The sequence below is a fragment of the Thalassophryne amazonica genome, chromosome 7, assembly GCF_902500255.1.
Source record: "Thalassophryne amazonica chromosome 7, fThaAma1.1, whole genome shotgun sequence".
Classification (NCBI taxonomy): Eukaryota; Metazoa; Chordata; class Actinopteri; order Batrachoidiformes; family Batrachoididae; genus Thalassophryne; species Thalassophryne amazonica.
This window is the reverse complement of record NC_047109.1, coordinates 73,274,823-73,335,770: the sequence shown is the minus strand read 5'-3', so window position 1 is coordinate 73,335,770 and position 60,948 is coordinate 73,274,823. Positions and strand designations below refer to the sequence as shown.

The 60,948-nt window shown below is 42.1% G+C and overlaps 1 protein-coding gene across 1 annotated transcript; it reads left to right on the top strand.

The window, feature by feature from the left end:
- The first annotated feature begins 1,054 nt into the window (after positions 1-1,054).
- si:dkeyp-77h1.4 lies at positions 1,055-41,683 on the top strand. The gene is made up of 10 exons (XM_034174446.1): positions 1,055-1,195; positions 12,822-12,842; positions 12,963-13,238; positions 29,386-29,506; positions 29,626-29,801; positions 30,098-30,240; positions 38,467-38,614; positions 39,781-39,962; positions 40,045-40,137; positions 40,229-41,683. The coding sequence occupies exons 1-10, from the start codon at positions 1,096-1,098 to the stop codon at positions 40,901-40,903; spliced, it is 1,935 nt and encodes a 644-aa protein (XP_034030337.1). The 5' UTR covers positions 1,055-1,095; the 3' UTR covers positions 40,904-41,683.
- Positions 41,684-60,948: the final 19,265 nt, after the last annotated feature.

Below are 60,948 nucleotides of genomic sequence, written 5' to 3'. Positions count from 1 at the left end.
GTTACAAATATACTAGAAACAATACTGGAATTTATCGGTTATTGGTTATCTGTAACTTCCGATACATTTTTGGGTGGTTTATCGGTTTATCTTTATCAAAGATAACTTTTCAGTTATCTGATTATCTGTTATCGAAGTTAATTTTTGGTTATCTGTGCCCACCACTGAGTATATGTGATTGTTTTGCATGAACAAAAAATGGCAAACATGCAGTAAAGTCTAGTTTAAAGTATACGTATGTGATTGTTTTGCATGAACAATAAATGACAAACACGCAGTACAGTCTCGTTTAAAGTGCACACATTTGCCTTTTGAATGATGCTTTGGGCCATGTTGATAATGTCAGCTGTATATTCTTGAGGTCTTGCAGTGACTGTGAGCACTGCAGGTGTCTGCTCTTCATCCCTTGTGTGCTGTTTAAAATGAAACCGCAGGAACACTTCCTTTGCTCAAACCCCTTGATGTGTTGCCTCTGATGTCTCTACACAGAAAGAAACAGTTCAGCTCATCAATATCCCCTCAGTACTGCAATTAATCAGGATTCTACATCGTGCTACATCCACAAGAAGCTGATCAATTAAAGAAAAATTCAACATGAAAACTAAATGCATCCTGTTTGTATTTTGCAGTAGTTTTTTTAGAGATCATCTCACCAAAAGACAAAATATGATTTTCTTTTAATCCCCATCTGTCAGTCAGTGAACTACAGATATGTAGAGCATCGTGTGTGAGGAGCAGTGCCATCACAGACCAGCTGAAGCTCAGTCAATCCTGCTCTTAGTTCCCATTTGTGTTTCGGTAGAACCCACCGAGATGAAAGGAAAATCCATTGAAGCTGACTCATGTGGTCACACTCACACAGAAACACTTCATCTGATTGCACAGCACTCAAATAAGCAAGACGGATGTTGTAGCAAACAAATCTCCAATCAGGACCATAAGTATCTGGACAATGCCACCCCTTTTTTGGGTAATTTTGCCTCTGTACACCAGCATAACAAATTTGTAATTAAACGATGAAGATGTTCTTGTAGTGTAGCTATTTAGATCTATCTATCTGTGTGTCTGAGAGAGAGAGAGAAAGACAGACAGATTATGGAAATGAAACCAAACTTTCTTCTCTGTCCAGAAACAGAAGAAATAGCCAAGATGGTGACCATCACTGTGATCGTGTTCAGCTTTATACTCACTAAAGGTATGTCATTTTTTTCAATTATAAAGAATTCTAATCTCACTCTTTTTCACAGTATTTTATTAAAATACTGTTTTAAACATTTAGATTTTTTGTGTTTCTTATTGTACTGATGTTGAAAAGTATTTTGGCGAAATTGTTTGGAAAGTGTTGTACAGAGACTGTTGTTATTTTTCTTATTGTTGTTGTTGAAGAATGTCAGTGATTGTGCAATAATCATTTTTTAATTATTGGGGTTTTTTTGGTGGCCAACTAAAGTAGTACAGTGGCATGAAGACATTTGGACAATCTCGGGTATTTACACACAAGTTTTTTTTTTTATTATTTCATCAAGTTTTAAAAACCAATTCAGCCTTCCTTTTATTAAAAAAAAACATTTTAAGTTTGACCTTTAAACTCACAATAAAAACAAATCTCTACAACATTATATGCATTAAATAAAAATGACAGTCAAAGTAATGTATTATATACATAAGTATGGACACCCTTTAGTATACGACACCTACATTATCAATTTTACAGCCCGTTTTCTTTTGATAAGTCAGGGTATGGCTCCATGAACATTTTTAAGTTACTGAATATTTCTTGGAGTTAATTTTCCCAGGATTTGGAGAAGCCTAGGAATGCATTATGGAAAATTCAGGTAGTGAATTGATGCAGTTGTGGACATGTTTAGATGCAACTTGGCTCAAAAGATTCAAGCTCAAACTTTCCCCAACTGTACATTTCAAATTTTATCAAACAATATGTGTGTTAATTAGAATCTAAATTTATTTCCATGTAAAGTTATTTAAAAACAATAGTTACTTAATAGATTTTTGTCCGTTTTTATTCACAAACAGCAGGGCTACTTGATGAAGATCCAATGCCAGTATTGATCACGATGGTAATAAAAATGTCATTAGCAAAGTCATGAGATGGACCCTGTCTCAGCTAATGTAAAAAGGAATCATTCAGCAGACAACCTAGGATAACCTTTGACCATAAAAGTGGATCAGGAGGTCACCATAGTTCACTGCTTGTCCAGTGGTTAAAGGTTCCTGGAGATAATTCAGTACTTTATTGTAAATTTACAAAATTATGGCCATTAAACTCACAGGGAAAACAAATTATTACAACATGACATAAACATTGAAAAGCATCAGAGGACTGCTGCATACCCTGCACACAGAGATATATTATGAATTATGAATATTTACTGTCAGCAGTACATGGAGTGAGCTTCGAGGGACCACACATACAGTTGTGGTAAGTTTACATACACTCATCATGGCTTTTAATGATGTCTTTATATATACAGTGAGGAAAATAAGTATTTGAACACCCTGCGGTTTTGCAAGTTCTCCCACTTAGAAATCATGGAGGGGTCTGAAATTTTCATGTTAGGTGCACGTCCACTGTGAGAGACATAATCTAAAAAAAAAAAATCCGGAAATCACAATGTATGATTTTTTAATAATTTATTTGTATGTTACTGCTGCAAATAAGTATTGAACACCTGCCAATCAGCAAGAATTCTGGCTCACACAGACCTGTTAATTTCTCTTTAAGAAGCCCTCTTATTCTGCACTCTTTACCTGTATTAATTGCACCTGTTTGAACTTGTTACCTGTATAAGACACCTGTTCACACAATCAATCAATCAATCACACTCCAACCTGTCCACCATAGCCAAGACCAAACAGCTGCCTAAGGACACCAGGGACAAAAGTGTAGACCTGCACAAGGCTGGGATGGACTACAGGACAACAGGCAAGCAGCTTGGTAGAAGACAACAACTGATTATTTATTAGAAAGTGGAAGAAACACAAGATGACTGTCAATCTCCCTCGGTCTGGGATTCCATGCAAGATCTCACTTTTCTGAGAAAGCTCAGAACTACACAGGAGGACCTGGTCAATGACCTGAAGAGAGCTGGGACCACAGTCACAAAGATTACATTAGTAACACATGATGCTGTCATGGTTTTAAATCCTGCAGGGCAGCAAGGATCCCCCTGCTCAAGCCAGCACATGTCCAGGCCCATTTGAAGTTGAACAGTGATCATCTGGATGATCCAGAGGAGGCATGGGAGAAGGTCATGTGGTCAGATGAGACCAGAATAGAGCTTTTTGGAATCAACTCCACTTACTCTGTTTAGAGGATGAGAACAACCCCAAGAAAAGCATCCCAACCGTGAAGCATGGAGTGGAAACATCATACTCTGGGGGTACTCTTCTGCAAAGGGGACAGGACGACTGCATCGTATTGAAGGGAGGATGGATGGGGTCATGTATTGTGAGATTTTGGCAAACACCTTCCTTCCCTCAGTAAGAGCATTGAAGATGGGTCATGGCTGAGTCTTCAACATGACAATGACCCCAAACACACAGCCAGGGCAACTAAGGAGGGGCTCCGTAAGAAGTATTTCAAGGTCCTGGAGTGGCCTGGCCAGGGTCCAGACCTGAACTCAATAGAAAATCTTTGGAGGGAGCTGAAACTCCAAACCTGAACGATTTGGAGAAGATCTGTATGGAGGAGTGGACCAAAATCCCTGCTGCAGTGTGTTCAAACCTGGTGAAAAACTACAGGAAACGTTTGACCTCTGTAATTGCAAACAAAGGCTACTGTACCAAATATTAACATTGATTTTCACAGGTGTTGAAATACTTATTTACAGCAGTAACATACAAATAAATTATTTAAAAAAAATCATGCATTGTGATTTCTGGATTTTTTTTTTTTTTTTTTTTTAGATTATGTCTCTCACAGTGGACGTGCACCTAAGATAAAAATTTCAGACCCCTCCATGATTTCTAAGTGGGAGAACTTGCAAAATCGCAGCGTGTTCAAAGCCAACCACCTCCTGTTCCGGAGCACAGCGGTGTTTTGCTGTATCTGTTAGCTGTTTAATCTGCGCAGTTAGATTGATCTAGTTATCTAGAAAACGATTTGTTTCCCCAGTGTAATCTTAACGTGCCTTAACTAAAGCACTCCCTCTGCTGAATCACCTCTAAATTATTTACACATTATTCACTTTGCGTGTTTTTAGGAATCCGCTAGCTTAGCGCAGCTACTAGCTCTCAGCCGATTTAGCATGGCGGCTTCTCCTGTCTCTCCCGCACTTTTCTGCTCTGGGTGTGAAATGTTTAGTTATTCCTCGGCCTCCTTTAGCAGTAATGGTACTTGTAATAAGTGTAGCTTATTCGTAGCTTTGGAGGCCAGGCTGGGCGAATTGGAGACTCGGCTCCGCACCGTGGAAAATTCTACAGCTAGCCAGGCCCCTGTAGTCGGTGCGGACCAAGGTAGCTTAGCCGCCGTTAGTTCCCCTCTGGCAGATCCCGAGCAGCCGGGAAAGCAGGCCGACTGGGTGACTGTGAGGAGGAAGCGTAGTTCTAAACAGAAGCCCCGTGTACACCGCCAACCCGTTCACATTTCTAACCGTTTTCCCCCACTCGGCGACACACCCGCCGAGGATCAAACTCTGGTTATTGGCGACTCTGTTTTGAGAAATGTGAAGTTAGCGACACCAGCAACCATAGTCAATTGTCTTCAGGGGGCCAGAGCAGGCGACATTGAAGGAAATTTGAAACTGCTGGCTAAGGCTAAGCGTAAATTTGGTAAGATTGTAATTCACGTCGGCAGTAATGACACCCGGTTACGCCAATCGGAGGTCACTAAAATTAACATTGAATCGGTGTGTAACTTTGCAAAAACAATGTCGGACTGTAGTTTTCTCTGGGCCCCTCCCCAATCGGACCGGGAGTGACATGTTAGCCGCATGTTCTCCTTGAATTGCTGGCTGTCTGAGTGGTGTCCAAAAAATGAGGTGGGCTTCATAGATAATTGGCAAAGCTTCTGGGGAAAACCTGGTCTTGTTAGGAGAGACGGCATCCATCCCACTTTGGATGGAGCAGCTCTCATTTCTAGTAATCTGGCCAATTTTCTTAAATCCTCCAAACCGTGACTATCCAGGGTTGGGACCAGGAAGCAGAGTTGTAGTCTTACACACCTCTCTGCAGCTTCTCTCCCCCTGCCATCCCCTCATTACCCCATCCCCGTAGAGTCTGTGCCTGCTCCCAGACCACCAATAACCAGTAAAAATCTATTTAAGCATAAAAATTCAAAAAGAAAAAATAATATAGCACCTTCAACTGCACCACAGACTAAAACAGTTAAATGTGGTCTATTAAACATTAGGTCTCTCTCTTCTAAGTCCCTGTTGGTAAATGATATAATAATTGATCAACATATTGATTTATTCTGCCTTACAGAAACCTGGTTACAGCAGGATGAATATGTTAGTTTAAATGAGTCAACACCCCCGAGTCACACTAACTGTCAGAATGCTCGTAGCACGGGCCGAGGCGGAGGATTAGCAGCAATCTTCCATTCCAGCTTATTAATTAATCAAAAACCTGAAAACTCCCTTCTGTCTGATCATTTCTTAATAACATTTACATTTACTCTGATGGACTACCCAGCAGTGGGGAATAAGTTTCATTACACTAGAAGTCTTTCAGAAAGCGCTGTAACTAGGTTTAAGAATATGATTCCTTCTTTATGTTCTCTAATGCCATATACCAACACAGTGCAGAGTAGCTACCTAAACTCCGTAAGTGAGATAGAGTATCTCGTCAATAGTTTTACATCCTCATTGAAGACAACTTTGGATGCTGTAGCTCCTCTGAAAAAGAGAGCTTTAAATCAGAAGTGCCTGACTCCGTGGTATAACTCACAAACTCGCAGCTTAAAGCAGATAACCCATAAGTTGGAGAGGAAATGGCGTCTCACTAATTTAGAAGATCTTCATTTAGCCTGGAAAAAGAGTCTGTTGCTCTATAAGAAAGCCCTCCGTAAAGCTAGGACATCTTTCTACTCATCACTAATTGAAGAAAATAAGAACAACCCCAGGTTTCTTTTCAGCACTGTAGCCAGGCTGACAAAGAGTCAGAGCTCTATTGAGCTGAGTATTCCATTAACTTTAACTAGTAATGACTTCATGAAGTTCTTTGCTAACAAAAATTTAACTATTAGAGAAAAAATTACTCATAACCATCCCAAAGACGTATCGTTATCTTTGGCTGCTTTCAGTGATGCCGGTATTTGGTTAGACTCTTTCTCTTAGATTGTTCTGTCTGAGTTATTTTCATTAGTTACTTCATCCAAACCATCAACATGTCTATTAGACCCCATTCCTACCAGGCTGCTCAAGGAAGCCCTACCATTATTTAATGCTTCGATCTTAAATATGATCAATCTATCTTTATTAGTTGGCTATGTACCACAGGCTTTTAAGGTGGCAGTAATTAAACCATTACGTAAAAAGCCATCACTTGACCCAGCTATCTTAGCTAATTATAGGCCAATCTCCAACCTTCCTTTTCTCTCAAAAATTCTTGAAAGGGTAGTTGTAAAACAGCTAACTGATCATCTGCAGAGGAATGGTCTATTTGAAGAGTTTCAGTCAGGTTTTAGAATTCATCAGTACAGAAACAGCATTAGTGAAGGTTACAAATGATCTTCTTATGGCCTCAGACAGTGGACTCATCTCTGTGCTTGTTCTGTTAGACCTCAGTGCTGCTTTCATACTGTTGACCATAAAATTTTATTACAGAGATTAGAGCATGCCATAGGTATTAAAGGCACTGTGCTGCGGTGGTTTGAATCATATTTGTCTAATAGATTACAATTTGTTCATGTAAATGGGGAATCTTCTTCACAGACTAAGGTTAATTATGGAGTTCCACAAGGTTCTGTGCTAGGACCAATTTTATTCACTTTATACATGCTTCCCTTAGGCAGTATTATTAGACGGTATTGCTTAAATTTTCATTGTTACACAGATGATACCCAGCTTTATCTATCCATGAAGCCAGAGGACACACACCAATTAGCTAAACTGCAGGATTGTCTTACAGACATAAAGACATGGATGACCTCTAATTTCCTGCTTTTAAACTCAGATAAAACTGAAGTTATTGTACTTGGCCCCACAAATCTTAGAAACATGGTGTCTAACCAGATCCTTACTCTGGATGGCATTACCCTGACCTCTAGTAATACTGTGAGAAATCTTGGAGTCATTTTTGATCAGGATATGTCATTCAAAGCGCATATTAAACAAATATGTAGGACTGCTTTTTTGCATTTACGCAATATCTCTAAAATTAGAAAGGTCTTGTCTCAGAGTGATGCTGAAAAACTAATTCATGCATTTATTTCCTCTAGGCTGGACTATTGTAATTCATTATTATCAGGTTGTCCTAAATGTTCCCTGAAAAGCCTTCAGTTAATTCAAAATGCTGCAGCTAGAGTACTAACGGGGACTAGAAGGAGAGAGCATATCTCATCCATATTTACCTCTCTTCATTGGCTTCCTGTTAATTCTTTAATAGAATTTAAAATTCTTCTTCTTACTTATAAGGTTTTGAATAATCAGGTCCCATCTTATCTTAGGGACCTCGTAGTACCATATCACCCCAATAGAGCGCTTCGCTCTCAGACTGCAGGCTTACTTGTAGTTCCTAGGGTTTGTAAGAGTAGAATGGGAGGCAGAGCCTTCAGCTTTCAGGCTCCTCTCCTGTGGAACCAGCTCCCAATTCAGATCAGGGAGACAGACACCCTCTCTACTTTTAAGATTAGGCTTAAAACTTTCCTTTTTGCTAAAGCTTATAGTTAGGGCTGGATCAGATGACCCTGAACCATCCCTTAGTTATGCTGCTATAGACTTAGACTGCTGGGGGGTTCCCATGATGCACTGTTTCTTTCTCTTTTTGCTCTGTATGCACCACTCTGCATTTAATCATTAGTGATCGATCTCTGCTCCCCTCCACAGCATGTCTTTTTCCTGGTTCTCTCCCTCAGCCCCAACCAGTCCCAGCAGAAGACTGCCCCTCCCTGAGCCTGGTTCTGCTGGAGGTTTCTTCCTCTTAAAAGGGAGTTTTTCCTTCCCACTGTAGCCAAGTGCTTGCTCACAGGGGGTCGTTTTGACCGTTGTGGTTTTACATAATTATTGTATGGCCTTGCCTTACAATATAAAGCGCCTTGGGGCAACTGTTTGTTGTGATTTGGCGCTATATAAAAAAAAATTGATTGATTGATTGATATATATATACACACACATGGTCTGTTAGAAAAGTATCCGACCTTATTATTTTTTTAAAAAACCTTATGGATTTGAATCACGTGTGCATGCATGAGTTTTTTCATGCCTGTCGGTTGCGTCATTCGCCTGTGAGCAGGCTTTGAGTGAGGTGTGGTCCACCCCTCACGTCTATTTTTTATTGCGAATAAATGTCTGAACGATTTGGAGCTTTGCTGCATCAATTTTTTTCCAGAAACTGTGAGAGACCTCCAGGTGGACACCGTTTGGAAAATTAATATGGCTTTCAGGGACGATTTTATGGGGATTAAACAGATTATCAATCAATCAATCAATTATCAAGCTGCTCTACCGCTTCTCTTTCCATGACAAAAACTCCTGTAACAGTGAAATGTGCTGTTCATTTTTAAACTGGATGCTGTCTTGATCCGGTATGTCCTCTGACTAGCACAGGAATTGTGAAAAGACGTGGACATCAGCACTTTTTCCGGCACATTAAGACAGAGGTGCAGAGGAGTTCCGCGCGTCGCGGTGCAGCCGCTCGGCGCAAAGCAACGCCGTGATGAAGCCTCACGGGACATGTTCTGGCATGTCCAGCTCATGCACAATCACAATCGGATATTCACACGACTGGGAAGCAACCGGAATCTGTCTGAAATCCACCTGAAAGCTGTCTTGAGAGACCAACACCGAGGTGGTTTTGTCCCGCGTAATGAAGGGAGCCGTGGCGCGTCCCTCCGCTTTTCTTTCCATGAAAAAAACTCCTGTAACGGTGGAATGTGCCGGAAAAAGTGCTGATGTCCACATCTACTGCCTTTTTGTGAAAGTCAGACGAGGTCCCGGATCAACAAAGCTTTCACGTTGGAAATGATCTGGTTGTTCCAGCGGGGTGTCAGCCTGTCGATGGAGGCTGGGAGCGCGCCGTGCTCTCAGCAGTTGTGGGCCGTCCTTAAAGCGGCAGTAACACCCTGTAATCTGTTTAATCCCCATAAAATCGTCCCTGAAAGCCATATTAATTTTTCGAACAGTGTCCACCTGGAGGTCTCTCACAGTTTCTGGAAAAGAATTGATGCAGCAAAGTTCCAAATTGTTCAGACATTTATTCACAATAAAAAATAGACGAGAGGGGTGGACCACACCTCACTCAAAGCCTGCTCACAGGCGAATGACGCAACCGACAGGCATGAAAAAAATCACGCATGCGCACAAGGGTTCAAGCTAGTCTGACGCAATCACATGTGATTCAAATCCATATGTTTTTTTTTAGAAAATAATAAGGTCGGATACTTTTCTAACAGACCTCGTATATATATGCGAGCATGTTGAGAAGATGGAGGGAATAGTTTGAGGAGCTGATGAATGAAGAAAATGAGACAGAGAAAAGGCTGGATAATGTGGCGAGAGTAAATAAGGAAGTGCAAGAGATTAGTAAGGATGAAGTAAGGGTAGCTATGAAGAGGTTGAAGAGTGGAAAGGCAGTTGGTCCAGGTGACATTCCAGTGGAGGCATGGAAATATCTAGGAGGGATGGCAGTGGAGTTTCTAACCAGATTGTGTAATAACATCTTGGAAAGTGAGAGAATGCCTGAGGAGTGGAGATGAAGTGTGCTTGTTCCTATTTTTAAGAACAAGGGTGATGTGCAGAGCTGGAGTAACTACAGAGACATTAAGCTGGTCAGCCACAGCATGAAGTTATGGGAAAGAGTAATTGAAGCTAAGCTTAGAAAACAGGTGAAGATCTGTGAGCAGCAATATGGTTTCATGCTGAGAAAGAGCACCACAGATGCAATGTTTGCTCTGAGAGTACTGATGGAAAAGTATAGAGAAGGCCAGAAGGAGTTACACTGTGCATTTGTGGACTTAGAGAAAGCTTATGATAGGGTGCCAAGAGAAGAGTTGTGGTATTGTATGAAGAAGTCTGTAGTGGCAGAGAAGTATGTGAGGGGAGTGCAGGACATATACAGGGACAGTGTGACATTGGTGAGATGCACAGTCGGTATGACAGATTCATTCAAGGTGGAGGTGCACTCTAAAAAGGAACTGCTGTCTCAATGAGAAAAATTGATGTAACAATTTGCATAGCTTTTTAAATGTTATTTCAACTTAGTTCTTTCAACTTTCAACTGGTATAATGCCACAAGACTTCTCTAGTTCAGTTGAAATAACTTTAGTTAAGTTCAAATAACTTTAAAAAAAAATCTATGCAAATTATTGCATCACTTTTTCTCGCTGAGACAGTGGCTCATTTTTTTGAATGTGGGATTACACCCAGGATCAGCTGAGTCCTTTCCTGTTTGCAATGGTGATAGACAGATTGACCTATGAGCTCAGACAGGAGTCTCCATGGACTATGATGTTTGCAGAGGACATTGTAATCTGTAGTGAAAGTAGAGAGCAGGTTGAGTCTAGCCTGAAGATGTGGAGATACACTCAGGAGAGCAGGGGAATGAACGTCAGTAGGAGCAAGGCAGAGTACGTGTGTGAATGAGTGGGAGCCCAGTGGAATAGTGTGGTTACAAGGAGTACAATAGAAGTGGTGAAAGTAGATGAGTTTAAATGCTTGGGGTCAGCTGTCCAAATTAATGGAGAGTGTGGTAGACACGTGAAGAAGAGAGTGCAGACAGGGTGGAGAAGGGTGGCAAGAGTGATTTGTGACCGAAGAATATCTGCAAGAGTGAAGGGAAAGTTTACAAGACAGCAGTGAGACCAGCTGTTGTACGGCTTAGAGACGGTGGCACTAACAAAAAGACAGGAGGCAGAGCTGGAGGTGGCAGAGCTGAAGATGTTGAGATTCTCTTTGAGAGTGACGAGGATGGGCAGGATTAGGAATGAACATATCAGAGGGATTGCTCAAGTGGGACAGTATGGAGAAAAAGTCAGAGAGATGAGACTGCAATGGTTTGGACATGTGCAGAGGAGGGACCAAGGGTATATAGGGAGAAAGATGCTGAGGATGGAGCCACCAGGCAGGAGGAGAAGAGGGAGACCACATACGAAGCTTATGGATGCGCTGAGGGAGGACATGCAGGCGGTTGGTGTGACAGAGGAAGATACAGAGGACAGGGTGAGGGTGAAGAAGTATGATGTTCAAGGGCATCATTAAAACACCAAAATTAGCAGGACATTCATGCCCATAATGAGTGCATGTAAACATCTATCCACAACTGTAGTTGAGTAAGATGTTTTTTATTATGTGCAGTATGACTTTGTATTATGACTTCTTTGTACCTTCATCATGAAGCCAAATACCATTTAGTCACAAATATTTTACTAGTTAATATGAGTTTTTGATCAAATCTGTAAGTGTATCAGTAGAGGAGATGTTATGGTAAGTTGTTTTGCTATATTTTACTTGACCATGTCAATGACCTTTGTCCAATCAGTTCCAACAGTTAATCATCTGGAGACACTAACCCAAGAAGCAAGTATGTATCCACATCACTTTTACAGCGTTTTTTTTGTTTTGTTTTTTTTTTGTTTTTTTTTAGACAAGTCAGGGGATGAATATGTAAACATTTTCAAATCAATGAATATGTCTTGGACTTCATTTATATCAGTCAGGAAATGCAGTGTGGTACTGTATGGTAAACCTGGAGGAGGCAGTTCTCTAAAATTGGCGTGACTATGCAAGAAAGAAATTAGTGAGAGAAACTAGTGAGGTAATTTCAAACTAATGCGGTTGTCTAAATATGAGGTGTAGTCAAGCACAAAGCTGGCACGTTCCTACCTTCCATCAAAAGAAAGTGCACTTCAAACTACCTAAATTCTAGCTCTGCGAGTTTGTGGTATTTTAAGAGTGCAGTATTCAGATGCACTTAACCTCAGCGGGTTCACCAAACTGGCTGTAACAGTGATTATTTAGTTGTACTAAAGGGTGCCCATACTTTTGCATTCCATTGTATTGGCTTCATTTTTACTTCATTTATAACATGTATTAAACATTTACTTTCACTGTGAAACTATGACATTTTAATATAGATAAGGCTGAATTATTTACTTAAATTTGATGCCATAACAAAATTTAAATGTGTAAAAGCACAATTTTTATGCCACTCATTTATGAGCAAGTTCAGGCAGACAACTCGAGCTGCTTTGTAACATGTGCACTGACATGCCACTCCACATAATTACCACATACATCCTACTAAAACATGCACTCTATATATAATCCAATAAACACTCCCTCCAAATTGGGTTGTCTATTTAAGAAACCAATTTCCCAGCTCCCCCCTCTGCCTATCATACGCTGCCACTGCTGCATCCGTATTTTGCTGCTACTATGCCTTGCCTCCACCCCGGTATCCACCTGTGGGTTCTGATTGGGAGAAATGTGTATATCTAATCTTTAGTCACAAACAAGCGTCTACAGGGAATAATGACGTCCGAGTCTAGATGTCAAACTCAAATTATGTTCTGCTGCTCCATTGAATGTCCATTAATGTGACTGGTATGAAATGTTGTAGTATTTAAATATTACTAGTATCAGTTATAATTTGTATTATATATATATATATATATATATATATATATTTGTGTGTTTTCACAGCTTTTTCTGCCCATGTGAAAGGTAAGCTTTAATGTACCTGATCACTGTGTGTAATTATGAGCTTATAATGCATTAATGGTAAACTATGAAAGTTCTTTACACATTTTTGTCAGTGCCTCTTTTTTTCTTCTTTTTTTTCAGCCAATACAGAATTAGTCACCTTGTTCTATGGAGAGGATTTCCACATTTTGTTGCCTTCCAATGAGACGGAGGTCACCTTTCGGAATCGCTCTTCTCCACGATCTGGAGACGTGGCCCTGATGCGGCGGGGCGTATCAGTCAGCAGCATGGTGAAACACAACAAGCTTCTTCGCCACCTGATTGTGGACGCCGTGGACGAGGGAGACGAGGGCGTGTATACGGTTAAGAATCCGGACAAGCCAGATGACATCAGACGCATAATACTTGTAGTACGAGGTACCAGATAATGCACGTGTGTAATACATTATGATTGATAATGTAGCACATCATGATAATGCAAGGCCTTGGATTCTTTGCGGGTCCCGCATCCGTACCCCCGGAGGCAGTGAGCGAAGGGAGAGCCCGTGCATTGTGTTCTGCGTGTGTCTGTTTCTAATCTTCTCCACCAGAATAAAAAAGAGAGTGTTTACACAGGAGAGAAAAGTGAGAAAATGTTAATGCCTGTTTGAGAAAAGTGTATAAAGTGTGTAGTGAGGGGTTTTACACGAAGCAGGATTTGCATAAACGCCAGACTAAATCAAGCACCGGTGGAAGACGTGCGTCGCTGTTTAGATGGGGATATTCCAAATGATACCAGTGACCATGTATACAGGAGTAACTCTGTCTGCTTAAGCATGTAAACGGATTATTCCTAATGATTCAGAAACCGGAATATTGACCTTAACCCGAATATTAACGTCATGTAAACATAGTCATTGTCTGTCTTCAAAACAGAAATTTTGATATGTCACAAAATATTTTTCAAATTTAGATTTTCGTTCACCCAAATTTAGTAACAGAAACAAAGTAGTAGTAAACATACTACCCGATTGTGGCTGATAAACTGTTAATTTTCCTTTTAAGGAAAGACTGCAGGTCTGCCTTGGTGGTTGCCAGTCTGAACCATATACGTATACAGTCCGTGGTCTGAACCCAAAGCAGTATCATGAACTCGCAACACTAACACATGCTTCCACACCTGACCTGTTGATCCCTCTGGGACATGGCAGGAGATCAACTGCAGTAGATGATCTGTTGACTAAGTAGAGAAAAGTGGCTTGTGTTACCATGTATCTGGGAGGATCCTTTTAAGTCCAACAGAGGAAGTCTAAGGGCCCTATCTTGACAATCTGTGGCATACAATGAAAGATGCATAGAGTGAATAGAAAAGGTAGCTTGTCCATCTTCACATTCCCGACTCACTAACTGTAGTCTACTGCACTGGGACTCTGCTCTTCACCTCTTGATTGTCTTTTGAGCCACTGGTTGTTGTGATCACTGGCCTCTGTATGTATAGAGTTGCTTGGCTGCAACATTTCTGTGTCTGCATGTTTGACAGTTTTACGTATGGCCAAAGCAGGTGGTCACCTCACTGAGTTCTGGTCTGCTTGAAGTTTTTCCTTAAATAAAAAAAAAAAGAAAAAAAAATGCTTGAGGGATTTTTCCTTACTGTTGTTGCCAGTGTGTTTGCTTAGGGCAGAGGTCTCAGACTGATTCCAGAAAGGGCCAAAAGGGTGCAGGTTCTCTTTGCAACCACCCACTCCACCAGGTGATTTTACTGATGAACTGATTCCATTGGCTCAAAGTAAAACCACTACTGCATCAGGTGGAAACTACAAATGCCTTGTGCTGTGTGCTGCTTTGTGCCAGGCGGAAGATTAGGTGCTGATTCTGGAGGCTGATGCTCCATCAAACCTGACAGTTAATGATGAGTTCCATTTAGCTGACCTTTACGGTTAGCCATCTGCACAGATAAGGAGCTGGCCACAGCCAATATGGAGACCTGCGTTCAAATCCTCCTCATGCTACCCGTCTGTGTCTTTGGACAAGACACTTCATCTGCATTTTCTCAGTCCACCCAGCTGTAAATGGGTAGTGGCCTCAGCTGGGGAAGTAACCTGCGTCACACTGGTTTTCCATCCAGGGAAAGTTGTAGAATCTCACCCACTTCATTAGGGAGGGGTGTTATTTAAAAAATTTTGAAAATCTATAAATGTTTTCATGGAATATGGAAATATACACAGAATAAACCATAGCAGGATAAATTTTGGGTCATTTGGTTCCAAAAACCCATATGGACGAAGCCAGTGAAGATATAAGGTTCAAAAATCGCCAAAAATATGGACAAAAATGTCATATCTTGAGAACTGCTGCACCTAGAGACTTCAAATTTGGCTCCAATTGTTGCTTGACCCCAAGTTTATATTCAACTTCTATGGTAACAATAAGTCTATCTGGTGTTTCGAAGAGTAATTGACAAAAAAACTAATTTCAGTACATATGTTACGATCAATTGTAACAAACAAAATCTATGTAGTTTTTTATTTCAGGAACATCAGTTGAGTATAATCATCACATGTAAAGAATGACATGGCCACAATGAACTAATTATAAGCAACAGAGTGGTTTTCTACGTCAACAGCACATATACGACACACGCGTTACTTGAAATTTTCAAACGCTCCGTCCATATGGGTTTTTGGAACCAAATGACCCAAAATTTATACTGTTATGGTTTATTCCATATGTATTTCCATATTCCATGCAAAAAATTTATAGATTACAAACATTTTTGAAATAACACCCCTCCCTAACTTCATGCCACAGAATTCAGAAATAAGCACGGGCCCGACGGACCTCGTGTTCTGTAGGACTTACACACCCACACAGTGGAGAGGTTTGTAGCTTGTCTGGAGGCAGCGATGTTGCAGGCATCCTCTCCTGTGAGGATCTGTCAGTTTATCTGTTTGAATCACATTGACGCCAGTAATTCACAGTTACTCATCCTGTTTGTCCTTTGATCGTAACAGACTGTATTCTGGTTGGTCTGAGTGCAGTGAGCATTGATGTACAGACACGCTCAAAGATTAACGCACACTCAGGGAGTAATAGCTCCGCATGAAGGTGACTGCAGCATATGTGGAAGATGTGCCATATGGAGCCAGTAACATCTTGTAAAGTGATGAGTGAGTGTGTGTGTGTGTGTGTGTGTGTGTGTGTGTGTGTGTGTGTGTGTGTGTGTGTGTGTGTGTGTGTGTGTGTGAGCATACAGAAGCTACCAGCCAGTAATTATGCAGTCCTTTAAGCACCACTGTGTTGTGCTCTGATTCCCTCCCTACTGTTTTCCTGTCTTCATCCTGTCTCTGATGTCGGCCCCTTATTTCACTTTGCATCCCTGCGCTCTTGTTTTAGCGTGATATTTCTGGATCACTGCTCCTTTTATTCTGTGAAATCTGTTCCCTTATTGCCACATCTGCTGAGGCATTTCATCGTCCTCACTCTCATCCCTTTGACTCTCTGTCCTTTCACTTGGTAAAAAAATAAATATAAATTTCAGTACACTGTCATATTTTTAATGAAAAAAAGTGGCAGCTGCATTTTCAAAATAATTCTGTAAAAATACAGGAGAAATATTTAAGTACTTTTCCAAAACTTTCTTGCTTCTGTCCCTCTCTGTGTCTCATGCACTCTGTGTGAGGCGCACACAGAGTGAAATTGAAGCAATTGCATTACTCCATCCAGACAGTTTAGAATAATACAGCTGTGTCCAAAATAATAGTGGTGTGTTTCAAAAAGTGAATAAAGCTCAGAATCCTTATACCTTTTATTTCTATAAATGTAAATGCATTGGGAACACTGCACATTCTACTCCAAATCAACACATGAAGAAAAAAAAAATATCAAATTTGTTATTACTTTAAAGAAAGTGAAGAAGAGAGATATTAGGCTGTTCAATATTTACTGTATAAACTGATAAATGCTTGAAGATTTAGCTTTTTTGTGAATCACTGAACTAATATTTAGTTGTACGTATAACCACTGTTTCTGAGAACTGCTTCACATCTGTGTTGCATGGAGTCATCCAACTTGTGGTACCTGTGAACAGGTATTCCAACCCAGGACAATTGGACTACATTCCACAATTCCTCTGCATTTCTTGGTTTTGCCTCAGAAACAGCATTTTTGATGTCACCACGTTTTCTACTGGATTAAGGTCCCAGGATTGGGCTGGCCACTCCATAATATTAATCTTATTGGTCTGGAACCAAGATGCTGCTCACTTGCTGGTGAATTTGGGGTCGTTGTCTTGTTGAAACACCCATTTCAAGGGCATTTTCATCTTGGCATGAGGCAACATGACCTCTTCAAGTATTCTGATGTATTCAAACTGATCCACGATCACTGGTATGCGATAAATAGGCCCAACACCATAGTATGAGAAACATCTCCATATCATGATGTGCGCTCCACCATGTTTATTGTCTTCACAGTGTACTGTGGCTGGAGTTCAGTTTCTTGCGGGTCGACTGATTCTGTCTGCAGCCCCTAGACCCAAAACGAACATTCTTGATTTCATCACACGAAATACTGGTCAATTTCTCTTTAGGCCAGTTAATGTGTTGTTTGGCAAATTGTAACCTCTTCAGCATCTGTTTTTTCAACAATGGGACATTGTCAGGGCTTCTTGCCCATAGTTTGGCTTCACATAGGCATCTTCCAATTGTTGCAGTACTCGCAGGTAACTTCAGATCTTCTTTGATCACCCTGGAGCTGTTCAATGGCTGTCTTTGGTATTCTGGCTATTTTTCAATCCATGTTAATGGCAGTTTTCCATTTTCTTGGGCATCTTTTTGGTTTTGGTTGCCATTTTCCTATTTGCAATCATTTTAGCTGAGCAGTCTATCATTTTCTACACTTCTTTATGTTTCGCCCTCTCCATTCAATTTTTTAATCAGAGTACGCTGTTCTTCTGAACAATATCTGGAATTACACATTTTTTAAAATTCTTTATTCTGTTTTTTAGACAACAGAGAATATTTACATTGTTTTTTAGATAGAAATTTGTTCAGTTTCCTCTGAAGTCCTCAATTTTAAACAGTAAACATAAAAATACAAACAAGGGAGAGATAATGATTGTAAAACAATAACAAAAAAGTGCCTACCGGCCTTCAAAGAAGCAAATAAAGAAATAACTTGAATTAAAAAACACTAGGACAAGATGGCATCATGTGGTTCTTGGATTGTCACCTCCATAAAGTCTGCACGTAGAGGTTTAACATATTTAACCCACCTCCTCCAATGTTCAATAAAAGCATCCTTCTGTAAACGTAAACAAAAAGTCATCCTTTCCATAACAAAGATCATTCACAATATTAATCCACTCTTGTATTGTGGGGGTTTGGGAAGGAGCCACTTTCTAGTGAGAGCTTTTTTACAGGCTGAGATCAGTATGCCGAACATATATTTATCACTTCTTGACTGAATAACAATACCCACAAATAGTGAAGTAAAATGTAGAGGCAAATCAATGTTCAGGATGTTTTTTTAGTGTTTTATGGCTCTCCATCCAAAATGGTTTTATTACTGGGCACTCCCAGAAAATATCAATCAATCAATCAATCAATTTTTTTTTATATAGCGCCAAATCACAACAAACAGTTGCCCCAAGGCGCTCCATATTGCAAGGCAAGGCCATACAATAATTATGTAAAACCCCAACGGTCAAAACGACCCCCTGTGAGCAAGCACTTGGCTACAGTGGGAAGGAAAAACTCCCTTTTAACAGGAAGAAACCTCCAGCAGAACCAGGCTCAGGGAGGGGCAGTCTTCTGCTGGGACTGGTTGGGGCTGAGGGAGAGAACCAGGAAAAAGACATGCTGTGGAGGGGAGCAGAGATCGATCACTAATGATTAAATGCAGAGTGGTGCATACAGAGCAAAAAGAAAAAGAAACAGTGCATCATGGGAACCCCCCAGCAGTCTACGTCTATAGCAGCATAACTAAGGGATGGTTCAGGGTCACCTGATCCAGCCCTAACTATAAGCTTTAGCAAAAAGGAAAGTTTTAAGCCTAATCTTAAAAGTAGAGAGGGTGTCTGTCTCCCTGATCTGAATTGGGAATATGCCAGTGGTCTGCCTCCTGACACCCACACTGTCTCCAACATTCACTATCCCCTCATGCAGTGTGATTTCTGCCTAGGTGAGATAAAAAAAAAAAAAAGAACACTACACTTCCAACCAAATTCCCTCCACAATTGGGAGTTTGTACATCTCCATACAAAATTCCACATACCTGACCAGTCCTCATTTGATATTGAGAGATTTCCCTCTTTCTCCCATTTCCCTTTAATGTACTCTGTTGTATGTTGTTTCTTAGTCATAAGACCTTTATAGATTTTGGAAATAACTCCCGTGTTTAAAGCATTCTGATAAGCATCTGTAAATAATCTCAGTATTGGATCCTCTAGATTTGTATTGTTTCTTATATTACGATCAAAATAGTTACAAATCTGAACATGTCTATAAAAATCACTTTTCTCAAGACCATATTTTCTTTTCAAATATTCAAAGTCTTTAAATTGGCCTTTTTCTGTTAAGGAGAAGAAGGTTGTTATTCCTTTTGTATTCCATGATTTGAATCTATGATCCATTTTGTTAGGTTTAAAACCAGGTTCAAAGGCACGCCATTGAATTATTTGTATTTTATCATCCAGTTTATATTTGTCTGTTATTGTCTTCCAGATTTTAAATTGAGCTTCTATTAAAGGATTTTTCACAGTATCTAGAAGTCCTCCAACATTCTTTTGAGCTATCAGTTCATGTACTGGGAGTTTTTTCATATGGGAGAGTTCAATATCTTTCCACCTAGTTTTATATGATGGGGTACAAATATTTGTCAAAGGTTTAATCTGGGTTGCATAGAAATAGTTTTTGAAATGTGGAAGGGCCATCCCACCTTCTTCCTTTTGGAGTTGTAAGGTTTGACATTTGACCCTAGGCTTTTTCCCCTGCCAGATAAATCGAGAGATTATTTTAATTTAAATCAGAGAATAGTTTCTGGGGGTTTCTTTTGGAAGGGCCTGAAATAAAAAGAGAAATTGAGGCAATTCTATGACTGAGACCGAGAGAAGAAATAGAGTTCCATCTAGTGATATCTTCTTTAGAGAAGAAATAGAGAAGAAGAAATAGAGTTCCTTAGAAATAGAGTTCTTTAGAGAAGAAATAGAGAAGAAGAAATAGAGTTCCTTAGAAATAGAGTTCTTTAGAGAAGAAATAGAGTTCCATCTAGTGATATCTTCTTTAATTTTTGTCATGAGGGGAGAGTAATTTAAAGCAAAGAGTGTCAATTGTATTTGATAACTTTATTCCCAAGTATTTCAATGAATTCTGGTCCCATTTGAAGGAGAATTTCTCTTGTATCTGAATTGGAGGTGAGTAATTGAAAGACATGATTTGCGTTTTCTGTATATTTAATTTGTATCCTGCTTATCTACTAAATGTCTGTAAAAGGGTCATTAATTCAATAAGTGAGCAAGAAGGCTGGGTTAAATAGACCAAAACATCATCAGCATATAGTGCCACCTTGTGGACTTCTTTATTTATACAAATTCCCTGGATGTTTTCTGTCTGTTTTATTTGTTGTGCAAGAGGTTCTATGTAAAGGGCGAAGAGCAGCGGCGACAAATCAATCAATCAATCAATTTTTTTTATATACCGCCAAATCACAACAAACAGTTGCCCCAAGGCGCTTTATATTGTAAGGCAAGGCCATACAATAATTATGTAAAACCCCAACGGTCAAAACGACCCCCTGTGAGCAAGCACTTGGCTACAGTGGGAAGGAAAAACTCCCTTTTAACAGGAAGAAACCTCCAGCAGAACCAGGCTCAGGGAGGGGCAGTCTTCTGCTGGGACTGGTTGGGGCTGAGGGAGAGAACCAGGAAAAAGACATGCTGTGGAGGGGAGCAGAGATCGATCACTAATGATTAAATGCAGAGTGGTGCATACAGAGCAAAAAGAGAAAGAAACAGTGCATCATGGGAACCCCCCAGCAGTCTACGTCTATAGCAGCATAACTAAGGGATGGTTCAGGGTCACCTGATCCAGCCCTAACTATAAGCTTTAGCAAAAAGGAAAGTTTTAAGCCTAATCTTAAAAGTAGAGAGGGTGTCTGTCTCCCTGATCTGAATTGGGAGCTGGTTCCACAGGAGAGGAGCCTGAAAGCTGAAGGCTCTGCCTCCCATTCTACTCTTACAAACCCTAGGAACTACAAGTAAGCCTGCAGTCTGAGAGCGAAGCGCTCTATTGGGGTGATATGGTACTACGAGGTCCCTAAGATAAGATGGGACCTGATTATTCAAAACCTTATAAGTAAGAAGAAGAATTTTAAATTCTATTCTAGAATTAACAGGAAGCCAATGAAGAGAGGCCAATATGGGTGAGACAAAGGGCACCCTTGTCGCATTCCGCGCTCTAAACTTATAGGATCCGTGAGATAGCCATTTATTGTAATATGGGCTGAGGGTTTACTGTAAATTGTATTCATTATTTTAACAAATTTTTCATGCATGCCAAATCTTTTTAATACATTACATAGGAAAGGCCAGCTCACTGAGTCAAAAGCTTTCTCTGCATCTAGGCTGATGAATAAAGATTTGATATTATTCTGCTGGCTATGATTTATTATGTGAAGAGACCGTCTAATGTTGTCATGACTTTGTCTTTTTGAGATAAATCCTGTCTGGTCATTATGTATGAGCTCAGGGAAATATTTTCTAATATTTTGGCAATTATAGCTGCAAAAATTTTGTAATCAGTATTTAACACTGAAATTGGCCGATATGATCCACAATCCAAGATATCTTTTCCTTCTTTGGGTATAATCAATATCACTGCTTCATTCCAAGATGGAGGCATCACACCTTCCAAAGTTGTATTACAGGCTTTGAGTAAGCTTGGCATTAATTCCTGGCAAAAGGCTTTATACCATTCTGAAGGAAAACCATCTGGTCCGGGGGATTTGTTTGCTTTAAGCTTGGAGATAGCGTTATTTAATTCTAAAACAGTCACTGGACCAGTAAATAGTTTATTTTGTTTTTCTGTCATTACTAGCAAGTTCAGAGTACTTAAAAACCGGGCTATTTGTTGCTTATCTTCTAGCAGGGGTTGTGTGTATAAAAGTTTATAAAACCTTTTAAATGTCTGTTGTACTTCCTGTTGCTTATATAGTGTAATTTTAGAAACTGGATCTGTTATCTTGTATATGGTATTATCAGCTTGTTGTTTTTGTAGCCTTCTTGCCAAAAGTTTCAATGATTTTGAGCTTGACTCATAGTATTTCTGCTTTGTGAATACCACCTTTTTTTCCAATTTCCTTTGAGTACAGTATATTTATCTCATTCCTGATTTTCTTTATCTTTGTGATCAAGTCTGTTTTTTGCTCCTTTTTATGTTTTGTCTCCAAGTCTTTTAATTGCTTATTAAGATCTATGAGTCGTTTCTTTTTCTTTTCATAAGAACAAAATGCTATAATTTTCCCCCTGATAACTGCTTTTAATGTATCCCATACTAAAGCTGAGTTAACCTCCCCATTATCATTTACGTCTAGAAACATTTCCATTTCTTTTTTCATTTGAGTTTTAAACTGTAGATTATTTCTATTGCTTGTATTAAATCTCCACAATGTTCTTTCTGGATTATCACCAATATGTACAGTACAGGAGAGAGGAGCATGATCAGACAGATCAATGTGTCCTATATCACAGCTGTGCATTCGTTCTCTCTCTCTTAAAAACAAAGAAATAATCAATTCTTGAATAAGTATCATGGGGGAATGCATGAATAAAATGTATAGTCCCGGCCTGATGGGTTAAAGTCTCTCCAGAGGTCTAAAATATCAAGCTCACATATAAGAGCATTCATTTTTTTATGCAAATGTGTTGCAGTTGAAGTTTTTGATGAGTCCAATTTTGGATTCAGGCGGATGTTCCATTTTCCACCACATATGATAATGCCTTTAGCCTCGATCATTAAATCCAACATCCTTCTGTAGAAGGCAAAGTCACTTCCGGGGGGGGATAAATGTTGCATATAGTTATTAATATACCGTTGACTTTACCTGTTACCATTATAAATCTTCCCTCTTTGTCTGTTACTTTTGAAACTAATTCAAAAGTTATTTTTTGTGATATTAATATTGCTACCTCTCTCCTGCGCCCACTCTTATAAGATGAATAATATACTCTTGAAAAATTCATTCTTTTTAATTTTTCATGTTCCGTTGGGCTGAGGTGTGTCTCCTGTAAGAGTACCACCTGCCCATTTTCATTTTAGACAATATTTGACTTCTTTTAGTTGGGTTTAGAATCCCTTTCACATTAAAAGAAATAACTTTAATTTCTCCCTTATTCATGTTTATCTATATTATATTTGGCACTTGTTAGATCTCTCTCTGTTATCTTTGAAAATAAAATTATACACAATTATCTCTCCCAACAAAAAATAAAAAAAAGAACAGTAGCACACAAAGAACAATTCGACAACTTCGGTTTCCGAAGTAGAGGCTCGTTTAAATGGAGCCTTGTGAAGTCAAAGCTCCCATTAGGGAATGTCCCCCGCTGGATCAGTGGTGGGGCCCTATAGAGTGGCCGCATTTTAGTCAGTGTCTCAATAAAAAATTATGTAATACGAACTGAAGGTAACTTGTTAATTCGCGAGTCCCGACATAATTAAAGTAACACACTGTGGAACTCACACATACTGGTGGAAAAACAACCTCTTAACTGTCTCTCAGAGCGAGGATCAGAATATTTTAACACTTACATATCCGTGATCATCATTTTTATTTTAATAAAATGATGAAGCTATTTGTCTGCCGCAGGAGAGCGCCTTCCGAAAGCTTGGAGTTTCTCCTTGTATTGAGAGCGGTGGTGGCCTTTATTGCGAGTGATGTCAGCCACTTCCCCGAGCTCCGCTTCATCACTCCGGTTCCACCGTTGCCTCACGGTCTGCCAGGCGGACAGCTGCTGGATCTCCTCCCGAACCGGGTCAGCGGTGGACTTCACCACATTAACTGCAATCCCTCGTGAGGCCATGTCGCTCGTCGCTTCTGAAGCATTTTGAAACATCCGGGTGCCGTCTTCATAAAAATTCGCATCCACACAGGATAAGGAGTCTGGAACTTTATTTTATTTGCTTTCAGAACTTTCTTGACTTCAGCGTATTCACTGCGCTTCTTCAGTACCTCAGGAGGGAAGTCATGGTCCATATAAAAGCAAACACCGTCACAAAGCACTTCTTTTTTCTGCCATATGCACCGGAGGACCTCTTCCTTGGTCCGGTAACTTCTGAACTGGAGCACAGTGTATCGGGGTTTGGTATTTGCGTCCTTCGGCTTCGGTGCCAGGGCTCGGTGAGCCCGTTCGATCCCAAGATCTTTCTCTTGGGCAAAATTGAGTGTGTTTTTCAAAAGACTGTTTAGAAAACCAACCATATCAGTCTCCTCGCTCTCCCCTCCTGGTCAATCAGTTTTTCCTCGAGATTAGCTTGGCGCTGCAGTAGCTTCTTAATTATTGTCGACGCTACTTGAAGCACATTCTCAGTTTCATTAATTCTCTCCTCCTCCTCGTCCAGTCTGTCATTAGCTCTTTTAAGCTCGTGTTTTATATCGGAGAGTTGCTCCCTGTTATCGTTTCTGAATTCTCGAAGCTCATGCAGGATATTTTTTAAGCTAGCTTCTGGAGTATCCTCTCCATGTGCAAGGAGGCTCGGTGATCCCGCTCGGCTACTTCGGTTCAATTCAGGGTCGTCCTCCGTCACAGCTGTGGTCGCCCTACTTCGAGTAGTAACCCCTTTCTCCATTGTTTTTTTTTAATGTATTTTAAGATGAGGCCAAGTGGTTAATGCGCTTGGTTTCAGTGCAGAAGGTTCCGGGTTCAAATCCCACCCCTGCCACATTTCTCCATGTAATGTGGAGTTGCGTCAGGAAGGGCATCCGGCGTAAAACCTGTGCCAATTCAACATGCAGATCCACCTTGGATTTGCTGTGGCGACCCCAAGTGCAAACAAGTGAGCAGCCGAAGGGACTTACTTACTATTTTAAGATGACCCAAAGTTTATGGGGTTATTTTTACAACTCCGTCCTCGCGAATTAAGCTGCCATCTTCCTGGAGGCGGAACCGGAACCGGAATTACACATTTCTATTAAGATTTTCAGAGAGGAATGCACAACAACCAACATCTACAACATTTACTGCTTTTGTCTTTAAATAAGAGTCACATGTAAGGGTGTAATAAGGATCACAGAAAAAAAATGCTGACTCTGCTATTTTTTTTTTTTTACAGCCTAATATTCCTTTCTCTTCACTTTCTGTAACATAATAACAAATTTGATTAATTTTTCTTCATGGTTTGATTTGGAATAGAATGTGCAGTGTTCCTAATGCTGTGACAGACTGGCAGCCTGTCCAGGGTGTACCCCACCTCATGCCCTATGACTGCTGGGATAGGCTCCAGCGCACACTGCTATTATTTTGAATATAACTGTAACTTAAATTTGTTAACTTACCTTTCTCTTCCAAAATATGAACCTAGTGAAAGCGTACCGATCACCATTTGTACTGAATCACTGGCTACGTTTACATGCTGTTAATATTCGGGATAAGGTCAATATTGTGGTTTCTCAATCATTAGGAATAACCCGTTTACATGCTTAAGCAGACAGAGTTACTCCTGTATACATGGTCATTGGTATCATTTGGAATATCTCCATCTAAACATTAAGTTTGCAAAGCATATCCCTCTATGATTTTTATGGACACGTCTACGGAAGCAGACCACAGTCTCAACTTGTTGAACTTCCCTACCTGGCAGATAAACTGCACTATCACATAGTGGATTTTCTGCACCAATTCCCCCACTAAGCTAATGGATTCCACATCCACATTTGTCATAAGCCTTGCAGGGTCTCTAATCATCTGCTCCGTGGCCTGCTGTAAATTCCTAATGTTACTCTCCCTGTAGAGCTCTATCTATGTTTGCAGACAAGATGGCGGCACCTTCCCCAGTAGGGTGGAGGCCGTCTGGCAGCAGCAACCCATGGTGCCCCCAGAACGAAGGCCAGTTATCAATAAAGGTAAAGCCTTGCTGTCTATAAAATTGTGCCAGCCACCTATTTAATGATGTCAGCCTGCTAAATGCCTCATCATTACCCCAGGAGGAGAGGGGACCAGAGACTATTAATCAATGCCAACACATCTTTCTGACAAGGTCACAAGTCCTCTCTATGGCCATTTTTGTGACCTCTGAGTGCTTCATCCTGACATCATTGGTGCCAGCGTGAATAACTATGTGACTATATCTCATGTCATGTTCCTTAGTCTGTCTTCCCTTCTGCAGTGTCAGCACACTAAGATGGGAGGCAGTGTCAGGAGCTCTGGTCCCAGGAATACATTTAACGTCAGCCGGCATCTGTAACCTGACTTTGCGGGTGATAGAATCCCCTATCACTAAAGTCTGGCGTTTCGGCCTGGAGACAGGAGTGGAAGTCACTCGTGGGCTCAGAGAATTCACATCAGGCAAATCCAAGGGGGAGAACCGATTCACAGTTCGCAGTGATGAGTGTGATCGGGGTACCGCAACCGGGCACCAAGCTCTACTGGGCTTCCTCCACCTAGCCACAGTCTGAAAGCCATCCTCCACAGCCGGCGTTTCTAGGCTGATGCTAAAGGGCATGCTAGCCGGCCCAACACTAACCTCATCTGGGGTGCCCGGAACATCTAACTCTACTGAGCTAAGAAGCTGTTCTAACTTACAGACACGGCTCTCTAAAAGCACCACCCTGTCTTCCAACATCACGCAGGATTTACGGAGGGTGTAAAGTAGTATACTTTGTGCACTAGGAAATTCAAGAGTACAGCCAAGCAAGCACAAGCTAACCAATAACGAATAAGCTAACCACTCCTAAGGCTCACACAGGATTGACACAGAAGTAAATGAATTAATTAAAATTCACAGCAGTTACACTGAAAAAGTAGCAGAAGTATTAGACTTGTAGGAAAAAACCCTCTAAGAGTAAACCACTCCTAAGATTAACACAAGAGTAAAGGACTAAGCTAAAATTCACAACAGTTACAAAAAAAAGTTATTTAAGTAAGTAATTTTTATATATATTCTAGACTCATTAAATATTAGTAAGATGTTTCAAGCATTTTTTTATTTTAATTTTGATCATTACAACCTACAGATAATTTTTTTGTAAATAAAAACATATCTTAAAATATTAGAATATTTCATATCAAGCTTGAATAACTCAGTATTTATGCTGTATGAATATCATGAATCTCAGTCTGGTTTATTACACACAACCACAATCATGGGGAAGACTGCTGACATGACAGTCGGCTACAAGACACTTGTTGACACCCTTCACAGAAGGTTATTGCTGAAAGTGCTGCCTGTTTGCAGAGTGCTATATCAAAGTACATTCATGAAAAGTAACAGCTTGGGACTCCGGTGAGGGCAGTCGCATCTCCTCCTCTCTCCTTTTTCCTCTATCTCTGCTCCATCCTTCAAAGTCCCTACTTCACCGGACTGTGAATTTTTCAAACTATATTTGGATTAATCATAGAATTGATCAGCTGGTCTCTGAAAGCTATTGACACCATTTTTTCAACAAGGGAATCAGGGCTGGGGGACCCTGCGTGCCCAGATGGAACCTATCCTGCGGGCTATGTTCTTGACGTCTGGGAGAAGTGGCGTGTTGCGTGCTTGATACCACTCTCTGTGGAGGACATCGAGACTTATTTATATTTGGTTTTATTGTGGGAGGGCTGGCTTATTGGTTTATGTGTTGCCCTGACCTACCGCAGAATTGACAAGATGGCTGTTACCAGAACACGACCCCTCACCTGTCCGTCATAATTAATGAGTTGGGCAAGGCGATATAGTCTCAGACTGCGTTAACCCTTGAACTCAGACGTAAGTTGGATAACATCTTGCAGCAAATGTACACCTTGCAAAGGAAGATTTATGGGGCCCAGGGAATACTCAAATTGCATTTGGTTGGTCAGATGAGCTGCAAATGTGTTTCTCTGCTCAACCCTAAACATGGCAGGCTTATCAGCCTCCGAAGGTCAAAACACCCCGCTGTTTTCCTCCAGAAGAATTTCTACAGCCTTGGTGAGCCATTCGGCTGCCCCTTTTATTGCCTGCATCCCCGACAGTCTCATGTTGTCAAGGCAACTCCAAACATCATGCACACACAAACTGATACAAACTCATCTGACTGACACGAATTCATCTCATCTGCACACATGACGCATGCCCCCTCTCTCCTCCCCCACCCCTAACACCACCCCCCATTGTGGATTTTTTTGTATATATGATAATTGTGGATTAATTGTATTTTTGTCTGAGGTGATTGGGTATGAAAAAATTTTGTTGCATTTGTAATGACAATAAATCTATCTATCTATCTATCTATCTAAACTGGAAGGGAAAAGTGTGGTAGAAAAAGATATACAAGCAACAAGGATGGCCGCAGCCTTGTCAAGCAAAGTCGATTCAAGAATTTGGTGGAACTTAGCAAGGAGTGAACTGAGGCTGGAGTCAGTGCATCAAGAACCACCACACGTGGACACATTCAGGAAATGGGCTGTATGTGTCACATTCATAGTGTCAAGTCACTGCTGAACCAGAGACAGTGTTAGAAGTGTCTTTTCCTGGGTTAAGTACTGGACCTTTGCTCAGTGGCCCAAAGTTCTCTTTTCAGATGAAAGTAAATTTTGCATTTCATTTGAAAATCAAGGTCCCAGAATCTGGAGGAAAAGTAGAGAGGCATAGAATCCAACTTGCTTGAAGCTGAGTGTGAAGTTTTTGCTCTCAGTGATAATTTGGAGTGCCATGTCATCTGCTGATGTTATTCCACTGTGTTGTATGAAGTCAAAAGTCAATGCAGCCATCGACCAGGAGATTATAGAGCACTTCATGCTTCCATCTGCTGACAAGCTTTGTGGAGCTACTGATTTCCTTTTCCAGCCAGACATGGCACCTGCCCACAATGCCAAAACTACTAGTAACTGGTTTGACCAAGCTGAACCTGATTGGCTCCATTGATGATCACCTATAGATTACGTATGGGGAATCATCAAGAGGAATATGAGAGACACCAGACCCAATAATACAGAGGAGCTGAAGGCTGCTATCAAAGTAACCACGGTTTCCATAACATCTCAACAGTGCCGCAGGCTGATCGCCGCCATTCAAAAGGAGCCCCAACCAAGTCTTGAATGCATAAATTAACATCTTTTGCAGACGTTCGGCATTACCATGTTATAAATCCTTATTTGATCTTATGAAATATTCTTATATTTTACATTTTCTATTGTTTTTTTTTTGAGCTGGAGGCTGCAATTGTCAAAATTTTTATTAATTGCAACATTTTAGTTTATATGTAATGAGTCAAGTACATATAAAATTTTCACTGTCTGAAATAACACAAAAAATATTGAACTTTTCCTCTGTGTTCTAATTTATGAGATGCAGATGTATGTATTTAAAGAACACTTTGAATTGCCTTTGTGCTCGAATGGCACTTTATTTTCTAGATTGCTCCAGTGAGGATAGCATTAAATATGGAGACAACTTCCGCATTCATCTGTCAGGCGTGACTCCTCCTATAACCCTGGAGTACAGGCCCAGTGCTGTGGAGGCCAACCTGACGTCCAGGTAGACTCATCACCATCACATTACTGCACTAACTCAAGAGAACTACACATGATTTAACACAGCGATGTGTGTCTGAATTACCGTACAGAATTGCCCTGTTTGGTTTTGTTCTCCTGTAGTCCTGCCCTGGTGCTGTTCACCAGTACAAATGAAAGCAGGGAAGGTTACGAAGGCCGCTTCAGCATCGACAGCCACCACATCACCCTCAGTGCTGTCACAGGAGAGGATAAGGGCAGTTACACCATCAGGGATACTGGGGGCGTTATCAGAAAGAAAGTCTGTCTCAACGTAAAAGGTGAGAGCTTCACTGAAGATTCATTATGAAAGACTAATTATCAATACATATACAGCATATGGTTATCTTGTGGTTGACCAGCTCAGGTGAGATCCTTCCATCAGAATGTTGCTTTGACTTTTCATTGGTGGGTATGTTCTTCCTGCTTATCGTAATGGCTCCTTAAAGAGACGGACGTTAATGGGCTGGAGCAGCCTAATGCATGTGTAGATAATCTGGAGGACTATAAAGTGACAGTGATGCATATGTGGTACAGTATATATCACAGCCTCCGTTCTTTTCTGTTTGGGTTTCAGATCACCAGCATTTTGTGAAGTTACCTTATGGCAAAAAGCTGAAGATCAACCTGATACTTAACAGCTCCTTGGTCCAACTCCATTTCACGCGGGAAGGCGAGTCCACAGCCCACCTGCTGATGGTCAAAGGAGAATTCACCAGTGTAAGTGTGGCTTCATTCTGTTTTGGTTTTCATTGTGTTCCACAATACCCCATAATGACAATGTCAAAAAGCATTTTTTTTTTATTTTAGATTTTTGCAAATTTATAAAAAAAAAAAAAACTGAGAAATCACATGCACATAAGTATTCACACCCTTTGCTCAATACTCTTGATGCACTTTTGGCAGCAATTACAGCCTCAAGATTTCTTGAATATGATGCCACAAGCTTGGTGCATCTATCTTTGGACAGTTTTGCCCATTCCTCTTTGCAGCACCTCTCAAGCTCCATCAGGTTTGATGGGGACCATCAGCACACAGCCATTTTTTAGTTTTTTATTTTTAATAAATTTGTAAAAAAACAAAAAAAAAAAACTTTTTTCATGTTGTCATTATGGTGATGTGTGAGTAGAAATTTGAGGGAAAAACTTAATTTCATCCATTTTAGAATAAGGCTGTAACACAACAAAATGAAAGCAAAAAAAAGAAGCACTGAGAATACTTTCTGGATGCACTGTGACTCGCATTAAAATGACCTATAAAATATGATGTAATATTTTATAAAGAAGACCAGCACAACAAAGGTGTTGGGAAAGTGTCGGTACACGGACCCACAACAGGGGGCGCAAAGGAACGGACAATGGAGTAGGTCAAATAACAACACTTTACTGTTGTGAATGTGCACAACAAATACAACAGATTACAACAATAGATCAGAATCAATTCACAAAGGTGTCGTGTGGGCAGGCTCGAAGATAGGAGACACCTGTCCAAAGCAGAACCGGAACCACACGATTTCCTCCGCCACCAGACCCCGGGAATACTGGAGCCGCCAAGTCCCGAACTCCCAGGTGGCCACTGCCTCCGCGTGTCGGACCTGGTACTGCTGGCGAGGAACAAAAACACAATTAAAGGTGGGCGCGTTTGCACCCTGTAATCCGCACGGCAGGAAAGCTACCTCCACCTCTCGTTGGAAAAAAGGTCTGTTATCACTCACAAAAGGTTACTGTCAAGCAGTCAGCTGAGAATATTACCTTCCAGGTAGAACGATATCTCGGCAAAGAGGTGGAGACGTCGTCCTGCTGATGTACCCCTGCTGATTGGTAACAGCTGTTGCAGGTGATGCGTGACAGCTGTCACCCTAGCTGCTCCTGTGAGGCGGCTGCGCCCTCTGGTGCCTGGAGCCCGCACTTCAGGCAGGGCGCCCTCTGGTGGTGGGCCAGCAGTACCTCATCTTCTGGCGGCCCACACAACAGGGCCCCCCCCCTCAACGGGCGCCTCCTGGCGCCCGACCAGGCTTGTCCGGGTGGTGGCGGTAGAAATCGGCCAGGAGGGCCGGGTCCAGGATGAAGCTCCTCTTCACCCAGGAGCGTTCTTCGGGGCCGTACCCCTCCCAGTCCACCAAATACTGGAAGCCCCGGCCCATCCTACGGACATCCAAAAGCCGGCGTACAGTCCAAGCCGGCTCGCCATCGATGATCCGGGCAGGAGGCGGCGCCGGACCCGGAGTACAGAGGGGTGAGGAGTGATGAGGTTTAATCCGGGACACATGAAACACAGGATGGATCCGCAGTGAGGCTTCGGCATGCCGGAACCTCACTGCGGCTGGACTGATGACCTTCAGGATCTTGAATGGGCCGATGTAACGGTCCTGTAACTTGGGAGAGTCCACTTGGAGGGGGATGTCCTTTGTGGATAACCACACCTCCTGCCCAGGCCGATACGCAGGGGCCGGGGTCCGCCGACGGTCTGCATGGGCTTTTGCCCTCGTCCAGGCCTTTAGCAAAGCAGAACGGGCGGCACGCCACACCCGACGGCACTTCCGCAGGTGGGCCTGGACCGAGGGCACACCGACCTCTCCCTCAACCACCGTAAACAACGGGGGCTGATACCCCAGACATACCTCAAAAGGGGAGAGGCTGTTATGGGCATACTCGATCCAGGCCAAATGGGTACTCCAGGCCGCCGGGTGTGCGGCAGTCACGCAGCGCAAGGCCTGCTCCACCTCCTGGTTTACCCGTTCTGCTTGCCCGTTGGTCTGAGGGTGGTACCCGGACGAGAGACTCACCGTGGCCCCCAGTTCCCTGCAGAAGCTCCTCCAGACTTGCGAGGAGAACTGGGGACCGCGATCGGAGACGATGTCTGTTGGAATCCCATGCAGCCAGACGACGTGGTGGACCAGGAGGTCCGCTGTCTCCTGGGCTGTTGGGAGCTTCGGGAGGGCCACGAAGTGGGCCGCCTTGGAGAATCGGTCCACTATCGTGAGGATGGTGGTGTTACCCTGGGACGGCGGGAGGCCCGTGACAAAATCCAGGCCGATGTGGGACCAGGGGCGATGAGGCACGGGCAGCGGCTGGAGTAAACCTGATGCCCGGCGATGGTCAGCCTTGCCCCTGGCGCAGGTGGTGCAGGCCTGGATATAATCCCGGACGTCGGCCTCTAGGGACGCCCACCAGAAGCGCTGCCAGACAACTGCCACGGTTCTTCGCACCCCTGGATGACAGGAGAGCTTGGAGCCGTGACAGAAGTCCAGGACTGCAGCCCTAGCTTCTGGTGGGACGTATAGTTTGTTCTTCGGCCCAGTTCCGGGGTCCGGGCTTCGTGCCAGGGCCTCCCGGATGGTTCTCTCTACGTCCCAGGTGAGGGTGGCCACGATAGTGGACTCCGGGATGATGGGTTCCGGTGGATCCGACAACTCCGCTTTGACTTCATCTTCATGTACCCGGGACAAGGCATCCAATCTCTGGTTCTTGGTCCCGGGACGGTAGGTGATCCGGAAGTCAAAACGGCCGAAGAACAGTGACCAGCGGGCTTGCCTGGGGTTCAGCCGCTTGGCGGTCCTGATATACTCCAGGTTCCGGTGGTCAGTGAAAACCGTGAATGGCACGGACGTTCCCTCCAACAGATGTCTCCACTCTTCAAGAGCCTCTTTCACCGCAAGGAGTTCTCGATTGCCGACGTCATAGTTCCGTTCGGCCGGGGTCAACCTGCGGGAAAAATAGTCACACGGGTGAAGGACCTTATCGGTCTTCCCGCTCTGGGAAAGCACGGCTCCTATCCCTGAGTCCGAGGCGTCCACTTCAACCACTAACTGGCGACTAGGATCGGGCTGCACCAGAACGGGTGCAGACGAGAAGCGCTGTTTCAACTCCTTGAACGCGGCATCGCAACGATCCGACCAGGTGAAGGGGACTTTTGGTGAGGTCAGGGCTGTCAGGGGGCTAACTACCTGACTGTAGCCCTTAATGAACCTCCTGTAGAAATTTGCAAAGCTGAGGAACTGTTGCAGCTTCCTACGGCTAGTGGGTTGGGGCCAGTCTCTCACCGCCGCAACCTTGGCCGGATCAGGAGCGACGGAGTTGGGGGAGATGATAAACCCCAGGAAGGACAAAGATGTGCAGTGAAACTCACACTTCTCGCCCTTCACAAACAGCCGGTTCTCCAACAACCGCTGCAGGACCTGACGTACATGCCGGACATGAGTCTCAGGATCCGGAGAAAAGATGAGTATATCGTCTAGATATACGAAGACGAATCGGTGCAGGAAATCCCGCAAGACATCATTAACCAATGCTTGGAACGTCGCGGGGGCGTTTGTGAGGCCGAACGGCATGACCAGGTACTCAAAGTGACCTAATGGGGTGTTGAATGCCGTCTTCCATTCGTCTCCCTTCCGGATCCGAACCAGGTGATACGCATTTCTAAGATCCAGCTTAGTAAAAATTTTGGCTCCATGCAGGGGGGTGAACACGGAATCTAATAATGGCAACGGGTATCGGTTGCGAAACCGTAATCTCATTCAGCCCCCTGTAATCAATACATGGACGAAGTCCGCCATCTTTCTTGCCCACAAAAAAGAAACCTGCCCCCATCGGGGAGGTGGAGTTCCGGATCAGCCCGGCAGCTAATGAGTCCCGGATGTAGGTCTCCATTGATTCACGCTCAGGTCGTGAGAGGTTGTACAGCCTGCTGGACGGGAACTCAGCGCCTGGAACCAAATCAATGGCACAATCGTACGGACGGTGCGGGGGAAGGGTGAGTGCCAGATCCTTGCTGAAGACATCAGCAAGATCGTGGTACTCAACCGGCACTGCCGTCAGATTGGGAGGGACTTTGACCTCCTCCTTAGCCTGGGAACCAGGAGGAACCGAGGATCCTAAACACACCCGATGGCAGGTTTCGCTCCACTGAACCACTACCCCAGACAGCCAATCGATCCGGGGATTGTGCTTTAACATCCCTGGGATGCCCAAAATCACGCGGGAGGTAGAAGAAGTTACAAAAAACTCAATCTCCTCCCGGTGGTTTCCAGACACCACCAGAGTTACTGGTTGTGTCTTGTGTGTGAGTAAAGGGAGGAGGGTGCCATCTAGTGCCCGCACCTGCAATGGCGAAGGAAGCGCCACCAGAGGGAGCCCTACCTCCTTTGCCCATCTGCTGTCTAGCAGATTCCCTTCTGACCCCGTGTCCACCAGTGCTCAGGCTTGAAGGGTTAAATCCCCGCTCAGGATTGTGACTGGGAGTCGTGTGGCAATTTGTGTGTGTCTCACTTGAATGTCTTGACCCCCCCTTAGCCCAGTCTCTAAGGGTGAGTGTTGACGTTTTGGCCGTTTGGGGCAGTCTCTCTGTGTGTGCTCTGTTGAGCTGCAGAGAGAACACTCTCCACGGATCAGCCTCCCCATTTTGGCCCTGTTCGTTTCCCTAACAACGTCACCAGGGGGAGCTGTTGCCCCACAAAGCGCTGCGGCTGTGGAGCGTGGGGAGGGCGGCCCCTTTTCGAACCCGGAAGGGAGAGGGGCGGCGTGTATCCGGTCACGTCCTTCGCCTCGCTCCCGACGGCGTTCCTCTAACCGATTGTCTAATCGTATAACGAGATCAATAAGCCCGTCTAAATCCCGTGGTTCGTCCTTGGCCACCAGGAGCTCCTTCAGGACCAACGAAGGCGTTTACGAAGGCGGCACGGAGGGCAGTGTTATTCCAGCCGGAAGTCGACTGCATAAACAGCTGCGCTCCGGCGCCCCTGTCTCATTGACAGCAGCACGGCTGAAGCGGTCTCTCCTCTATTTGGGTGATCGAACACTGTTCTGAACTCCCTCACAAACCCATCATATATCAGAAGGAGCCGTGAATTTTGCTCCCAAAGCGCTGTAGCCCAAGCGCGTGCCTCACCGCGAAGCAGATTAATGACATAAGCTATCTTACTAGCATCAGTCGCGTACATGACGGGACGTTGTGCGAAGACGAGCGAACACTGCATAAGGAAGTCCGCGCACGTCTCCACACAACCTCCGTACGGCTCTGGAGGGCTTATGTATGCTTCCGGGGAAGGTGGGAGGGGTCGTTGAACGACCTGTGGAACGTCACTGTTACGCACAGGATCGACAGGAGGGAGAGCCGCAGCAGCGCCCTGAGGGCGCGCTTCCACCTGCGCGGCGAGAGCCTCCACCCTGCGGTTAAGGAGGACGTTCTGCTCGGTCATTAAATCCAACTGAGCCGTGAAAGCGGTGAGGATCCGCTGCAACTCACCGATCATTCCTCCTGCGGACGCCTGTGCGCCCTGTTCTTCCATTGGCCGTTCAACAGCCGGTTGACGCCCTTCGGGATCCATGACGCTGGCCGAGATATCCTGTTGGGAAAGTGTCGGTACACGGACCCACAACAGGGGGCGCAAAGGAACGGACAATGGAGTAGGTCAAATAACAACACTTTACTGTTGTGAATGTGCACAACAAATACAACAGATTACAACAATACATCAGAATCAATTCACAAAGGTGTCGTGTGGGCAGGCTCGAAGATAGGAGACACCTGTCCAAAGCAGAACCGGAACCACACGATTTCCTCCGCCACCAGACCCCGGGAATACTGGAGCCGCCAAGTCCCGAACTCCCAGGTGGCCACTGCCTCCGCGTGTCGGACCTGGTACTGCTGGCGAGGAACAAAAACACAATTAAAGGTGGGCGCGTTTGCACCCAGTAATCCGCACGGCAGGAAAGCTACCTCCACCTCTCGTTGGAAAAAAGGTCTGTTATCACTCACAAAAATCACAAAAGGTTACTGTCAAGCAGTCAGCTGAGAATATTACCTTCCAGGTAGAACGATATCTCGGCAAAGAGGTGGAGACATCGTCCTGCTGATGTACCCCTGCTGATTGGTAACAGCTGTTGCAGGTGATGCGTGACAGCTGTCACCCTAGCTGCTCCTGTGAGGCGGCTGCGCCCTCTGGTGCCTGGAGCCCGCACTCCAGGCAGGGCGCCCTCTGGTGGTGGGCCAGCAGTACCTCCTCTTCTGGCGGCCCACACAACAAAAGGTTTTAATTGCATAAACAACCAATACCATTTTTGACCATTTTAGCAACAGTTATGGCCCCTTCACACATAGTGCGAAGTTTGGACAGCATTTGGACGAACACAGCAAAGCATTGCGAAACAGTTCAAGCACACGAAACATCGCGCTGATGGGCAGGCGTGCACAAACCCGGTGCTTGAGTTCATGCACGCGCCAGAGTCCGTTGAGCAGGAACAGTGCCAGGTGCACAACATGGCTCCGCTTATGTGGAAGAAAAAAAACAGTTGGTACGTGTGGAACCACATCGTGCCACTTATGTGGAATAATTAAAAAAAAATAAACACACCACCAGGGACATGAACTCATGCCTTTCAAAACTTCTGATTCCCAGTCAGCAACTTTACCACTGAGCCACAGAGCTGTTCTTTGAAAGCTGCTGCAAACTGTCTTTTATCAGGAAGGACATGGAAGTATTACAAAAAAAAAAAAAAAAATCCCACACCATATAAAGACACCGCATTTATCAAGCGAGCAATACAAATATGATCCGTCTGTTCCTCTGGTGATGACCCATGGTCACAGACATACAGTCATGAAATGACATGAATGAGAAGCAGTGTGCTCTGATCTCTACATCTACTGGTCAGGTGTGTCCAGTCGGCCGCGTGCGTGTTCTGCCTGACACACATGTCTTGTGGACAGCGCGCCACAGCACAGACACTGTGTCATGTGGAATAGAGCTCATGTGGGTGGTATGATGGTCATATCACCCACTGCATGTTCTGATCTGACGGTCTGTTTCAACCTGGGGGGCTGTCAGTGTCCGCTCCATGCATGCTTGCTTGCTGCAGCTTGTCGCCACCACAGTGATATATATTTTTATTTATATCCACATAAATACTGCAATCAAACACACACGCCTCACAGTGGACAATTTTTAGTCCATGACTGTCCAAACACAGTAGGTGTTGTGTAGCTGGAACCAGAGCTGCTTCTGTTGGAAGCCACGCCTCCTGTGAGTGGAGCGCACACACCCACGTGTCAGTGTGTGTGTTTGCAAAGTCACACTCTTGGGGAACGTAGACAAATTTCACAGCAGGACGACAGTGATTGTCTGTAGTCTGTTGTCGTGCCAAGAGTGCGACTGGCCACACATTTTCTAAGTGCCATGTGAGCTGTGTTAGATGTTCGTGTGTCACCTGGAATTTGGCCAACACCTGCCATGAGAGGGTGCAGTGGGTTCGCACAGCGCACACTTTGTCTTTCAGGTGCTTGTGTGCACAAATAGTTGTAGCAACAGGTGTATGAGGCGTTGGCAACAGGGACAACATTACACGGTTTGCACATGATTCCTGCGTTATGCGCACTAAGTGTGCACTTCGTCCAAACTTCGCACTATGTGGGCCCTTAGGGTAGGCTGAGTGCCGGCACAGCATGCAATGAACATTAAGATTTGTTTAAAAAGTTGATGTTTGGGGGACCCAGTAACTTCATAATGACCTAAATCACAAATAGACCTATTTAATGCAAAATTTAAGATCACAAATAAGCACAAATGGAGATGTTTGTCAGTGGGAGGAATAATTTCACGTCACTAAAGTTAGAGCAACTTTGGTGTCACGGTTGTAACATACATACTGTATTTCTAAATAAAAGATAATTTATGTAATTTCATGTTTTGAAGAATTTGATTCAGCTGTTTAAAAGTGGGTGGTACTTAGTGACCTGTGCATCTCAGAGCTGTGTTTCATGGATATTAAACTGTAAGATTTATGTATGCTACTTTTTTTACATACAGTATATGAATTTACATGCAGGTTAACAATGTTGGAAATCTGAATGAAAGTAGCTGTGGTATTCTATACTTGTTGCTCCAAATGGAAATTTTTTCCTTCTTTTTTTTTAGATTAACATAGTAAAATCAGTTTCTTGTCATTGTAGGCCCAAACAGAGCTGGGGTTTGAGAATCGTCTCTCAATGGATGGTTTAGTGGTTTATCTGGATCAGGTCAAGAGGACCGATGATGGAGTCTTCAGAGTAACGGACCTACTGGGTTTCCCTGTGTCGTCCTTTCACCTGGAAGTACAGCGTAAGGCTGATGAATCTGTTATGTAATACTGTTGTAAGAAGTGCAAAGTTGTCAGGTCAATCAATATCTTTTGTTCTGTGAGGCATACAGAACAAAAGAGCCTAAAAAGGGAATAAGAAAATTGTTTCTTTTTACCTACCTCAGGAGTTTATGTTTTCGCCCTTTTTTTTTTTTTTTTGTCTGTTTGTGATTTTTCATATATCGTTATGACATTTTTACTGATATCCTCACAGGCAAGAACTAGTCATACGTCAAAGTCAGGAAAAATCTTGGAAAATTGGAAAAATCCCTGTCTTTAACATTGAACACATTTTCAGAAATTCAGAAATTCAGATAAAATTTCTTTCATATTTGAGAGCGTTTTGTAGGATGGCATCCTTTATTGACTGACAAAGTTTGATCTGGATCTGATCCAGATTACTGATTTTAAACTTAACATTGAAAACCCCATTTAATGTATATTTTACATTATATCTAATCAAATGTGGCCCAATCACCTCTCATATTTGAAAGTGAGGTGCAGACTGGCACTCAGTATCACCTGACAGTTTGATCTGGATCTGATCCAGATTTTACTTTTTGTGAACATTTGAATTTAATATTGAAAAGCCAATTTGTTGTACATTTGGCATTATATCTCAATCAAAAGTGCCTCAATCACTCTAATTTTTCTGTTATGGATTTACCTCCACCACCAAAATTGGATGGAGGTTCCAATTTTATGCCTGTTTGTCTTTCTTCCAGTTATCAGTCAGAAACAAAGTGCCAAAAAGCAATGGCAAATTGTGCATAGCAGAGATAACCAATGTTCTGTGAAAATTATCTGAAAAAGAATACAGAAACCAAAAACAAACAAACAAACAAACAAACAAACAAAAAAAACAATACCTGACAGCACTACAAAAAAACTTTGATTCAAGTACATGAACTGATTACATACTCCTGGCATTTGATCACATCTAATTTAGTTTATGAAAAGCCTTTTCTAACAAGGCTATGACCTTGAAAATTTTTTTTTTCCAAGGTAAAATTTGTGGAATTGGAGTTTTCTACTCTGCGAGCGCAGTACTGTAGTTGTGTGCTGTATTCGCATGCTGGAATTTCAACAAGTCACAAAGGTCAGTCAGATGGTTTCCTCTCCTCTTTCTGGTGGTGCCCACTTGCAGCCTACAGACTGGAGTCACTGTATGTGGCCATCATTGCCCTGCTGGGCCTGCTGGTCTTCCTTCTGTTGGTGTGTCTGCTGTCCTGCCTGATCAAAGTGAAAAAGAGGGCGAAGAGGGCTGCTGCCTTGGAGAAGATTGCAAAGAATGCTGGCAAAGAGGATGAGGGAGACGCCTTCAGACAGGTTTGGAGGGAAAATATGAAGATGGCAGTGAGATGATCCTGATGTGGCTCCTGACACTGTGTGTTTCTTTGCTTCCCCACAGGTGGTGAAGAATATCACTAAACTCAGCGAGGAATCAAAGCACTCCCAGGCTGATAATACTGAGAAATCTCAGAGCACTGAGGTTGACATTAAAGTAAGAATCTGTAAGGTCTCTTTCTACAGTTCTAAACTGTGTCAGTTTTGATGCCATTTTGCTTCCCTCTGTTGCTTTCATTTGTGCACAGGGCCTGGAGGTTTCCTCTAAGGAGGTTGGAGTTGGTAACTTGGAGACCAGTGACTCGGGTGTTGGATTTAACACCGCTCTCCTGCTGGACACCGACACTGATGCCCCAGATCAAATCCCTGACTCTGAGGCTGTTAGCATCTCTGTTGCTCCTGACACCAAGCCAGTATCACCATCTGCTACTGAGACCAAGCCAACCATTCCACCAGCGATGGAAATAAAGTCCAGTCCAGGACCTGAAACGAAAGTCAGCTCAACACCTGAGCCCAAGAAATCCCCTGATCTGCCTGCAGATCAGAAGGACCAGAAGATGGCAGCGCTCAAGCCAACAGCAGAAGTTAAGAGTAGCCCAGTCCTGATCGCTGAACCCAAGGTTGGTCCATCTGATCCAAAGCCTGCGACCAGCCCAAGCCCAGAGCCTAAAGCAGCTACACCTAAAACCACCACCTCACCACCTAAAATTAAGAGCGCCATGACACCCACACCAGAACCTATTCTGATCACCAATGGTACACCTGAGCCTGGACCTGATTCCAAACCAAGCCCAGACCACGCTGAACTTATTGGGGGCTCATCTATGAAAGGAGGCCTCCCAAAAACCCCTGAGACAGAGGTGAAACCTGGCAGTGCTGGAGAGGTGAAAATTGAAGCCAGCAAAGAGAGCACCTTGATCTGAAGTCACAAAGTTCTCCATCCACCAACAGTTTAGACAATCCAACCCCGTTACCAAATACTGACAAAACAAACCCCTGCTACCGGGGTAACCATGGGATTTATTACGTCTGACAGCTGAACACAGTATTACCTAGAACAGTATCACACTTGGCAAAATTAACACTTAGTTTCTGGGATTTATTTATTTATTTATTTTTTTGTAACTTTGGAAACTCTTTGCTTAACTAAATACAGGATTCTTGTTTGTTAAACATTCATTTCAACCTATTCTTAAAATAACTTCACAGTAAAACTGCCAGACTGCAAACAAAAATCTTTGCAGCGTTTACTATTAAAACACTAACTCCGCATAAAGTCATTTCTAACACCATGATAAGAACTAATTTTACTAAAATTAGAATTTAGTACAAATCCTGAGTTGTGATAAAACAGAAGAAATGCTTGAAACTTTCAGAATTTGTTAATGGAGCAAACTCACATTTTTTAATTTGTGTGATGACGCTGTTTTAATCAGATTACTGTACATCTTTAGGAAGGGAACTAAAGCCCTTTTGGGGTGTGTGACAACAGTTTGACTTTGAATGGAGCTTAAATGTGAAGGTTATACAAAAATAACAACACTGCTGACATACTGTATATGCAAAAATAAACACAGATGAACACTGCATGACCTTAATAACACAAAAATACACTAACAGTACTAATACTACTATCTCTAGTCTTTGAGGTTGTGATTCACACTCCGACTAGTTCCTGTATGACCCGTGACTAAAATTACTTTGAAAATTAACCCTCATATCTGGAGCTCAGAAACACTTAAATGGGCCACTGTGTACCTGTGCTGCACACGACACAGGATTTACAAAAGTTTAAACACAGAATGAAAGCATTCCGTATGTGTAAGTGCTTAAAATCCTGCTTCTTTTGCACCTTCTTTTATTCTTTCTTTCATATTATGCTGCTCATTTTCCCATCTTAAAAAAAATAAAATTCCCTTTTCTCCCAACATCTTATAAATTAGTACAGAATTCATCAGTCTATGCAAAAACCTGACACTTATATTATTTAAATTCAGTTTCTTACGTTATACATTGATGTTTTGCATTGTGACTCCGAATGAGTCTGCACCATCATCTGTGCACGGCTGTTCAGTGTGACATTGAAAAGTTGGAAGTGTGTTCAGTGCAACATCACTTACTCTAAAATGTATGACACCCCCGCCAAAGTGGTACGAGTGTGTGTGTGTGTGTGTGTGTGTGTATGTGTGTGTGTGTATGTGAGAGAGAGAGAATGCATGACTAGCTCATGTATAGTGCAGCAGATAACAGAATATTTACAGAGGAATCCTTCAAATCTGGAAACAAGCACCAAAGTTGGCACAAATACTCCTTAGACATTGCGGTTTTGAAAAAACTGAGTATCCACTTGAATTTTCAGTAGGTGGCCAGGTAGGGGTCAATTGAAGAATTACACAGGGGTCAAAATTTAAAAATGTTTAAATCATATTGAAACCTATACCACATTATTTGTCTGATCACAACGATACCAAAAAGATATAGTTTGGACTATCTATGAATGAATGTTATGGAGTTATGGGGTAAAAACAGCAAGAATGGTAACAAAGGTCAGCATTAGTTTGTACAGGGGTCAGATGTTAAAGTTGCTCTAAATATTGTAAAATGTAATGCAAATTATTGGTTGAGTTAATAGGGTTTTAAAAATGAATAGTTTGCACTATGTGGCATGCTTAGTTATCATGTTACAGGGTAACATATGTCACATGTCATAGAATCCAATGGACGTCGACCTTGCTGTACCTTTACCTTGCAGACCAAGCATTCAACACAGTCAAAACTATTTCATTTATTAATCCTATTAGTCCAACCAATAATTTGCACTACTTTTTACCAAAATTGAAGCAACTTTAACTTCTAACCCCTGTACAAACTGAAATTGACCTTTGTCACCATTCTTGTTGTTTTTACCCCATAACTCCATAACATTCAGTCATAGATAGTCCAAACTATACCTTTTTGGTATTGTTCTGATCAGACAAATAATGTGGTATAGCTTTCAATATGATTGGAGCATTTTAAAATTTTGACCCCTGTGTAATTCTTCAATTGACCCCTACCTGGCCGCCTACTGAAAATTCAAAATGATACTCAGTTATTTCAAAAGAGTAATGTTTGAGGAGTGTTCCAATTTTGGCGCTTGTTTCCAGAATTGAACAATTGTTACAGTTATCTTCTCCACTAGTATATGTGACCACCCATGAGAGTTGGTGCACTGAAATCCAAAACAAAACATTTGGGATTTCTAATAAGAGAAGTACAAGATGCAGGTTATCCTCACAAAGAATTTGTAGTAAAATGTACAAAAAGTGGCGCACAAAAATTCATACATATCCTACATTTTCATCAGCTGGGAGACTGTGATCACGTAACCCTAAAAACAAAATAAAAAACGAAAAACAACAAAAAGGCAGATTTTGTGACTGAAATAAAGATAAATATAAACTTTATTTATCCCAAAGGAAATTATTTTGCCAGAGTACAGAAACAGTAAACAATGGTTAGTTAAATACACAATTACAGAAAGTGTTAGTATTAAATAGAAATCAAACAATCCATTTTTAAAATATTTATTTATTCATTTTTACAATAAGTACAACAAATTTATGCGAAATGACTGGAAACTATATTGCACCAGATAAAAGGCAGATATTCCTCTTATTATTACTGTTATTCTAACCATAATGTGTGTTCCTGAATGCTGAATGCGAAATGTGTGTTGTGCACGTGTGTGGAAATTCATAGGATTATGCACAAAATATTGTGCTTAACTTTTCGTACATTATCACGCAAAACGTTTTGTGAGAATATTTTGCAAGATGACAGCCATGAAAATTTGCTCAACAGATCAGTGAAATGTAGCAAATATTCCGTCCCCAACCAGTTGGACTTTTCTTGATAACATTTCAGACAAGTACAGTTTTCTGCAGAGTAAACTGATATCAGATGATGTGTTGCATCTTGAAAAAGCCATATGAAGAGAGAGGTCAAGATGTCATATAAACCAAGATTATGGTGCATCAAAAACAAAACGTAAAAAAAAGGTGCCTCAGTATTAAGGACAGATTGTCAAACACATATTTGAAAAATGTACAGCAGCTCTGGTTGCGGTATGTCTAATTTTCACCCTGGATCTATGAAGGCAACACACAAACATGTTTTTGGCAATACTGAAATGGACCTTTACACACACACACACACACACACACACACACACACACACACACACACACACACACACACACACACACACACACACACACACACACACACACACACACACACACACACACACACACACACTCCAGCCCTGTAAATACTGAAATACTGCATGTGTGTGCCAGTTTAATCCCCTTAATGCTGATGTTTCAGTGTATAGAATTATTGTCGTATTAAATAAAGAAAAAATAAATTACTCACCAAGCTTACATCCAAAATATATACACATACTGTATTATATATAAATATAAACTAATATCCACTAAGATCTTAAACTAATTAAAAAAGCCAAATATTGTAAAAACACATTAAGACTATATTAGATATCTTTAGATGAATTATCTGCTATCTGATGGAACTCACAGCGTATCTCTGAGATTATCGTATTGACTGCAGCATGCCCACAATGTGTAGTAAAACAGGATTTTATTGTTCTAAAAAACTAATTAAAAATAAACATCGTGTCTGTGTGTGTGTGACAACAGTGTCATATAGTTGGGATTCGGTGTGTTTACGTGTCTACTTAGCTGTATATGATGCACGGATGAACCGTGTCTTCAGTGAGTGTGTGTGTGCTTCATCTATGCACAAGTGGTTTGTACAGAGTGAAACTCAACCTTATGTGTACATCTCTCCCTGTTGTGATGTGTTCATGTGCCTGCTAATCCCTCCAACATGCAATACGATGGAAAATAAAGTGCTGCATTTTAGTCACAAGCGTGAATGTGTTTAAAGCCACATACAACTGCAAATGATATTGTAACTTTGAGATGTTTCAGTGATTCTTGTCTTTGTTTTAGTGCCTAACATATAAGCTGGGTAGTTGGCCTTTATTCCGATGTTAGCCGACACGCCGACTGGCACCTTTGTCTTGTTATGTAGGTTATTTACAGACTGACCAGGAGCAGAACGCTGTTTGAACACTTGACTGTGTGAACCACTGATAATGCTGAGCAAGCAGGGTTTCCACTTTCACAAATTTTCATGATCTATAAGATGAACCTTCATGAACTTTAGTTTGTGAATGTTCTTGGCTCTTTCACTGAAAAACTGCCTCACCCACTGTGTAGACACAACGCTCCTACGGGGCTGTTACTATATTGTCGCAGTGTCACCAGACACTGCCACGATGTCATCAAGGCCAAAGAAAACATGACAGAGAAGTGTGATGTCAATGCACAATATCATGAATAACTTATGACACCAGTACAACATTCCACAAAGTGCAAAGGCGTTGGCGAGGCATCGCCATGATGGAACCATGATGGCACATAGCCAGAGAGGGAGCGCCAAATTTGTGCAATATGTGACAATGGACAACCGCTGGAGTGGTAGATGGGTCAAGCGCCATGTCCTTCTTCATTTTTCCTTTTATCCTCATGCCATGTTGTTCTGTTGCATAGTCACAGTAGAAACAATGGCTTTGCATCATGATTGATGCACACTACCAGTCAAAAGTTAGGGCACTTTCCTATTCTTGGCAGTTTCTTGGTGGTGTCTGGTGAACTTCATGTTGGGTTTGTGACACGTGGCAATGGATTGTGGCAATTTTATTTCCACAACTTACATCAAACGTACTCAAGAATTACCAAGATACAGTCAGGAAATGAGCAAGACATCTGCAACGTGCACCTATATACATGATAATGACTTAACAAGGCTGAAAATGTTTTGAACATTTTGAAAATGTTGTGACATGTCATGGACCATCCCAGATCATGACAACACATCACAACATACCAAGACATGGGGCCTGACATCATGCTGATTGTCAACAAGAATCACCAAGCAGTTTGGCATCCATCATGTTTTACATCTTTAAGGTGGAAACCCCGCTAAACCAAATGTGTGGAAGACTTGTAAAAGTGACACTTTTATGAGCTGATGTGCAATTTTCAGGTTTTCCAGATGATTATAGAATGTTTGAAGTTATTTTCATGGGTTTTTTTATGTGGTGGCCCAGCAAACACAGTTTTGTTGGGTTGCAGGTCAAACAATATCTAGGCATCTCGATTAAATTTGGTTGAAGATACTCGGTCTTTTATCTTTTCAACCTCTTTTCTGTAAATAAAATACAAGTTCATTCTGAAAGTGATGCCTGAACACATTCCAAGAAGTTGTGGGTTGTTCAAGAAAAGGGGGGAGGACTCCTTTAATAAGCTTTGCACTTGCCCATGGTGCATCCATCACAGTCCTTTAAGAACAAAGATAGATCAAGAAATTATATTGAGAGTGTGTGTGTGTCTACATGTACTATTATAAAACATATAAAAAATGTTGTGTCTGTAAACAAAGATTTAGGAGCATTTTTCAGCTTTAATAATTATGAATCAGTGCCCCTAAATTCATGTAATATTGCAGGAATTTGAGATATTTCACCCTCTCGAAGTAATAATACACATATGATGAGAATATTGTACAGATGTCACAAAATTAAAACTCAGATAAAAATTTTAAAGCTGGATTAGAAGTGTTTGTTCATAGCTGCGCCTGAAAATACTGCACCATGCACAACAGAAGCCATAAATCAACATTTATGAGCTTTTCTGGCCGGAATTGGATTAGTGCCAAAGAACTTGGCCTTTCAGGTTGCCTATAAATATGAAAGATGTTGTGTTCCATGAAAAAAAACATTAACGGAGGCTGTTGTGGTATGAGGATATTAGTGACCACAGGATGACAAACCTCCACATTTGTAAAGGCCCATCAATGCTATAAGATGTCCATACAAATTATAGAGGCACAGATTCAACATGAATAAATTATAACTTTTTCAGAGACAAAACAACACCAATATTCAGCAATGAAAAGTGATCACACATTTTACTTGCTTATATTTATTTATAAATATTTTACATTTATTTGATCAATTTTAAGTGCAATAAATGCACCTATAGGTTTTGCACAATACTGTACGTTCTTTAAAAATTTAATTTGAGCAAAACATCCTTGAAAGGTGTTTTACATATTTTTCTTCTAACTGAGCAGAAATCTCTTCATATGTTGTTGACATGTTGTTTCCAAAGTCTCTTCATGTGTGGTGTATGTTGTGGAGGTTTTTCAAATGGTAGTGGTCAAACCTACACGCTGAGACATCATATGAATGATAATAATGTTGAAGTGATGGTTATTTGCATTCATAGCATCAAAAAGACTTGTTTTTTTTTCAATCTGATGTGTTTAACAGAGATGCTTAGACATTTTTTAATGTCTAAAATCTTTTCATTTTAGACATTAAAAAATGTCTAACCCATTAAAAAACGGGTTGGATACGTAAAACTGTACATTCTTTAAAACGTACAGTATTACGTTTTAAAAAATGTAATACTGTACGTTCTTTAAAAATTGAATTTGAGCAAAACATCCTTGAAAGTTGTTTTACATATTTTTCTTCTAATTGAGCAGAAATCTCTTCATATGTTGTGGAGGTTTTTCAAGTCGTAGAGTTCAAACCTACACGCTGAGACATCAAATGAATGATAATAATGTTGAAGTGATGGTTATTTGCATTCATATCATCAAAAAGACTTGTTTTTTTTTTTAACCTGATGTGTTTAACAGAGATGCTTAGACATTTTTTAATCTGCAAAATATCAAACTGCTACAGGACAGCAGCAGCTGGCAGACTTCGGATTCTTTTATCTGTGAGACGCACAGAGGAAGTTGTAGTTTAGAGATAAAGAAGGCTGAGACTGGTGGGTCGACACTCAGTCCAGTAAGTTGGTGCCAGAGGAGTTCTGTTGTGATCTGCACCTCTGATAGAAACCCCTACCACCAGCACTGTGAGCTGCCCTGATCTGCTCCACGTCTGCTGTTCTGGCCCAGGTGCCGTGTGTCTACATGTTCTCTCTCTGTACTACGATTTTTGCACAACACTTCACGGAGATGTTTTGTACATCAACAACAAAACAAAAATGTTTATTTGATGTGTAAATGAATATGAAGAATAAACAGAAGATTACAACATGTGGTACCCTGGATTCATTGCACCCGCATGTTGTTGGTTCAGGTCCTGTGTGTCTGTCTGAGTGTGAACAAAACAACTCAAAGGGTTTTGATCCAATATGGACCAAACATAGTGGGATGTTTGAGGGTCAGAAGAAGACAAAATTATTTGATTTTGAGAAAAATCTGTTTAAAGTTAAGGTCACAGACCAAGGTCAATTTTTGGTTAAATGTTTATGCATCGGGGATATTTGCAGTGACTGAGTTGGATAATAGGTTACTATGAAACACTGACATGAAGTCATATTTCACATTTCTCTTGGTGACATGAACTTTTATGTTGGGTGACCTTGAACGTTTAAAACCTCAAGGTCACAGCTGTTCAACTTAAAGTGGCTTAAGGGCTGTGTGTTAGTCAAGAATAAAGTGATGTTTTGGACAGAAAGTCAAGGCCACACAAACACACTAATCTGTATGAATCTGACTGATCATTCTTGTTTTGTCTGTAACTCTATGATTAAACTTGCAGAAGTACACTTTTGTTTTTGAGCTCTCTCTTCCATATCAGTCAGTTATATCAGTCATTTGTCGGTGTGACACTTTCCGTGTTGGTCCTGGAGTCACCTTTATGATGTTACACAAAAGAGCACAGCCGATATACATACAGATATTTATAAAGCTGACAAAGGTAACACATGACATAGATCATAGATCCCCAAAGTAATCTGCCTCTTTTTTAATTAATTGATCCCATTCTTCTCTCCAAGTGTTGGATATTTGCTGTACATTATCTCAATTAGGCTTTGCTGAAGTCTCTCTCTCTCTCTCTCTCAAAAATGAAAAGAAAAGCTCATTTCAAGCTACGTACATGTAACTTCAACCAGGTCCGCTCCCAATTACCACCATGCAAAACAGATGATTTTTGGACTGATTTGGGGCATCAGAGTTCATCAAATTTTAAACAGTTTATCTTCATTATATACCTTTTTAATTTGGAGACATACAAGATGGTAGCATTTATTGTTTTTGAGGTTGCTTTTGATTTCGTTTTTAAAGATACACCTATGGTTACTATTAAGCATTAATATGTCATATGTCATTTGTTTAATTGTTCACAGGACGTGGATGAACATTTGTCAAACTCAAAGTCATAAAACTGTTTGATTCAAATAGGTTGGAGCCAATATGGAAGGAACATGATGGAAGTGTGTTAGTCAAAGAGAAAACAGCTCCTTCTTGGGCAGTATTTGTCAAAGTCACACAGTATTTATCCAGCTGACATGGTACGGTAAAACTCACATATAATGGATTCAATTTGACCAGCACATTTTGTCCGTTATAATCAAAATTCGCACATTGGGGGTTTTAATGGAAATGCATTAGGAGGTGGCAGGACGTTTTGTCCAATGTGAGTGAAAATCCATTATACAAATCCGGTATATACACAGTGTTTATTACATGGAAAACCATCCAAAAGCATACATAGGGACTTTTGCATTTCTCTAGTGAGTGTGAGTATCCGGTTTACACAATGATGGTTTAGGCAAGTTTTACTGTATTTATTGAGGTCACAGAGCATTCATCAAGGTCATATGGTATCATGGTGATGTTGAATTACAAAAATGAATTTACATGAACAGGTTTCCAACACGTAAATCCTGGATGTCCATTCTAGTTTTATCGGTTAATTAGCTGAGTTAATTGGTTGGGTTGGTATGTAGGTTGAATTATATCCATGCTGCCTCCCCAACTATAAAATAAACAGTTTATTAGTGAAATCTCTTTATCATAGCAAAGGTCTTAATTGTGTTACATGGTTCAGTGTTTGCCACGTCATCTGTGTCGGGTGAGAAGGGAAACAGAGGAAACAGGTGTGTTCCCATGGTGAAAGTGTGGAGTGGTGCCATGGTAACAGAAGTATAGAAAGTTACCTCCTCCTTTTCACCGCCTGAAAACACGCCAATGCAGAAGGGTCGGACAGATTCCGATTGTCTTTGGATCATGTCAAAATGGCTCCACCCTTCAGCACCAGAGTCTGTAGCCCACTGGACATGCTTCTAATGTCTATTGTTGGGACATCTTCTCTTGCCACACCAACCCAGTTGTGGCATCCTGTGTGCAGCACACAGGACGGTAATGGTACGGTAATGGTAGTGGAAATGCAGTGGGTGGGATAGGTATTCCATAGAGTCCTTTTCTTCCTCGCACAGGAGTTTTTGTCATGGAAAGAGGAGCGGAGTTCCGCGCGTCGAGGTGGAGCCGCATGGCGAAAAGCAACGCCATAATGAAGCCTCACAGGACATGTTGGGGCATGTCCAGCTCATGCTCAATTTCTTGGATAATCACACGACTGAAAAGCAACCGACAGCCGTCTGAAATCCACCTGAAAGCCGTCCTGTGAGACCAACACGGAGGTGGTTTTGTGCCGCATAATGAACAGCTCCATGGCGCGTCCCTCCGCTTTTCTTTCCATGAAAAAACTCCTGTAACAGTGGAATGTGCCGAAAAAGTGCTGATGTCCACGCCTTCTGCCTTTTTGTGAAAGTCAGACGACGTCCTGGATCAACAAAGCCTTCACGTTGGAAATGATCTGGTTGTTTCAGCGGGGTTTGAGCCTGTCGATCGGCGCTCGGAGCGCGGTGCGCTCTCAGCAGTTGTGGGCGGTCTTTAAACCGTCTGGATCACTCCTTAATCTGTGTAATCCCCATAAAATCGTCCCTGAAAACAATATAAATTTTCCGAACGGTGTCCACCTGGAGGTCTCTCACAGTTTCTGGAAAAAATTTGATGCAGCAAAGCTCCAAATCGTTCAGACATTTATTCGCAATAAAAAAACGACGAGAGGGGTGGACCAGTGCTCACACAAAGCCTGCTCACAGGCGAATGACGCAACCGACAGGCGTGAAAAAACTCACGCATGCGCACAAAGGTTCAAGCTTGGCTGATGCAATCACACGTGATTCAAATCCATATGGTTTTTGAAAAAAATAAAAAGGTCGGATACTTTTCTAACAGACCTCGTACTTTATTGATGTACCACTGGCAGCAATTAGAGCCTCAAGTCTTCTTGAATATGTTCCCGGTGTGTGGGTGTTCTTGAATATTGCTCCCGGTGTGTAGCGAGCGCCGTGTATGGCAGCACCCTGACATCGGGGTTAATGTGAGGCATTATTTGTAAAGCGCTTTGAGCGTCTGATGTAGATGGAAAAGCGCTATATAAATGCAGTCCATTTATGTTGCCACAAGCTTGGTGTACCTTGGTGCACCTATCTTTGGACAATTTTGTCCATTCCTCTTTGCAGCACCTCTCAAGCTCCATCAGGTTGGATGGGGAGCGTCGGTGTACAGCCATTTTCAGATCTCTCCAGAGATGTTCAATCGGATTGAAGTCTGGGCTCTGGCTGGGCCACTCAAGGACATTCACAGAGTTGTCCTGAAGCCTCTCCTTTGAAATCTTGGCTGTGTGCTTTGGGTTATTGTCCTGTGGAAAGATGAACCGTTGCCCCAGTCTGAGGTCAAGAGCGCTCTGGAGCAGGTTTTCATCCAGGATGTCTCTGTACATTGCTGCATTCATCTTTCCCTCAATCCTGACCTTATATGTAGACAGGTGTGTGCCTTTCCAAATCATGTCCAATCAGCTGAATTTACCCCAGGTGGACCCAATTTAGTTGTAGAAACATCTCAAGGATGATCAGTAGAAACAGGATGCACCTCATCTCAAGAGCTTTTGTAAAAATTATTTTTTTGAGCTTTTGTAAAAATGAATTTCATTCGTTTTAACACCTCCCTAGGGAGGCACCCAGGAGGCATCCTTACCAGATGCCTGAACAACCTCAGATGGCTCCTTTCAACACGAAGAAACAGCAGCAGCAGCTATACTCTGAGCTCCTCACAAATGACTGAGCTTCTCATTTTATCTCAAAGGGAGACACCAGCCACCCTCCTGAGGAAGCCCATTGTACCTGCGATGTAGTTCTTTCAGTCATGACCCAACCCTCATGACCATAGCTGAGAGTAGGAGCAAAGATTGACCAGTAGATCGAGAGCTTTGACTTTTGGATCAGCTCCCTTTTTGTCACAACAGTACAGTAGAGCGACTGCAACACAGTCGCTACTGCATTGATTCTCTGAGCAATCTCATGCTCTATTGTCCCCTCACTCATGAACAAGATCCCAAGGTACTTCAACTCCTTCACTTGGAGCAAGAGCCCATCAGTTTCCTGCTGAGAACCATGGCCTCAGATTTAAAGGTGCTGATCCTTATCCCAGTTGCTTCACACTCGGCTGCGAACTGACCCAGTGAGTGTTGGAGGTCACAGGCCGATGAAACCAACAGGACCACATCATCTGCAAAAGCCCACCAAACTGAAGACTCCCCCCAAACTATGCCTTGATATCCTGTCCATGAATATCACAAACAGGATTGGTGACAAGGAGCAGCCTTGGCGGAGGCCAACCTCCACTGGAAACGAGTCTGATTTACTGCCAAGCACCCAAACACAGCTCTCACTTTGTGAGTACAGAGATTGGATGGCCCTGAGAAAGCACCCCTCACTCCATACTCCCCAAGGACCTCCCACAGTATATTCCCATGTACCCGATCATACACCTTTTCCAAGTCCACAAAACACATGTAGACTGGATGGGCATACTCTCAGGCACCCTCCAGGATCCTTGTGAGATTGAAGAGCTGGTCGATTGTTTCATGGCCAGGATGGTACCCACATTGTTCCTCTTCAATCAGAGGTTCAACTATCGACCGGACCCTCCTTTCCAGCAGCCTGGATGTTACCACGGAGCCTGAGTAGTGTGATGCCCAGGTAATTGGCACACACTCTCTGGTCCCCTTTTTTAAATATGGGGGACACCACCCCAGTTTGCCACTCCTTTGTCACTGTCCCAGACCTCAATGCAATGTTGAAGAGATGTCTCATCCAAGACAGTCCGTACACATCGAGAGCCTTCAGCATTTCTGTACGGATCTCATCAACCCCCTGGGCTTTGCCGCTGCATCAGAAATTGACGATAATCCCCCACCAGCTTCCAGCTCTGCTCATACTCTACAGGGCGCTTCAGTCTGATGCAGGAGTTCCTCAAAGTGTTCCTTCCAGCGCCCGAGTATCTCCTCAGTTGAGGTACTCTCATCGTTACTGCATACAGCTTGAATTTTTCCCCGTTTGCCTCTCCTGAGGTGCCTCACAGTCCTACAGAAGCATCTTGGTGCTGACTGAAAGTCCTTCTCCATGGTTGCTCTGACGTCCTCCCATGCCTGCTGCTTTGCCTCCTTCACAGCAGAGACTGCTGCCCTTTGGGCCAGTCGGTACCTTGCAACAGCCTCCGGAGACCTCCAAGATAACATATCCCAGAAAGATGCCTTCTTCAGTCAGATGGCTTCTCTAACAACCAGTGTCCACCACAGTATTTAATGGTCGCCACCCCTTCAAGCACCTAAGACCTTCAGGCCACAGCTCCCTACTGCAGCTACAGTAATGGAAGCTTTGAATATTACCCATTCTGGTTCAGTGCTCCCAACATCCACAGAAATGCCAGAAAAGCTCCACCAGAGGTGTGAGTTGAAGATCTGTTGGACAGTGGGCTCCTCTAGATGTTCCCAGTTTACCCAGGCTATTTGTTTGGGTTTACCATGTCTGTCCAAAGTCCTCCTCCACCCTCTGATCCAACTCACCACCAGATGGTTATCAGTTGACAGTTCTGCCCCATTCTTCACCCGAGTCCAGAACATGCAGCCTCAGATTAGATGATACAGTCACAAAATAGATCATCGATCTTCCCCCTAGGGTGCTCTGATACCACGTACACTTATGAGTATCCTTATGTTTGAACATGGTATTCGTTATGGACAATCCGTGACTAGCACAGAAGTCCAATAACAAACTACCGCTCGGGTTTAGATCAGGGACCAATCACGTCTCTCCAGGTGTCTCTGTCATTGCCCACGTGTGTGTTGAAGCCCCCCAGCAAGAAAATGGACTTCCTCACTGGAGCCCCATGCAGGACTCCAGTGAGGAACTGCAAGAAGTCCGAATACTCAGAACTGCTGTTTGGTGCATATGCACAAACAACAGTCAGAGCTACCCCCCCAACACACACACACACACACACACACACACACACACACACACACACACACACACACACACACACACACACACACACACACACACACACACACACACACACACACAACCTGCAGGGAGGTGACCTTCTTGTCTACCGGGGTAAACGGCAACATAACGTTTTTAGTGGTTGATGTTGGATTAGTGGATTAGTGGTCATTGAGGCTAACTGTTATGTTAGCTGTGCCCACCAGTGGATTTTGGTTTGTCTCAACTTCTGCAAATAGCTCAAAAAAGAGAGAAAGGAAGAGGGTGAACTAACAGGATTTTTGCAGTAAAAGAGCTAGGAACAGTTAGAGGGAGAGAAAACGGCCACGTTGTGATCAGCGTACTGTAGCCACAGGGATGCACATTCAAGCAGATAATAAATCAAAGAAAATATATCGACAAGTACAGATCAGTATCCACAGGCAGATGTGAGAATATATGGATCCATTATTCGAGCCAGGTGGGATGGAGGCAGCGGCTGCCAGGAGGGCTGGGCGGCTGGCAGGCGTGATTTATGGCGGCAGACAGAGGAGGCTATTTCTGTCTGTCAGTGTCTTTGGAAACAAACAAGGTTCTGGCAGTCTGAGATTATGTTTCATATGAGAGATTTTTTTTCTGCCTAGAAAGGAGACAATGCTGTTTATTTTAGCAAACTGGTTTGATCACGTCTGAGGGGATGTGAGAGAGAATCTTGCGGCTATCAGCTGTTTAGTGCTTCTTCTCGGTAAATGCATTGAAGAATGCTGCTTGGCTGAGATACACTTTGTGTTTCCTGTTGGGTTTATCCTCATCACAGTCAGCAATTCTGCTCTCTGTTTTTCCAGCACGTGACTTCTCCCTCTCTTGTCCTTCCTCTAGGTTTGTATGTGTCTACCAGGTGCACATATTTAAAATCATACAACCCCTGGCAAAAATGATGGAATCACCGGCCTCGGAGGATGTTCATTCAGTTGTTTAATTTTGTAGAAAAAAAGCAGATCACAGACATGACACAAAACTAAAGTCATTTCAAATGGCAACTTTCTGGCTTTAAGAAACACTATAAGAAATCAAGAAAAAAAATTGTGGCAGTCAGTAACGGTTACTTTTTTAGACCAAGCAGAGGGAAAAAATATGGACTCACTCAATTCTGAGGAAAAAGTTATGGAATCACCCTGTAAATTTTCATCCCCAAAACTAACACCTGCATCAAATCAGATCTGCTTGTTAGTCTGCATCTAAAAAGGAGTGATCACACCTTGGAGAGCTGTTGCACCAAGTGGACTGACATGAATCATGGCTCCAACACGAGAGATGTCAATTGAAACAAAGGAGAGGATTATCAAACTCTTAAAAGAGGGTAAATCATCACGCAATGTTGCAAAAGATGTTGGTTGTTCACAGTCAGCTGTGTCTAAACTCTGGACCAAATACAAACAACATGGGAAGGCTGTTAAAGGCAAACATACTGGTAGACCAAGGAAGCCATCAAAGTGTCAAGACAGAAAACTTAAAGCAATATGTCTCAAAAATCCAAAATGCACAATAAAACAAATGAGGAACGAATGGGAGGAAACTGGAGTCAACGTCTGTGACCGAACTGTAAGAAACCGCCTAAAGGAAATGGGATTTACATACAGAAAAGCTAAACGAAAGCCAACATTAACACCTAAACAGAAAAAAACAAGGTTACAATGGGCTAAGGAAAAGCAATCGTGGACAGTGGATGACTGGATGAAAGCCATATTCAGTGATGAATCTCGAATCTGCATTGGGCAAGGTGATGATGCTGGAACTTTTGTTTGGTGCCGTTCCAATGAGATTTATAAAGATGACTGCCTGAAGAGAACATGTAAATTTCCACAGTCATTGATGATATGGGGCTGCATGTCAGGTAAAGGCACTAGGGAGATGGCTGTCATTACATCATCAATAAATGCACAAGTTTACGTTGATATTTTGGACACTTTTCTTATCCCATCAATTGAAAGGATGTTTGGGGATGATGAAATCATTTTTCAAGATGATAATGCATCTTGCCATAGAGCAAAAACTGTGAAAACATTCCTTGCAAAAAGACACATAGGGTCAATGTCATGGCCTGCAAATAGTCCAGATCTTAATCCAATTGAAAATCTTTGGTGGAAGTTGAAGAAAATGCTCCAACCTGCAAAGCTGATCTGGCAACAGCAATCAGAGAAAGTTGGAGCCAGATTGATGAAGAGTACTGTTTGTCACTCATTAAGTCCATGCCTCAGAGACTGCAAGCTGTTATAAAAGCCAGAGGTGGTGCAACAAAATACTAGTGATGTGTTGGAGCGTTCTTTTGTTTTTCATGCTTCCATAATTTTTTCCTCAGAATTGAGTGATTCCATATTTTTTCCCTCTGCTTGGTCTAAAAAAGTAACCGTTACTGACTGCCACATTTTTTTTTTCCTGATTTCTTATAGTGTTTCTTAAAGCCAGAAAGTTGCCATTTGAAATGACTTTAGTTTTGTGTCATGTCTGTGATCTGATTTTTTTTCTACAAAATTAAACAATTGAATGAACATCCTCCGAGGCTGGTGATTCCATAATTTTTGCCAGGGGTTGTACCACTGTCTCTTCTCCGTTTGCCACACACACAAGCTCACAGGGGGTCTGGACATTAGTACGTGTGCAGAAGCAGCATCTCTTCAAATGCTCCTCATCTATAATTCATGGTGCTGGAACAAGTGGAGGTGCTGCACTAAGGCTGAGCTGCAACCTCAGTGCACGACACTATGCGGCAGGTGGAGGAGACACTGAAGGATGACAGTAACACACAGGCCTAAAGACTGCTTAACCGCTTAACTTCATGCTTCATTCAGTTCAGATTCACAATGTACTTTTGTATTATATCAACAGATTTACGTATTTACTTTCAAGTTGATTAGACTTTTTCTTTTATTCAAATTATGTTATAATTACACTGGACTCTTATTACTGCCACAGTCTGAGCTAAGGGGGGCTAGGGACATCCAAGACCAAGACATATTCAGTGACTTGTAAATGTTCATGTATCCATCCCCTGATTTGTCTGAAGAGAACTGGCTGCAAAAGTGAGCATTTACTTGTGTGACACGAAAGGGTGCAATTACTTATGCAACCCATTGTTTTGGCTTTTATGTTTTTATTTCATTGATGTCATATTGTAGAGATTAGTTTTTGGGCATCACTTTAGAAATGACTGATTTTTAAAAATAATAATAACGTAGCTTTTATTGTCATTGTACATCTCATACAAACAACAAAATATGCCCTCTGCATTTAACCCATCCTAATTATAATTAGACACAATCCAACCACTAGTAGCAGTGGGCAGCCACAGTCCGGCATCCAATATCCAATTCCAGATGTGGAGACAGAGTTTAAGGTGCAGCTCCATCCAGAGATGGGAGTTGTATTTGTGTTGGCAAACCTCCTGTCCTGTCCACCAATTCTTCCGTGAATTGTTTCTGTAATTTATGTTTGTAGCGTGGCCCAAGCAGAGGGTCACCCCGTTGATTCTGGTGTTTTTCCTTACCACTGTTGCTCTGGGGGTTGGTAAGGTTGGACCTTACCTGTGTGAAGTGCCTTAAGGCAACTCTGTTGTGATTTGGCGCTATATAAAGAAAGTAGAGAAGCTTGAATCTTCGACTGGACTGGGTTGCTTGACGTGAGGATGTTTCGCTTCAAATCGCAGAAGCTTCCTCAGCTAAAATTCTTACTCTGGAAGTCTGACTTCTGTCTGACTCTTGTAGAGAAGAAGAATTTTAGCTGAGGAAGAATTTTAGCTGAGGAAGCTTCTGTGATTTGAAGCGAAACGTCCTCGCGTCAAGCAACCCAGTCCAGTCGAAGATTCAAGCTTCTCTACTATGGAAACCACCTGGACAACTGAGAGCCTACACAGAAACATATAAAGAAAATACATTGAAATTGAATTGAGACTCTGTCTTGTTCAGGGGCAGAGAAAGGAGCAGACCCTAAATAAGCATGTTTTTGATAGATTGTGGGAGGAAATCCCCACAGACACCTGGAGAACATGCAAACTCCACACAGAAAGGGCGGGAAGCGATACCGCAACCTTCTTGCTGTGAGGCATCAGTGCTAACCACTAATCCACCAAGTAATTTGATGTTATTCTAACATTTAGAGATATAATAGGGCAAGGCACAAAATGTTTCTGAGCCACTGACTGACTGAGTCCATTAATCCTACACCTACCCTGTTAATTGCAAATGAATGGAAATGAGTCATTAAAAAAAAGAATTCACTTGCTGAATGCTTTCATTTATGGGAAACAGAGTGCATGCTTGTGGTAATTTGCCTTTTTTTTTTACTATTTGCTGAAAACATGTCCTCCAGTTTTCAGTGGAATGTGGATTAGTGGTTAGCACTGTTGCCTCACAGCAAGAAGTCGCTTCCTGCCTGGTTCTTTCTGTGGGGCGTTTGCCTATTCTCCCTGTGTTTGTGTGGGTTTCCTCCGGGTGCAGGTTAGGTGAATTGGACATTTTAAATTGTCCATAGGTGAGGGTGTGAATGTGTTTGCCTGTCTGTCTATATGTGGCCCTGCGACAGTCTGGAGGCCTGTCTATAGTGTAGCCTGTCTCTTGCTCAGTGACCCCTGGGATAAGCTCCAGCCCCTCAGTCAGTGACACTTATTTGGATCTATACTCAGACATACATATATATATATATATATATATATATATATATATATATATATATATATATACATATATATATATATATATATATATATATATATATATATATATATATATAACCCTCTTTGGTTATTAAAACACATTGTTCAGAAGGCATATGTCACCTGGTTCTCTTTTTATCACCTGATCGAGCCTGTTTGTCGATCAAAAGAGAGTACATCTGTGTGTTCCTAACACTGTTCCATTTATAGTGAATAAGTTATTTGAATGATGGTGAGAAACACAAACCCAACAAACAAATTTACGATTCATGTTGATGATCTGTTTGAAACCTTGACCATAAGGCCTCTGGTTGTCTGTGATAAACCAGGACAAGAAGTCAGTGCTGCAGTCTAACTGTGGCAGAATTTTCAAGATGTTTGATAATTTCCTTTTTTCTGTTGGAACTGTGACATATTTTTGTAATAACTTGTATTTTTGTGGTACCTGTAACATTGTACATCACCAGAAGGTTTTCTGGAAACACTTACAGTATTCTCAATACTATGAAATAAAGTAATGTACATAATGAAAAATGTTATTTACGCCAACAAAGGCAAACATCACAAGATAGTCCACTGTTATCAGGTCATAGATTCCACCTGAAGTAGAATTTGTCCAAATTTACATTACCATTGCAGCTAGATAGGTCAAGATCAAAATGGCCGGGATTGTCATTTAAAACCTGTGGCTGGAGCGCCACCTGGTGGATAAAATGTGTACAGGTTTTCTGTTCAACCATTTCAGTGCCACCAGAATTACGTCACAAAGTGCATTGTGGTCTCAACCATAGACTGTATATATTAACCTGTCCCTACATACAAGAAAATTAATCCGTCATCGTAAAAAAAAAAAAAAAGGTATTTTTTTTATATATAATGCAAATTTTGAGTTTTTTGTTTTATAAAACACACAACAAATATATATGCCACACCGACCTTTTTAAATCTACTTTACAGTTAGCCAGTTGGTAAAAGCAGACCATGTACAATCATACTGATGCATTTTACATAGGAGGCTGTATTTCACTTTCTCATAAGATGACAGTTTAACCATAGTTGTCAGCCATTCATCATAAGGAGGAGGGTTCTTTTTCATCCAGTGTCTTAATAGAATCCTTTTTGCTGTAGTCAGTGCCAGAACAAGCCACCTCTTATCAAAAAGTGAGAAGTGTGAGTCTGGGAGTTCTATTGTGGAGCCTAAAACTGCAAGTCTGGCTGTAATCAATACTTCGAAAATGACTTCCATAATGTTCTTCCACCAGTCTTGAAGAGCAGGGCAGGTCCAGAGAATATTTGGGATAGATAATGGTATTTTTTAAAAAAGTAAAAAGCAAACAACCCCCCCCCAAAAAAACAAACAAACAAACAAAAAAAACAGATCAACGCGAAAAACCTCGATTAGCGGTACTGGCAAGTCTCAGTTTTTAATAAATAAAAAAAGAAGAAAGGCACGCTGTGGTCCCGCCCATGTCTATGATATCGCCCACGGGATATTTTTTCAAGTTTTTTTTATTTATTTTTTTTAGAAATGGCAGTATTACAGTGTGACACAATTCAGTGCAAAGTAAAGTAGTAAAGTAAAGTAGGAAAAAGGAGAGAACAGGATAGGAAGGAAAGGTTATGCTGCCATCTTGGCTAGGGGTTATACAGCTCATTCAACTTTGACAGTGGGTCATACGCATTTGACATACAGTTCATTTGAATACAAAGCATTACAGACTGCTATAGTTTTCAGAGCCTTCCCAGGTAACAATGGAACGTTGCCTGAACGTTACATCAAAGTGGCAGTAACGTTGCATCACAACGTTGTAGGAACGTTCATTTGTAGACTCTCCAGAACGTTCCAGGAATGTTGCCAAGAACGTTACCAACCAACCAACCTAGAACGTTCTCAGGAGGTTGTGACACAACATTGCTGCAACGTTGTTGCAATGTCCCCCAAAACGAAGGAACACTGTGAACATTGCATGAGTCTGTAAATTGCAAGTTTATTACT

Bases quoted from the DNA above. Each gene is read 5' to 3' on its own strand.
- si:dkeyp-77h1.4 (XM_034174446.1), top strand. From the start codon at position 1,096: ATGGAAATGAAACCAAACTTTCTTCTCTGTCCAGAAACAGAAGAAATA. The intron at 38,615-39,780 runs GTAAGGCTGATG...GCCCACTTGCAG, and splicing joins CTTTCACCTGGAAGTACAGC to CCTACAGACTGGAGTCACTG. The intron at 40,138-40,228 runs GTAAGAATCTGT...ATTTGTGCACAG, and splicing joins GCACTGAGGTTGACATTAAA to GGCCTGGAGGTTTCCTCTAA.